This window comes from Amblyomma americanum, chromosome 1 (assembly GCF_052857255.1).
Source record: "Amblyomma americanum isolate KBUSLIRL-KWMA chromosome 1, ASM5285725v1, whole genome shotgun sequence".
NCBI lineage: Eukaryota > Metazoa > Arthropoda > Arachnida > Ixodida > Ixodidae > Amblyomma > Amblyomma americanum.
This window is the reverse complement of record NC_135497.1, coordinates 112,814,749-112,880,307: the sequence shown is the minus strand read 5'-3', so window position 1 is coordinate 112,880,307 and position 65,559 is coordinate 112,814,749. Positions and strand designations below refer to the sequence as shown.

The 65,559-nt window shown below is 43.1% G+C and overlaps 1 protein-coding gene across 2 annotated transcripts; it reads left to right on the top strand.

Moving 5' to 3' along the window:
• The first annotated feature begins 16,947 nt into the window (after positions 1 to 16,947).
• Positions 16,948 to 48,480, top strand: LOC144134997 (aurora kinase A-A-like). 2 transcript variants are annotated; one of them, XM_077667786.1, is made up of 8 exons: positions 16,948 to 17,305; positions 20,847 to 21,017; positions 22,138 to 22,255; positions 27,358 to 27,437; positions 33,622 to 33,760; positions 35,802 to 35,950; positions 45,680 to 45,911; positions 48,358 to 48,480. In XM_077667786.1, coding segments are annotated over exons 2-8 (825 nt in total). In that variant the 5' UTR covers positions 16,948 to 17,305; positions 20,847 to 21,015; the 3' UTR covers positions 48,463 to 48,480. The 2 variants fall into 2 exon arrangements, with proteins under 2 accessions (XP_077523912.1, XP_077523907.1); XM_077667781.1 differs by having other exon boundaries at positions 20,827 to 21,017.
• The last annotated feature ends 17,079 nt before the right edge of the window (positions 48,481 to 65,559 follow it).

Below are 65,559 nucleotides of genomic sequence, written 5' to 3'. Positions count from 1 at the left end.
GGACGCGAAATAATGGGCGAAAAGCCACAACTTCCAGTATGCATGGCACAGGAATGCAAAGATCTTTGTCAGGCGGAAAGATGGCGAGAATGCGTGGCGCGTCAAGACAGTAGGTGACCTGGCAACGATAGAACTGTAGTTTACATGGTGGTTGTTTGGTTAAGCGGATTCTTTTTTCTTGAATGTCAGGTGAATGTTACATAGATCCAGATAATATATACAACTTTCTTGGTGCAGGTTTCCAAACTTCGTTTAAGGTATTTCACGTGAACACGCAGTCGGCAAGAAATAAAAGTACTTTACTAGACACCTTTTTCAGTCAGTCAAGAATTCAATATCGGGTTATAATGTTCTCTGAAACTTGGTGCACATGTGATATGGACGCCTACAGACTTCCTGGTTACAATACATGCAACTTGAACAGAACATACAGTCGTGGAGGGGGTGTATCATTATTACATGACACCATAAAGTATGAGCTGCTGCCATCTTTTACACTTTGCACTAGAGATATAGAAGTACTATCAATACTATGCGACAAACCCATACTGGTAACAATATACAGGCCACCAGAAGGAAATTATTCACCTTTTTTTGCGTTTCTCGAACGTCTGTTTACATATGTTAATGAGAATAGACTTCATGTTGTCTGTGGCGGTGATTTTAATCTTAACATTCTTTCAAATTCATCAGCTGTGAGAGCTCAGTCTTCTACTTAAGACACATTACATAAAAAATACTATTAAACTACCCACAAGAACTACATGCAGTTCTGCAACGCTAATTGATTTATTTCTAACTAATTACGAATTAAACCAAACTGTGTCAGGAGTTATGGCTTACGGCTTCAGTGATCATCTTCCAATTTTTATATGTGTTAAGTTAGGTAGAAAACGAATAAACACCGCGCGATCTGTATTGTATCAAAAAATTTTGTCTTCAAGTTTGATAAGTATTGTAGTAAAACACCTTCTTGGGCAAGTTGGTTCATAGCTTGAGTGGATGAAGCGCACAAAAGACACGGCACATAGGCAAAGACGGACACGACACAGGCGCTACTTGCAACTGTTTATTGGATACACGCGCGGCTTATTTATAGCCAAGAGGTAGGGGTGATGGAAAAAGAACACAAGCAAAGGGTAAAAGATACTGGCGATGGTATGGATACTGCATTGTAGGGAAGTGACTCAAATCTTTCTAAACTTATCTAAAAATATACTCTCATTCTTATGTATGACTAGCGATGGGGTGCTGATGCAGGAACTCCCGCCTTTTTTAATCCGGTGGGCTTCTAGCAGTTCTCGGGCAGTCTTATCTTTACTTCTGCAAAGGATTTGAGTTTCCTGGTACTTTGTATTTTGCAGCAACACGCTTAAGATTATGAGCCACTTTGTGGGAGTATGGAATCACCACCGGTTTGATTTTCTTTTCAGATACTTCACCATCTTCGCTCTTTCTTTCTCTTTCTTTTTTACTTTTTTCAGTAATGCTTCCGTGACAGAACTAATCACCAGGGAAGGAAAGCCTGCCTATCTAAGCTTTTGTATCTGTATATCAAAGCTTTCCTGTACTTTATGACAGCACGATTTTTTAGAGATGTTTCAAGGCACATGATGGCAATGGCACGTTTCACAGTTTTAGAGTGCGTCGAATCGTAGGGCAACAATTCTTTGCGGGCACGAGGTCGATACATTCAGCAAACGCCTTCGTCAGTAATGGTTATGTCAATATCTAAAAACTGCAACTTTTTTTCTTCCGCGAGTTCATAAGTAAAATACAAACCCTTGCCATGTTGTTTAAAATCTAAGAGGATATCCTGCACAGTTTGCAAATAAGTCAAGGGTGATTGCTTAGTCAATATAATTAAAAAATCGTCAACGTACCTAAAGGTCTTGAGAACTTTGCTTGCGTCAAATGCCACCGATAAGGTTCTGTCAATGCCCGCAAGAAAGATGTTGCACAGTACGGGAGCGACGCACGAACCAATGCATATTTCTCTTTTTTGCACATACATTTCACTTTGAAAAGAAACGCTTGTCGAAGACAAAAAAAACTATAAGAGTGCTAAAAAGTTATCTGCAGATATTCCGGCAGTATTTTGGAAAGCAATCAGGCCGCTTGTTTCAATGCAGGCCAAGACAGATGCCATCCACTCTGCATGTGGTATAGAGTAAAAGAGATCAACCACATCTACAGAAAAAATACAACCTAGTGATTCGTTCTCCCGCAGCAATTGAATGATTTCCAGACTGTTCTTGACACCAAACGGATCTTCCAGTACCAGGTTATTGAGTTGTTTTTGAAGGTAGTGGCCAACAAGATTTTGCCAGGAACCTCTTTCGCTCACTATGCACCTGAAAGGTACACCTTCCTTGTGTGCCTTCGCAGTGAAAAACACATCCAAACTATTGCGCTTGCTGTCGTGAATACCTTTTGCGAGCTTCTGTAAACCGAGTTCTTCACATACGGAAATTGCCCGAATTTTTACCTTTCCAGGTTTCAGTTTTGTAGTCTTGAAATTCTTGTGGATGGCCTGGACTGCTTTCTCGCTGAACATGCCTGACGGCAAGACGACGAAGCCTCCTTCTTTGTCGGCCTGCATAAGTCGTAGGTCATTGTCGTTGAAAAAATCTACGACATGCTTCATTGGAGATCGTTGGCGAGGTCCGAAAGTAGGTACCGTCCTGATAAGGCTGTCAACACCGTCGAGCAGGCACCTTTCCTTGTCCTCCACATCGGCTTTGTTAGAAATCTGTCGATTGAGGGAAAGGAGCTCATGTTCCGGGATCCTCGGCTCGAGGCTGTACTTCGGTCCGTTCTTGATGACTTGAACGACGTCTTCCGGAACGTACTACCCAAAGCTTTTGCTACCCAAAGGAAGGAATGAAGCCCAAGACGGCGGTACGGCTCTTCAGATTCTCGGGGGAGCATACGTTCCGGAAGACGTCGTTCAAGTCATCAAGAAGGGACCGAAGTACAGCCTCGAGCCGAGGATCCCGGAACATGAGCTCCTTTCCCTCAATCGACAGATTTCTAACAAAGCCGATGTGGAGGACAAGGAAAGGTGCCTGCTCGACGGTGTTGACAGCCTTATCAGGACGGTACCAACATTCGGACCTCGCCAACGATCTCCAATGAAGCATGTCGTAGATTTTTTTCAACGACAATGACCTACGACTTATGCAGGCCGACAAAGAAGGAGGCTTCGTCGTCTTGCCGTCAGGCATGTTCAGCGAGAAAGCAGTCCAGGCCATCCACAAGAATTTCAAGACTACAAAACTGAAACCTGGAAGGGTAAAAATTCGGGCAATTTCCGTATGTGAAGAACTCGGTTTACAGAAGCTCGCAAAAGGTATTCACGACAGCAAGCGCAATAGTTTGGATGTGTTTTTCACTGCGAAGACACACAAGGAAGGTGTACCTTTCAGGTGCATAGTGAGCAAAAGAGGATACTGGCAAAATCTTGTTAGCCGCTACCTTCAAAAACAACTCAATAACCTGGTACTGGAAGATCCGTTTGGTGTCAAGAACAGTCTGGAAATCATTCAATTGCTACGCGAGAACGAATCACTAGGTTGTATTTTTTTTGTAGATGTGGTTGATCTCTTTTACTCTATACCACATGCAGAGTTGATGGCATCTGTCTTGGCCTGCATTGAAACAAGCGGCCTGATTGCTTTCCAAAATGCTGCCGGAATATCTGCAGATAACTTTTTAGCACTCTTAGAGTTTTATTTGTCTTCGACAAGCGTTTCTTTTCAAAGTGAAATGTATGTGCAAAAAAGAGAAATATGCATTGGTTCGTGCGTCGCTCCCGTACTGTGCAACATCTTTCTTGCGGGCATTGACAGAACCTTATCGGTGGCATTTGACGCAAGCAAAGTTCTCAAGACCTTTAGGTACGTTGACGATTTTTTAATTATATTGACTAAGCAATCACCCTTGACTTATTTGCAAACTGTGCAGGATATCCTTTTAGATTTTAAACAACATGGCAAGGGTTTGGATTTTACTTATGAACTCGCGGAAGAAAAAAGTTGCAGTTTTTAGATATTGACATAACCATTACTGACGAAGGCGTTTGCCGGATGTATCGACCTCGTGCCCGCAAAGAATTGTTGCCCTACGATTCGACGCACTCTAAAACTGTGAAACGTGCCATTGCCATCATGTGCCTTGAAACATCTCTCAAAAAATCGTGCTGTCATAAAGTAAAGGAAAGCTTTGATATACAGATACAAAAGCTTAGACAGGCAGGCTTTCCTTCCCTGGTAATTAGTTCTGTCACGGAAGCATTACTGAAAAAAGTAAAAAAAGAAAGAGAAAGAAAGAGCGAAGATGGTGAAGTATCTGAAAAGAAAATCAAACCGGTGGTGATTCCATACTCCCACAAAGTGGCTCATAATCTTAAGCGTGTTGCTGCAAAATACAAAGTACCAGTGGTCTTCTCTGCACCCAGAAAACTTGCATCGCTGTGTCGAAAGATTGGAAATGATGATGCCAAATCAACAGAATGTGAAATTAAGCATGTAAACCCGTTTCTGAAATGCGCTGTGGGGGTGGTTTATAGCATCCCGCTGACCTGTGGAAAGGTGTACATCGGCCAGACAGGCCGATGTATTAATGCACGTTTAACCGAGCACAAACGATCACTAAGAGTTGGTACCGGGTCACATTTGCCGCATCACTGCAAGGACTGCGGCAAAGAAGAGAAGAAGAATTGTCAACCAAAGCTCCAGGAAACTCAAATCCTTTGCAGAAGTAAAGATAAGACTGCCCGAGAACTGCTAGAAGCCCAAAGGATTAATAAAGGCGGGAGTTCCTGCATCAGTACCCCATCGCTAGTCATACATAAGAATGAGAGTATATTTTTAGATAAATTCAGAAAGATTTGAGTCACTTCCCTACAATGCAGTATCCATACCATCGCCAGTATCTTTTACCCTTTGCTTGTGTTTTTTTTTTCCATCACCCTACCTCTTGGCTATAAATAAGCAGTGCGTGTATCCAATAAACAGTTGCAAGTAGCGCCTGTGTCGTGTCCGTCTTTGCCTATATGCCGTGCCTTTTGTGCGCTTCATCCACTCAAGTTTGATAAGGTTTCGTCAGGATCTACAGAACTTCAATTGGTCGTATGTGATAAATGCTGTAAACGCAGGTGACGCATTTGATTTGTTCCGTGACAAATCAAGTACACTTTATAATCAATACTTTCCTGTTATAGAATATCGTACCTCTAAAAGAATTCGAAAACCTTGGATAACGACTCAATTGTGAACCAAAATTACCATGAAGAATCAACTGTTTCGCAAATTCTTAGCCACCCGTGAAGTCAGCGACTTGCGCGAGTTCAAAAAATACCGCAACAATCTTAATAAAGCACTGAAGGTTGCTAAAGTAAGTTACCTTGAAAATGCATTTCAAAGTACCGCCAGTGACGTTAAAGTTACGTGGAACAAACTAAACAGTCTCTTAAATCGGTCAGCATCTTCAAGTTGTGTAGACGATCTTGTCATAAATGGTCGAACAATATCCGGTTCTGACTTAGCGAATGTATTCAATGAATACTTTACTAATTTGCCGACACCGACGTTGACCGGTGCTGCAAGTTCTTTTATAAAACCTAACCACACAAACAGTATGTATCTCCATCCAGTAACTGAGAACGAAGTAATCACCGCGTTTATGTCCCTCAAAAACAGTTGCAGCTGTGATGCATATAACATGCAAATCAAGCCTATCAAATTTGTACTAGACATCATAGCCCCCATTCTTACTGATATATTTAATATGTGCTTCAGAGATGGTGTCTTTCCTGCATCAATGCAGTTAGCGAAAGTAACTGTCATCCATAAAAAAGGTGAAAAAAATAATCTCAATAACTACCGTCCTATTTCTATCTTGCCAGTCTTCTCGAAAGGACTTGAAAAATTAATTCACAAACGGCTTACGTCATACTGTGAAAAAGTGAATATACTAAGCGACGATCAGTACGGTTTTCGCAAGTACCGATCAACTCAGTTAGCTCTTCTTAAGCAGAAAGAATATATAATTAAAAATCTGGAGGCTAAGAAATTTGTACTAAGCATATTCATTGATTTCACTAAAGCATTTGACTACATGAATCGCAATCTTCTTACTGACAAATTACAATATTATGGTATATATGGCCCACCTTTAGACTTACCGAAGTCTTATTTGAGTAGTCGCTCCCAGTACGTAAGCATAAACGATCACCCATCATGTCCGTTGCCAGTTAACTCTGGAGTTCCTCAAGGCAGTATATTGGGTCCACTTTTATTTAACATATATCTTAATGACATTTCAGCAATTGATGCACGAGCAGAATTTGTAGTATATGCAGACGACACCACCATATTACTCTCATCAGACACGTGCACAGAACTTCTTGATACCGGTAACTCAATTCTACATACAGTTAGTAACTGGGCAAGGGCAAATGGTCTAGTAATTAATGAAACAAAAACTAAAGCCATCATTTATCGCGCAAAGTCTCGATCTGTTCCGCAAAACACAACACTTACCCTCAATAATTGCACAGTAGAGATAGTACCTAGTTTTAAAACGCTAGGCGTATTATTTACAGAAACCTTGTCTTGGGACGCCCATGTGGACCACATAGCTTCCAAGTTAGGAAACATGTTTGGTATTTTTCATCGCCATAGAGACTACCTTCCTCAGAAAATAGCATTAATCCTATACAATTCTCTGTTCATGTCGCACATAAATTATTGCATTCTTGTATGGGGTACTACCACACTAAGCAACAAGTTAAAACTGTCCCGGCTCCAAAATAAGGCAATCCGTGTTATGACCCGGTCTGCCTATGATCATCCGATTGCACCCTTGCTCCATAACCTGAATTTGCTAAGCGTTAATGATATACATAGATACCAGCTTTGTAAATGTTTGATTCGTGGCAAACTACAGCACAATAATTATCTTATTAACCTTGGTGAGTTGGTAATCAAAGAGCCATCGGGTTATAATACGCGAAATCCCTTATACTGGAAAGTAGAGCATTATCGAACTAATTATGCAACACACTCTCTAAAATATCAGATACCAACTCTTCTCAACAATTTTCTTCAAGAAAATATAGACATTCTTAACATTCACCTCAAACATTTAAAACAACTTTTTTTTCCTTCATGATAATTCACGACACTATTTTTGTAATGTCCTTATTAGTTTTATATCTTAAGCAATGTGCCGCTGTACCATAGTTTTTGTGTCCTTATCGCTATATTTAATGCTCAGCGAGTAAGAACCTAACCGTTTTTTCCTTTGTTTTCCTATGTCAAATGATGTGCTAGACATTTTTATGTGCCTTCATTGCTTCACGTCATAATATGCTGTGCTACTCATGCTCCTTCCGTACCCATAATTTCTTCATTGTGTACATTGTCGACTTGGCCTACCACTGCATTTTGTGTTTGCTCCTAACCGAAATTTGTTTTTCTTTGGCGCAGATACTTGAATCTATTGTACATTTGTAACTATTGTCTTCATTATTCTTTGTTACTAGTTTCTGATCGGTGTTCGGTCTGTGTTCACTACTGTTTTGCCTTTGAGGGGATAAGGCCTTAGTCAAGCTGCGTACGCAGCTTTTTGCCTTATCTCCTCCATTATATGTAATGAAAGACCAATAAATTATATTATTATTAAATTACATGGCATAAAAGAACCACATAACATACGACATGAAGGATGCAAAATTCACCTGAAACAAAGCAATCGCTGCTAGGTGCAGCACACTCTCTGAAAACGCTGCAAGTCCCTTCGCACACAACTGTGTGTATATATAACGTGTCAGTTAAAAGATTCCTTAAAAAAAGAGTTGTAGCTATCGCAGTTAAGCAATTTCATTACACCTTTATCACCAGTCCTCTCAAAGAAGGCTTCGTTCACAAGGCGGGCCAATAAGCATCTGCAAGCAATATTTCGATAGTGCAAGAGGCTAGGGGAAAGCTTGTACGCATTTATCACTGGTGGGTAGCTGGGAGCACTAGGAATTATGCCCCACACCTCCCATTTGAGGAAAATGCTCATACCACTGAGCCACTACAGGCGTCAGCACACTGCGGGTCTCAGCTGTGAGCGAACACACCAGCACTTGTCCCGTCCTCTCCTTTTTGGCCTCGTGCCATTGCACTGGTTCACCAAGAAATAACACTTGCGTAAAAATAGTGCACTACAATTTGTGCTGTGCTGAAACAGGTGTCGCAGTACTGTAGGGACTTGAAGGATACAGTAACTCGTCGGAAGTCGATTTGGAATGCATCATTTCCAGGCACTACACATATGGTAGCGTGGTATAAAACTGCAAGAAGCTAATGACACCATTCATCCCAAGTACGGTAATAATTTGTAATTTCCCCCTGATCTAATGAAAAGGGTTCACCTTAAGCTAAGGACAACACAGCAAGCCATGTAAAGAAAAATGATAGGTGTAACGTTAAGACACCGGGAGTGGGCAGAGTGGGTAAGGGAACAAACGCGTGTTAATGACATCCTAGTCGAAATCAAGAGGAATAAATGAGCTTGGGCAGGGCATGTAATGCGAACGCAAGATAACCTCTGCTCGTTAAGGGTGAAGCAGTGGATTCCAAGAGAAGGCAAGCGTAGCGGGGGTTGCAGAAGGTTAGATGGGTGGATGATATTAAGAAGTTTGCAGGAATACGGTGGGCGCAGCTCGCAAAGGACAGAAATAATTGTAGAGACATACGAGAGGTCTTAGCCCTGCAATGGGTGTAGTCAGGCTAATGATGATGCTCCCGGATCTAACGTGGAAATTTCTTATATTTCTGCGTCCATGTCCGCGTTCAATCTAAACTGCTGCTGTCAAACCCAAGAAACGCCGGACTTCATTTTATCTCCATTAACAACTACAACTCCACTTACTCTAAAATCACATCAGGGTTACCACAGGGGATCGTTCTTGGTCCACTCCTCTATTTAATATATGCTAATGATTCACCTATCTCCGTGTCTTCTCCAGTTATGATGTTTGCTCATGACTACATGATATGCCGTAATATTGTTTCTAACACTGACCAACAGTGTTTGTAAACTGACCTTGATGTAGTAACCGCATGGTGCACATCTTGGCTTACGCCACTTAATTCTTCTAAAACTAATCTTATGTCTTTCACTTGCAATTTTCGCATTCCCATAACCTATTACTTAAATAACGATTCGGTCGAACTTGCAACTATTTACAAGTATACCTCAGAGGTCGCCTGCATTCAGACTTAACATGGCTTAACCACATTAATATAACTTTACCAACCACCGTTCTCTTCCTCGGCCTGCTAAAGCAAAACCTCTGACTGGCTCCCCCGCACCTGAAGAAACTTAACTTCATAGCACTCATTTGTCAGAAGATTGAATACGCACTAGCCATTTGGGATCCTGAGCAAGCCTATCTCGTAGCTAACATTTAGTCCTTGCAGAACCAGGCGGCACGTTTTGTTTTCAGAATACTCATATGCTACCTGCGTCACTGCCTTAAAAAATCGCGCCGAATTAGAAGGCTTATCTCACTGCCGTAAACTATCACTACTAACGCTTTTCTATTAACTGCATCACCATCCATCTCTTCACCACGATTTATTCCAATCACCATCAGCCGCCTTTCCGCGACTCAACCAGCCCCACACAGAGTTAAACACACCGCGTGTCGTTCATCTGCATTTGCGAAGTCATTCATACCACACACTATCATAGATAGGAATGATATACCAGCGCATATAGCCATTGAATCTAACGCATTCGCATTTTTTGATCTCATCTGCAGAGACGTTGGCATTTGAAATGCTTCCAGTTTCCATGTTTTCCATTTACTGAACTTTTTCGATTACTTCCGTTCTTTTCGTGCCTACTACGTAAATTGTAGTATTTGTCATGTCCATTACGCCTTATTATTTTTTAAACCTATACTTTGTGTTATATTCTTTCTAATCGCCTGTTTATTTATTCTCTGGCGCTTAGTTATTTTTCCATGTTAAACCTTACCTGTTTATTGTCCTTCGCGTGTTAATGATGTTCCTTATACATGTTTTTACACTGACCCCCCACCCCCCTATGTATTGTCCTCGAAGGAGTACCTTTAGGTGTGCTACTCCCAAATGAGCACCTTTAGCATTACAACTCATATAAGGTCCTCACCCAAAGGCTCTTGAGGTATCTGTAATAAATAAATAAATAAATAAATAAATAAATAAATAAATAAATAAATAAATAAATAAATAAATAAATAAATAAACAGCAGTGTCATTTTTGCTTTTACGGCTAATTTCCTCATCCAGCCAATTTCTTTAAAAAACAGTTGTTGTTCTTGTTCTGGATACGCACACGTTGATGCTTTTTTAGTGTTACACCGTTTTCTTTATGTTTGCAAAAGCTGTCGCTATGCCTTCTGTGCTTATATAGTTTTTTTAATCTGTCCTATTTGCTGTTAATTCATTTTACTGCTTTTATGTAACCTTTCTTTGTTTTTTGTGACCCTCATTTATTTTGATTTATATATGTATATACTGCCGTAATTTTGTTTCACTGTCGTATGTAACCCACTACTGTCTGTAATGCCCTCGGGATAAGGGTAAAGAAATAAATAAAAGTAAAAATTACACAAGGCAAACAAACACACACACACACACACAAACACACACACACACACACACACTGTTTATGTACATGCCTCCAACAGAGCTGCACACAGTTGTGTGCAAAGCGTCACGGTAGTTGCAAGATGACAAAGTGCTTCATGTAACTGCCAACCTTTGACCTGGAAGCAGGTGAAGCTCCGAGAACCACCAGATTTGCTCTACTGAATTTCAAATTGGCGATCAGTAGATAACAGTCTCATTGCACATGTTAGCATCAGGCTGAGGTAGATGTGGCTTCTTTTCTTGAACAGGTACACAATAAGGGATTGCCCTAGTCATGCAGCATTATTGTTCAAGACAGTGCACCCATGCACTCATGGCTGACAAAGCCAGCTTAAAATGCTCATTTCTTTCTATGAGTGTTCACTGTTGTAGTTAGCACATGCTGTGTACTGAGCCCTACATTCTAGCACCTTGGATATTTTGGCTTTGCAGGCAAACGTAGCCAGGGAGTATGCCTAAAATAAAGCGAGAAAAAAATTTTTAATTTGGTTTTTCAGAGAAGTGTGCACTGTCTTCAGTAGGCATCAAAACCATGCCAAGACGGAAGGGGATGGAAGGAGGAGTAAAATATGAGAAAGTGGTGGCGTAGTGGAAAGCCCGAAAAACTTAGGCCACCTGGGGATCTAATGTGCATGGAGGTTCCAAAGCTAACGAATACCTTTTCTGTTTCATCTCTATCAAAACGGCACTGGCTGCTGATCCGACATTGAATCCAGGATCAAGTGAGGGGCAGCATGGGAATAGCAGAGATCATCCTAGCAGTTGAATATTGTTTACTGCAGTCCCCGTGGCACCGCTGAAGACATCACTGCTTTCTCTTTTGAAACCTCATCTTCAAAGCTGCCTAAAGTGTTATAGTCACTTTTTAATTGTTACCTTCAATTTCCCTGTGGCTCGGTTTCCAAACCAACCTCAGATGTCTGTCGAGCATACACTTCCATCATATCTTGAAACTTCTACCAATACAAAAACAAAGCACCAGAGAAAATGTTTAGCTATAAATTCCAGGGATTAATTCGCAAAAAGTGCGCATTGCCCAGCACTCTTCAATGTGCCACTTAGCAAACAGGCTACATATGTATTTCATAACATTAGTTTGTGCACAGCTGTGACAATGCATAAATTGCAGTGCTAAAAGTGTGGCTTGCTTTAAGTCACTACAATTTCTCAAACCTGCACCTAGCATCTAAAATAAATCTGCGCATCCACAGCACCGCCGCTATATAGAAAAAGCCGCAGTTTCGCTATGTATGAAACGGTATGTAGTGTGCCCAGTGCACAATCCAGATGCTGCGAACACTTGTAAATTGAATGTCAGAACCTGAGAGGATCTGATCATATAATCAGACTAGCCTTTAACTCTGAATGCTTCCATGTGACCAAAGATAGTTCCTTAGCACAGATAAGCAAAGCTGCTATCACCGACCAGTTAGCAGAGCAAAATGCATTTCAAGACAGCTACCCATAGAAATACTCGAAGAGGATATGATAAATTTCCTACGGAGCTGCAGGAAACCCTGCTACATGTGCAATACAATTTATACACTTTTGAAGTTTGCATGTTGAGGAATGCATAACCCTCTACCGGACATTTTTATTTTCGAAAATGGTACCAAAATGATCACTTAATACCCCTGCAGCAATCTGTTGACAAAGCAATGAATCATTTCTATGAGCTCTGCTCGCCTTAAACCATTTGTTGATTTGCAGACAGATTGCAGCACGGGTGCTTAATGATAATTTCGGAAACAGAAAAAACGTGTATGCGAGGGCGCTAAAGCTAAGATCTCAGAGTACAGATCTAACTAATACCTGTTTAATGAACAGCATCATTTAGTGTGCAATTTAATTTGTATGCACTGCTTGTTTTCTTTGCGGTTGCTCACTTGAATGAATGTACTAGTTGTTTAATAGTGAAACAAGCACTGGTCAACATATATAACGCAATTCTTCAAGGATAACAGCAACAAAGACACAAGGAGAGAAGCGGAAAGAGGCAATGAACAGGCTGATTAAAAACCGGACATTTCAATGCATTGCTTTAATAAACACCCCACAATGCTTGTCCATACGCTCACAGGCCAAGCAAATCAGGTGCAGCAAAAAGAAATGATCAAATGTTGCCTTCTTGGGCAATAAAAATAACACCTGGGTCAAATATGTATCACCTCTCGTTACGATATAATCACCACTACAACTATTGTCGCCATAACTACTTCCGCTGCAGGAATAAGGCCTCGACCATTAGTCCCGAGTTCACCCTGTCCTGCAGAATATACTACACAATATTACAAACTTCAGCAACTGGACTGGTCCCAAAATACAGGAGAAAAGCTGCAGGTTAACATACCGGGCCAGTCCGGTCAAGACTGTAGGCGTGCTCTGCTGTTAGAAAAGAAATAAGGTTCTCCATCAGGACGATGAGATTAGGCCAGACTGAAACCAAGATTAAAAGGAAGTGTCTAGCATGCTAGATAGGCATCAATTTCATCACTCAGAACGAAGTGGCTTATCAGTTTGTTTAATTGGTTCTTGATGCCTTCTTGTTGCACCTTTTTTTGCCAAGCATGAGACCATGCGTGAATGTGAGGACAGGCAGGCGCAGACTCAACATTCTGAATGAAGAAGAAATTCACCAAAGTGAGCACCTCTCCCACTTCTTTCCATTACTCTCTGTATGCCTTTCGCAATGCTTTTTCGTGGGTCATTATCAAACCTTGCAGCTTGCCACCTCAGCAACACTGAACATTAAATTTTCATTGAAAGTCTGAAGGTAGGTGGAACTTCGCAGATAGTGAATGCAGACCAGAGGGTGCAATGTTTGATGCCCAATGCCCTTATACAACATAAAAATAAAAAAGTGATAGTCGATTAGCGTAGTTAGGCCCAAGGCGAATGAGGTGTGCCAGTAGTTCAGTTTTCACTTTGGTTCCGGTGTTCAGATCCATTGTTCGTGGATAGCAGTTGGACTGTTGTAATGTTCATATTTGTGGAACTTGGTCATTGCGGCACCCGACACTTTTGTATACAACACCTTGCATACAACGTACGATAATGAGAAATACCTGTAACATGGCACATAATATTCAGAAAGTGTCCTGCAGTGAGGGGTGTGCCATCCACTGCAGTCAAACAAAATGAGTCCTTACTTCTTTAAAACTGCGCCAAGTGCCTTAAAGAAACCACCAAATGATATATACCACATTTACGAAAAGTTCACAAGCGATCAGTATTCTATCACTCATCACCCACACCAGAAAAAAATTTTAAGCTGGCTGGCTTTGTTAAGTATAAAAATGATTCCTCACATTGAACCCACACTTGCTGGCCAGCCGAAAAAAAGAAAACAGGTCTGCACTGCACCTTGCTACGTCCCCGATCCGGCCTATAGCACTTCAACACACCCAATAGCAAGGCTCGCCCAGATTTCCCACTATTTCAAAGGGGAAGTGGCAGTCAAGAATGTGTGCCAAAGTGTTGCCCAAATCAATTCCGAGCAGTAATTTTTAAGAAATATTCGTAAATTATAGGGTCCACCGAGAGCTTTTAAACTTGACTGGAATACTCACAAAAAACCACCTTTATAGGTTTGTTGCTTTAGAATATGCCCATGGTAATCAATGAAGGGACCTTTTTAATGATACTTGTAAATGATGAGATCAACGATAGAAGACACAGGAAGGTAATGAAAAAAGCCATCATCGGAACGGAGGGTTGACTGCGCCAGAAACGGGCAAGTTTTCATTTGTTCTTGTGCCACCATTGCTGTACCAAACTGACAGCTTCTATTTGCGCTTTTATTTTCTTTTTATATTGTGTTCTTATCTCCATATTCGTCATATGTCCTGAAGTGGTGCAAGAACTCTCTATGAACCCTGGGACCCACCTTAAGAGCCACGATGAATTTTGTCTCCTTTTCTCGGGCGAGGTACACTCTGCCAAACTTGATTTTCCCCAGTGGCCGGCCAATCTCAAAATCTTTAAGGCACCACTCCTTGACAGACAAGAACCGAACAAGGGCTATGATGTGTAGTTCACCTATACGTCACGTGATGCGCAATAAAAACGGCAATATAGTTACTGATTCGTTTGTTGTCATTCCATTTCTTGTGGTAGGCTGGCATAAGTGTTGTAGTGAATTAATCCTACTTATCAGAGTTCATACTGCAGCGTTTTCATGCATCATGCGACGAAAGTCAATTGTATATTACTTAGCAGTCGGCGGCAAATACCAAGTGGTGAACCATATGCTCTTGGTGAAGGTGATGACGATTATGGATTTTTATGGCGCAAGGGCATCTAGGGCCCAAGAGCGCCATGGCACAGGGCTTTTTCTATTTCTCAAGGTTTGGTCAAAGACCCATTTCCCAAGCATTTCACCCTAAAGAATTCGAGCACCAGACCAGGGGAAGCTTGTAATTATTGTATCACCGGTAAGTACCCGGGGGCAGTGGGTATCGAACCCCGCACCTGCCACATGCGATGCGGATGCTCAACCACTTGGCCATCGCTGCTGTTTACGTATTCTTGGATACTTGCGCTCCTGCAGCCGCCGAAAAACAAAGTAACGACTTTGGGAACCTACTGGTAAACACACACATGAACCTCTAGCGCATTTACAAGACAATTAATCAGACACAATCAAAAACAGTGCAGAGGATCCATCGATACATTAAGTGCCATATATGTTGCTTGTATGGAATTGCAGTGGAAAGTGGTTATAGTAGCAGCTGCTTTGTTGCTTGACGGCCACGTGAGGCCCATGCAGCGTCCGCTAGGTCTCCTCGTACTGTCTGTTTTTCATGGATGCATTATTTTTTTCTGAAAATCTTTAACACAGCTTTCTCGAATGCATTGGAGCGTACAGAACAAATGTTGAGAAACTGTCGTAGGGACAGGAATTCCAAAAGTTAAACCAAGGTGTTTAAAAAAGCTCAAGGAATTATACCAATGCAGATATTTCGGTTGTAAGGTAACAAATATTTCCACGGACCTCGAATATGATACCAGCTGAACGCTAATAAAGTCATCACTGTATGCAAGATGACTTCCTTGTGGCGCCCATCGCCTTAAAAATGTGTTACTTGGCAGTGACAGGCCTGAGCGAGTAAACACAATGAATGCATTACATACATGTCCTGTGCACAAACTTTACTGCAGTCACATGCTGTAGAGACGGTTGGTGCCACTACGAGGTACGCCAGTTTTATTTCACCATGAGCCAACCTATTTTTAAACTTTGGCTCCCCGCTGGCCAGCAACATCTTCTTTCGCCCTTCGGCAGCGCCACAAAGAAGCTGATTTCTTGCACTGTACCACCGCGTGAAAAACAAGAAACATACGAGTGGTCCGCACAGGTTAGTGCCACCGACCTGTCGCGAAGCCCGACGGTTTCATAGCGCAAGTCGCGTACCCCGTCTGCTGAAGCTGCGAGTAAGGAAAAAAACCCACAGTCAGCGAGTTTTGCCGGCACACACAGAAATAACGGCTACGGCCAAAATTCATACAGAGGCTGTGCTTGAAGAAGATGAATCTTAAAAGAGACAAAACTTTCGTAAGAAGCCACCCGCTATCGATCGGTGGCAGTAGAAATCATGCAAAGGTCACAAAGAAACGACCTCATCGACGCCACTCTGCGGTCTCTTCGCGCGCCTTCACCCGGAGGCTTTCGCTAAATTCTTATATTCGAAGGCGCCGCATTATCAATCGATACCATCGCACACTTGCGCTGTTGTGAAGCAGCTCTGTCAACAACTTGCAGGGCTATGATGGAGCGACGAAGAACATTATGTACGTTCGGCGGGCAAGTACGAAACAACATCGCGTGTCCACAACGAAGTACTCTCACAGCACTCAGCTCAATCTGGAGAATTCTGAATCTGGGACTGCCTAAACCGTGAACCGAAAGGAAGATTCGCCGAGCTCGAATCTAACAGGAGAGCTCGGTCAAACAGCAGTGGGCCGATGCACGAGAGAGAGACGAAAATGCAGATTGCGCATAGACACGTTCAATGAAAAGCGCGCCAGCCTCTTCCGGCTCGGAGTACTCACGACTCGTCTGGGTTCGGGAGGCTTGAGAGTTATTGGCCGGGAAGAAAACAAAATACGAAAAACTGTGACGTCACATCTATGATGATGTGAATACTGCCCTATGGGTTCCGGGCGGAGAAAGGAGAAGTGTGGCAGCGTGCAGGGCGAGCCGGTGCGCGTGCACAATCGAACGTTGGAGCCTGGCTTCGAGGCAGTTGCTGTGGTTGGTTGAGTGGCGGGTAGTATTTTGGAGCTCGGCCTTTCCCCAAGGCCAGAGAGCCCGCACCGGCTGGGCATCCAGGTCTGGGGTCTGGCTTCCCGTACACGCTACCCACCACGGTACCCTGCCTGCTGTCTCCAGCCTCCCGCTAGCCAGGCGGCATACCGGTGAGCACCCGCCTGCTGACTCCGGCCTCCCGGTAGCCAGGCGGCCAACCGATGCGCTCATCCCTGCTTGTACCGGCCTCCTGATACTTCCCCGGTGACCGGGCTGCACCTCCGCCACCCTGTGCTTCTGGGCCGACTAAGACTGTCGCACCGGAACCCATTGTCAGACGCTGATGTTCACCTCGACATAGGTTGTGAGTACCCTGCAGTGTGTGTGTGTGCGTGTGTAAAAGCAGGAGACTTATACCTTCGTCCTCGTCGCTCAAGAGGAAGTGCGCCGTTATGCGGGGTGTGGCCTGTACTAGTGGCTAGGCCTCCTGAACGGTCCTGAGCCCATTAATTACATCACATTTTGCGAGCCTGCCAGGATACGTCAGCGAGAGGGCCGATTAGCTGATCCGTATTCACGCTGAGAGCTAAGCTTGAGCGGCAATCGACCTCGAACGTCTAACTACGTTGGGTACGCAACTGGGCCTCTCGGATGCGGAACTGAGAGAGGGTAGAAAGTGAACGCTCAGCACAGAGGGAGGCACGGGCTGCGGAAAGAGAGGAAAGTCGGGAAGCCGCTGCGAGAGGGAAAGATTCTCGAATTCAAACTCAGACTCCAAGAAGGAATTAGGAGTAAGGAGACCGCTCTTGTGGAAACTCTCCCAGCGTAGAACCATGCCCTTTCTCTCAATCCGCAAAAGCTGTTATCGTTGTTTCATGAACGGTGCGACGACTTGCATGCACACTTACAGCGTTTGCATTGCAAGGCACAGGGACACTATATCTCTTTGATGGTACTGTCACCCAATTAGCCGAGGCAAGAGTGCAAGCATACGCCCTACTTCTCAGGTGAGGTGACAGCACATTGCATGAAACGCCCCTTGTACGACGTCATTATCGGCAACATCCTAGGTGTCTGGGAACCGCCTGACCCCGACCCAGACTGGATGAACGCACGCGTTAGCGAGCATGACACGGCGCCAGTTCACCAGGGACACCTCCAGCCTAGAAATTCGGAGCGTTGTGTTACCGTCGTTGCCAAGATACAAGAGGATAAGTTAACGCCGTTGCATATGCCACTAATTCAGTGCTGTGACGTCACAACAAACCAATTAGCTGAAGAGCGGTGGAAGGATGCAACACTCAAACGGCTCTTCTCTAACCTCAATAAAGAGTTTGTATACGGCAGCGGTCATAAATACTTCTTCCGTGAAGAAGGAAATATCCTCTGCCGAGATTACATCGTGTCGACCGGCAGGAACTTCAAACATATAGTAGTAGCCAAGCGTTCAGACCTCAAATTCTACAGATGGCCCATGAAAGCATCATGGCTGGGCACCAGGGAATACGACGCACGACCGATCGCACTAGAGGATTTTTATTGGCTTGACCTGCACGGAGATGTCACGCGATTCCTTAAGTCGTGCGATAAATGCCAAAGAACCACACCAAAGGGCAAGGTTGGCATTCTACCGCTTGGCAACAGGCTGCTGATCAATACTCCTTCCGAACGGATTTCCGTCGACCTCATACGGCATTTCTCACCCAAGTCTGATAAAGGCAACCGATACGTGTTCACGCTGATGGACTTCGCGACACGTTGTCCTGACGCCGTAACTGACCAGAGAGCAACCTTTACCGATGACCTCATGAAGGATGTAAGCCGTCTACTCTCCATCAAGGTCCTCAAGACGTCGCCTTACCACGCGCTGGTGAATGGCCAGGCGGAAATGTTTAATAGAACTCTTAAGACGATGCTTAAGAGCATGTGCCAAGAATAGCCTAGGTCTTGGAATAAGTATCTGGCCCCATTCCTCTTCGCTTACCGTGAAGTTCCACAGGGAAGTCTTGGGTTCTCTCCGTTCCAGTTGATCTATGGACGTCATGTACGAAGGCCACTGACAGTACGAAATGAGCTCTGAACAAATCAGAGCATTGATGGAGAAACTCGCTCAACGTACGCCTATCTTGTCGACCTCAGAAGCTGGTTGGAAGACACGTGGAAACTTTCTCACGAGCAACTCGAGAAGGCACGCCAGAAACAGAAAACATACTATGACCATAAGAGTCACCCCACAAGGTTAGTCCCGGGCGACAAGGTGCTGATTTTGCTGCCCACAGATTCTAACAAGCTGCTCATGCAATGGAAAGGGCCATCCGATGTCCTTGAACAAAAAACGACGTGTATTACCTTGTACAGCTAGCGCACAAGAGCGAAGTTTTTCACATATATATGCTTAAGATAAGATGAAGAGCGCAAGCCCCCGGTGACGCGGAAAGTATCGGCCGCCGCAGAGACCGACCAACTCCCATTGGACCTTGAAGCACTCAATGTGGAGTGCCCCGTAGAACTGCCTGCTCTGAATCTCCGTCAAACACAGTGCTCTGCGGACGTCCAATTCGTTTCAGGTCTTTCAGAGGCGCAGACTGAAGAAGTACAAAGTTTGTTCCGTGAATTCGAGTTTATTTTTGCAAGATTACACGTACACCATCGACTGCATAAAAGAGACCGATAACGTGGGTGCTGATTATCTTAGCCGTGTTTGATTGCCCCACAATAACTTAGCTTAGTCAACATGTCGGATCCGATAACATTATTGCTTCTTTGCCTCCTGCTTGTGCGTGTTGACAACTGTATTCCTCAGCACACGGACTTGCATCTGTATGTACATATGAACGTATGTCTGTGAACAGACAGGAACTGTGAACATTCCTCGCGGGGGACATTTCCGTTCTATCCCCCCCCCTCGTGGTTCCAGAACAATTGTAAACCACTGTCTTGAAACTGGGGGAGGTTGTGATGATGTGGATTGTGCTCTATGGGTTCCGGCAGGAGAAAGAAGTGTGGCCGCGTGCGGCGTGCCGGTGCGCGTGCGCAATCGATCCTTGGAGCCTGGCTTTGAGGCAATGGCTGTGGTTGGTTGAGCGGCGCGTCGTGTTTTGGAGCTCGGCGTTTCCCCAAGGCCAGCTAGCCTGCACCGGCCGGGCATCGAGGTCCGGGGTCTGGCTGCCTGCGCACGCTACCCCCCACGGTACCCTACATGCTGTATCCACCCTCCGGCTAGCCAGTCGGCCTACCAGTGAGCACCCGCCTGCTGACTCCGGCCTCCCGGTAGCCAGGCGCACTACCGACGCGCTCCTGCCTGCTGGTACCGGCCTGCTGATACTTCGCCGGTGACCGGGCTGCACCTGCGCCGCCGTGTGCGTCGGCGCCGACAAGGACTGTCGCACCGGAACCCAAAGTCTGATGCTGATGTTCACCTTGACATAGGTTGTGCGTGCCCCGCAGTGTTTGTGTGTGTGTGTGTTAGTGTGTATGCAGGTGATTGTATACCTTCCTCCTCGTCGCTCAAGAGAAACAGCGTCGTTATTGGGGTATTCACACGGGCGATGTAATTCTTCCCTAAGTGACGGCGGCTGCTCACACGTCATGCCTTCGAGAGAGCTCGCGGCGACGCACCATCATATTTTGCTCACGGGGCCGCCGCCGACCAAGGAGGGGACCGTTCATTCAGCCTGCGCATTCACTCCCCGTCTCCCCGGGAGATGTGGCATGCCTGGGGTGCAGCCCGCTAGCGTCTTTCTTCATTTGGCTGTTCCCCATCGGGTTTCTTTTCTCTCATCTCCCCTCCTATCGCGCATCTATTCTGTTTTCCCCTTCGTCTTCTCTTTTTTTCGCCAAACCCCGCAAGGGAATTGATTTGGCCCCTTCCTTCCTTTTTGACAGCTGCCCCTCTGCCTCCGCAGCACGGACGTTTCGCTCGTCCCTCTCGGCGTCTCGCTGCTAACCCAGGGTGAATCCGAGAGCAGGGACGGACTTCGGCGGATCGGCGACGTCGCTCACTCCTCTCCGCATCAATCCTCGCCGATGTCCCCAGTTTGATTACCGCTTTATACGGCGGTCTGTAACATCGTTATGTGAGTATTGTTCAGAGGACTTGACGCGTATTGCTTTTTCTTGCGCGTCTCACCATTCCCAAATGGAATGTTTTTTTTCGGGAGCACTGCCCTGAACTGCGTTAGAATGACATATAATCGGCAGAAAGAAAATTTTGTTTGCAGTTGCATGACACCATGTATATGCCAAGTTATCAACAAACTTCAGTGGTCCATGGGCTTGTTCGCCCGTCATGTTCATATTCAGGACTCTCCTGCCCCAGTTTTTGTGCGTAGTGTTTGTGTGCAGATAGTGTGTGCACTAGCGTTCAGTCAATGGTAGAGTGCCATATAAGCTGACTGCGCAGGCTTTGTCTTCTTGGACATTTTTGAGTCATTACTGAAATAACAGTGCATAAGATGAAAAACAAAGAAAACTGCAAGGCAGCGCTTGTCTTGGGGGGGGGGGGATTTATGCCCTCTTGGAGTAACGCACCAATCGCTCTTGAATTTTTTCATCAAAACAATGGGGTCCAACATGATTATCGTGTGTAAAGTTTCTGTATTTATGGGTAGGGCCGTCTGCCCCCTCCTCCCACCTCTCTATCAATAAACCCCTAGCTTGTCTTGCTGTTTTTTTCTACTGTTTGCCTCATACTTCACACTGTAAATTGAGAATGTATCACCAACTTGCCTGGAAGTCATTCCTGTTCATGCTTGAACTACATATATATAGTGCAAGCAATGCGCTATCTCTTCTTGGAGCAAAAATGTACACCTATCCAATAAGTACATACAAGTGTAAACAGAAGAAGTAAACAGATTCAGTAGCCTTGTACTCCTGTTTACGCGTGCCCTAATAGAAATTCGAGGCTTGGCATGTGCATGATAATAGTGATCGATCCTGTAGTTTCTCGTGAAGACACAATAGTTCATGATTTCTGCTAGGACAGGCACCATTCACAAACAAAATATTGTGCTTTGTTTACTTGTGCTTGCATCTATACATGTGATGGTTGATTTTTAATCGGAATAGTGCAGTGTAGTGCTGTCATTCAAATTGTGGGGTAGTGGCATGTGTTTCTTGATTGGTGTAATGCTCAGAATCTGGCATTGCTGGAGTATAACTTTCAGCCATGTGTGTTCTTTTTCTTTATTGCAGGTCTGTCAAGGAGTGGTGCCTTAAAGATTTTCAGATTGGCCGGCCACTGGGCAAAGGAAAGTTTGGCAGAGTGTACCTCGCCCGAGAAAAGGAGACAAAATTCATTGTGGCTCTTAAGGTGGGTCCCAGGGTTTCTAGCAAGTTCTTGCACCACTTCAAAACATATGACGAATATGGACATAAGAACACAATATGAAAAGAAAATTGAAGCGCAAATAGAAGCTGTCAGTTTGGTACAGCAATGTTGGCACAAGAACAAATGAAAACTTGCCCGCTTCTGGCGCAGTCAACCCTCCGTTCCGATGATGGCTTTTTTCATTACCTTCCTGTGGCTTCTTTTGTTGCGCTCATCATTTACTGGTATCATTCAAAAGGTCCCTTCAATGATTACCATGGGCATATTCTAAAGCAACAAACAAGGTGGTTTTTGTGACGATTCCAGTCAAGTTTAAAAGCTCTCGGTGGACGCTATAACTTACAAATATTTCTTAAAAATTACTGCTCGGATTTGATCTGGACAACACCTTGGCACACATTCTTGACTGCCTCTTCCCCTGTGATATAGTAGGAAATCTGGGCGAGCCTTGCTATTGGGTGTGCTGAAGGGCTGTAGGCAGGATCAGGGACGTAGCAAGGTGCAGTGCAGACCTTTTTCTTTTTTTGGCAGGCCAGGCAGTGTGGGTTCAATGTGAGGAATCATTTTTAATCTTAACAAAACTAGCTAGCTTAAATTTTTTTCTGGTGTGGGTGATCAGTGCTGGAATACTGATCGCTTGTGAACTTTTCGTAACCTTGGTATATGTCATTTCGTGGTTTCTTTAAGGCACTTGGCGCTGTTTTAAAGAAGTAAGGACTCATTTTCTCTGGCTGCAGTGGATGGCACACTCCTCACTGCAGGACGCTTGCTGATTAGTATGTGCCAAGTTACAGGTATTTTCCATTATCGTACGTTGTATGCAAGGTGTTGTATACAAGGTGTCGGGTACTGCAATGGCCAGTTCCACATATGTGGACATTACTACAGTCAAACTGAACCAAAGCGAAAACTAGACTGCTGGCACACCTCATTCGCCTCTGGCCTAACTACGTTAATCGACTATCAGTTTTTTATTCGGATGTTGTACAAGGACATTGGGCATCAAATATTGACCCTCTGGTGTGCATTCACTATCTGCGAAGTTCCACCTACCTTCAGACTTTCAATGAAAATTTTCTGTTCAGTGTTGCTGAGGTGGCAAGCTGCAAGGTTTGATAATGACCCATGGAAAAGCGTTGCGAAAGGCATACAGAGAGTAATGGAAAAAAGTGGGACAGGTGCTCACTTTGGTGAATTTCTTTATTCGCAATGTTGAGTCTGTGCCTGCCTGTCCTCACATTCACGCATGGTCTCATGCTTGGCAAAAAGGTGCACCAAGAAGGCATCAAGAACCAATTAAACAAACTGATAAGCCACTTCGTTCTCAGTGATGAAATTGATACCTATCTAGCATGCTAGACACTTCCTTTTAATCTTGGTTTCTGTCTGCCTAATCTCATCGTCCTGGTGGAGAACCTTATTTCTTTTCCAACAGCAGTGCACGCCTACAGTCTTGACCGGACTGGCCCGGTATGTTAACCTGCAGCTTTTCTCCTGTATTTTGGGACCTGTCCAGTTGCTGAAGTTTGTAATATTGTGTAGTATATTCTGCAGGACAGGGTGAACTCGGGACTAATGGTCGAGGCCTTATTCCTGCAGCGGAAGTAGTTATGGCGACAATAGTTGTAGTGGTGATTATATCGTAACGAGAGGTGATACATATTTGACCCAGGTGTTATTTTTATTGCCCAAGAAGGCAACATTTGATCATTTCTTTTTGCTGCACCTTATTTGCTTGGCCTGTGAGCGTATGGACAAGCATTGTGGGGTGTTTAATAAAGCAATGCATTGAAATGTCCGGTTTTAATCAGCCTGTTAATTGCCTCTTTCCTGCTGCTCTCCTTGTGTCTTTGTTGCTGTTATCCTTAAAGAATTGCGTTATATATGTTGACCAGTGCTTGTTTCACTATTAAACAAGTAGTACATTCATTCAAGAGAGCAACAGCAAAGAAAACCAGTAGCGCATACAAAAATAAATTGCACACTAAATGATGCTGTTCATTACACAGGTATTAGGTAGATCTGTACTCGGAGACCTGCGCTTTTAGCGCCCTAGCATACACGTTTTTTCAGTTTCCGAAATGATCATTAAGCACCCGTGCTGCAATCTGTCTGCAAACCAACAAATGGTTTAAGGCGAGCAGAGCTCATCCAAATGATTCATTGCTTTGTCAAGATTGCTGCAGGGGTAATAAATGATCATATTGGTACCATTTTCGAAAAAAAATGTCCGGTAGAGAGTTATGCATTGATCAACATGCAAGCTTCAAACGTGTATAAGTTGTATGGCACATATAGCAGGGTTTCCTGCAGCTCCGTAGGAAATTTATCATATCCTCTTCGAGTATTTCTATGGGCAGCTGTCTTGAAATGCATTTTGCTCAAACTGGTAGGTGCTAGCAGCCTTTCTTATCTGTGCTAAGGAACTATCTTTGGTCACATGGAAGCATTCAGAGTTAAAGGCTGTTCTGATTATATGATCAGAGCCTCTCAGGTTCTGACATTCAATTTACAAGTCTTCGCAGCATCTGAATTGTGTACTTGGCACGCTACATACCGTTTCATACATAGCGAAACTGTGGCTTTTTATATATAGAGACGGTGCCGCGGAGGCAGATTTTTTTTAGATGCTACGTGCAGGTTTGAAAAATAATTTATTTCTGAATGTTGTGTCCCTTTGAGAAATTGTAATGACCGAAAGCAAGCGGCACTTATAGGACTGCAATTTATGCATAGTCACAGCTGTGTACAAACTAATGTAATGAAACACATATGTAGCCTGTTTGTCAAGTGGCACATTGAAGAGTTCTGGGCAATGCGCACTTTTTTGCGAATTAATCCCTGGTATTTAGAGCTAGAAATTTTCTCTGGTGCTTTGTTTTTGTTATGGTAGAAGTTTCATGGTATGATGAAAGTGTATGATCGACAGACATCTGAAATTGGTTTCCAAACCAAATTCAGATGTCTGTCTGTCGAGCATACACTTCCAGAATTAATCCCTGGTATTTAGAGTTAAAGATTTTCTCCGGTGCTTTGATTTCGTTTTTTGGCACAAGTTTTATGGTATGATGGAAGTGCATGCCCGACCGACATCTGAAATTGGTTTGGAAACCAAGCCACATGAAAAATGAAGGTAACGATCAGTATGATAGAAGTGCATGCTGGACAGACATCAGAAATTGGTTCGGAAACCAGGCCACATGGAAATTGAAGGTAACGATTAAAAAGTGACTAACACTTTCGGCAGTGTTGAAGATGAGGTTTCAATAGAGAAAGCAGTCATGTCTTCAGTGGTGCCATGGGGACTACAGTAAACAATATTCAATGGCTAACATGATCTCTGCTATTCCCATGCTGATATTGCATGTTGAGAAAAGTCCTGCAGCGTAACACTCCATTGCCCCTCACTTGATCGTGGATTGCATCCAGACTCAGCAGCCAGTCCCGTTTTAATAGAGATGAAACAGAGAAGGTATTCGTTAGCTATGGAACCTCCATGCACATTAGATCCCCAGGTGGCCTAAGTTTTTTGGGCTTTCCACTACGCCACCACTTTCTCATATTTTACTCCTCCTTCCATCCCCTTCCGTCTTGGCATGGTTTTGATGCCTACTGAAGACAGTGCACACTTCTCTGAAAAACCAAATTAAAAAATTTTTTCTCGCTTTATTTTAGGCATACTCCCTGGCTACGTTTGCCTGCAAAGCCAAAATATCCAAGGTGCTAGAATGTAGGGCTCAGTACACAGCATGTGCTAACTACAACAGTGAACACTCAAAGAAAGAAATGAGCATTTTAAGCTGGCTGTGTCAGCCATGAGTGCATGGGTGCACTGTCTTGAACAATAATGCTGCATGACTAGGGCAATCCCTTATTGTGTACCTGTTCAAGAAAAAAAGCCACATCTACCTCAGCCTGATGCTAACATATGCAATGAGACTGTTATCTACTGATCGCCAATTTGAAATTCAGTAGAGCAAATCTGGTGGTTCTCGGAGCTTCACCTGCTTCCAGGTCAAAAGTTGGCAATTTCTATGTCCCTACCTTACATGAAGCACATTGTCATCTTGCGACTACCGTGACGCTTTGTACACAACTGTGTGCTGCTGTGTTGGAGGCATGTACGTAAACAGTTTGCTTTTTTTTTGGTCCACTTAGATAATGACTGGGAGGTTTCATTTGCATTAGAAGTGGCCAGTGACACCTAAAATGTTTGAGCAAGAGCTATCTTTATTAGGTTTAGTTTAAGCTTCACTTTCCTGTTCGCTATTCTTTTGCAAGAGCTTCTGCTTGAATCCTTCTGAGGTCCCAGTAGTCCCTGTTCTACCATTTACATGACCTCTCCGCATTTTTTATTGCTGCTTGTAGAGTCTGAGATGGAGTTGTAGGCCAGCTTTTGCTCGGCAACTGAACGTGTCCATTGTGGCATTCCCGTGGTTGATTTGTTGCAACTCAGTTGTGTTTCTGAACTGGCTACTATGGCGCTACTTCCTATCTAGACCGGACAAACTGCTGACACATGTGTATCTGTTTCATTCTTATGCAATTACAAGCTGTTGTAGTAGTTGCCACTTGTCCTGTGCCATCCAATACGCCAGACGGCCTTAGTGGGTCATGTCACGACGGGCCAAATTTTTAACCAGAAGTGAAGTGAGCAGGCTTGGTACTTAGGTCTAGCAATTCATGCCATTGTGCGCTCGAAGGCAATGGGCAAATCCCAGACTTCCGTTTTCAACAAAGAAGGGGCAGTGATAGCAGTGTGTTCTTGTGCTCCCACACCACTCTCAAAAGCATGCCTTTTCCAGTTTCCACCTACATCTCATGACAAGTAGCAGGTTCTCAAGAGCACCCTCTCTGGCATGCATGTTTGTTACGGCTCTGGTCTACCGGATGACTGCTTTATCGAGCATGAGAATGTGTGTGTTTTCGTGTCACTACAATGGAGCATTCGCTACCAATGCAATTGCAAGTAAGAGCTGCTGGTAGCTGGCTGAGATCTCAAACTCTTGGTTACGACTTGCTTTGAAAACACATAAAGCCCACAAAGAGGCCCCGTAAAAGAATTGCGAAAAACGTCCACGCAGGTGATGTTTAAGTCGCAGCTCCAGAAGAACAACGTGGAGCACCAGCTGCGGAGGGAGATCGAGATTCAATCTCACCTGAGGTGAGGCTGCTATTTCATATTGCACTGCATGGCACATGACGCATGAAAGTTGTTGCACCACTTGCTGCATTCAGAACAATAACTGATGCTGAACACAAGGAAGACAGCCGACACAGCCATCAACGGCTTGGAATGGCGGGAGTCGGTACTAATCATATTCGAAGGAATGGAGAAGATGAATTGATATTGAACCATTAGATGGGTATAACGAGCTGGTGTTAAGTGACTTTATTGCTACAGAGTCTTTTTTTCCTTCACTGCTGTTGAGAATAAATCATGATTTTTAGAACGGTAGCTCGAGTCTGCAGAACATTCCGCTTCTAGTAGTATGTGCAACGCATTCAATGTTTGTGAAAGCTTTCAATGTAAAGCAAGGTGAAAAATAGTGTGTCATTAGCTTATTCCTTAAGGGCATTCTTGAGTGAGATGTAGTTCTAGGTCTTCCTTCAGAAGCCGCCGCAGTGGCCCAGTGGTTATGGTGCTCTGCTGCTGGCGTGAAATGCGCGGGTTCAATCCCGGCCATGGAGGTCAGCTTTCAATAAAGGCGAAATGCTAGAGGCCATGTGTACTGTGCGATGTCCGTGTATGATAAAGAACCCCAGGTTGTCGAAACTACTGGAACCCTTCACCACAGCGTCCCTTTTTGCCTGAGTTTCCTTAGGACATTAAACCCCATGAATCCAGAGTCTTCCTTTCGAAGCCACACCACAATTGTTTCCTGAGCCATTTTGGCATTGACTCCTACGCACACGTGGGCATACATGCTTGCTGCTTTTGTGATCAAAGAAGCGTTTGAATTTGGGGTCATGAGTTCTTTTGCGAGTGCTTTGTTAAGTGGTATGGGCACCACGCTCTAAACAGAAAGGAGTAAAAATGGGGTGTGCTCGAGGACAGATTACTTCCTTTTTTACTCCCATGTAGGGGTATTCGTGTTCAGGGTGCACATACATACATACATACATACATACATACATACATACATACATACATACATACATACATACATACATACATACATACATACATACATACGTACGTACGTACGTACGTACGTACGTACGTACGTACATACATACATACATACATACATACATACATACATACATACATACATACATACATACATACATACATACATACATACATACATACATACATACATACATACATACATACATACATACATACATACATACATACATACATACATACATACATACATACATACATACATACATACATACATACATACATACATACATACATACATACATACATACATACATACATACATACATACATACATACATACATACATACATACATACATACATACATACATACATACATACATATACATACAAGTTTTATTCTCCACAAAGAAGTGGACGGAGGTGGAGGGAAAAGCTGTACATTTGCGGCTTGAAAAATCCTCCGCCCCCTTACAGTGTATACACCAGCAGAGTGGGGCAGTAGACAGTCCCATTTTGTTGTTGCAAAGAGAAAAGAAAAACAGCCCTGTATCGCATCAGACAATAAAATAAGCCTAAATAAGAGTTTCAATAGAGCACTGGATTTGGACGCCTGGAGAAAAAAAAAATTTTCGACGAAAATGAAACAATGTAATGTAATTGAACATAAGGATATACCTTTGCATTCATTCGCAAAAAAGAGTATGATTAGCAAAATATTTTTATATATTTGGAAGAGACATATTGAGTAGATCTGCGCCTTCTTTTTCTGCAGCATTCAATAATCGCGGAAGATTATACCGGAGTGTTTGTTGTCCATAGGCAGTGCGACATTATGGAACTTTCCATCGTTCTGGAGTTCTGGTGCTGCAGGTGTGATAATTGGATCTTAATTCTGCCATTTCCGTAAAAACTGTACTATCTCGTTGGACACTTAAACGATACTGCCTGCATAATTTGTATTCGTATACATTTCTTACTTTCAATAAATTAAACGAAGCAAAGATATGTGAAGATGCTGTGTTTTGAATGTTTTCAATTATTCGTACTATTTTTTTCTATAGCCTTTCAAGCTTCAACACATTAGTTTTTGTTGATGTTCCCTAAACTAAATGAGAGTAGTTTAGTTGGGAGACAAAGAGAGCGCTGTAGACCATTAGTTTAACTTTTTTGGAACAGTATAGCGGTTGCGATTTAAAATTCCAGTTATGCAGCTCAGTTTGCTGATTAGACTGGTTACATGATCATTCCGTTGTAAAGTTGAAGTAAAATATACCCCTAACCCCTTGACAGTATCTACCACATCAATGGCAGCGGATCTAAACATTACGGTTCCTTGTAACGAAATATGTTTAATTTTTGGTCGAAAAACTACCCCCTTTGTTTTGTTTGCGTTAACTTTTAATTGATTGCTGGAAGTCCACGAGTCCAATTTGCGCAAAAAAATATTTGCTTTAGTAATTCCTCCAGCTTCAGAACGTGATGGCACCAAAGCACTCGTGTCATAGGCATATATAACGAACTTGGTATCTGAGCAGATATGTACAATATCAATAATGTACAAATTAAATAGGACAGGGCCTAAAATTCTACCCTGTGGGACTCCTGAAATTATTTTTTTCTCTGAGAAATAAAACCATATATGTCGACATATTGAAATATATATGATAGGTAAATTTTGAGGAGAGCCAAAACATGTCCCCGTATACCATAATGATGCAGTTTTTCAAAAAGGATAGTATGACTAATATAATTGAAACCTTGGCTAAAATCAACAAAAATACCCATAACAATACATTTCTACAAAATGCTTTAGAATATATTCCTTATGGTCCAACAGTGCCAGCTCTGTAGACATGTCCCTCCTAAAGCCATATTGCGAAGTAGTTATTATATTATGCTTGCTGGAGAAGCGCGATATTCGATCTAAGATAATTTTCTCGAGACCGTTCGAAAAGGCAGGAAGAATTGACATCGGTCTGTAGTTCGATACATCATTTTTATTTCATTGCTTATATAAGGCTATCACACGGGCGACTTGCATTTTTGAGAAAAAAAAGCTGTAGAAATGCAGAAATTAAAAATATGCGCTAAAATGGTGCTGATTATACGTATCACATATTTGACGGGTCTTATTTGTATACCGTCAGCATCAACACTATGAGAAATATTTAAACTAAAAAAAGAGAACACACTTCATTTGCATCTGTTGGTTCAAAAAAATATTGTGCTAGAGTTTTTCTGCCCTAAACTTTTGTATGATGCCTGGTTTTTAGTAGAATCTCTGTTAACAAAGTAGTCATTAAAAATATTTGCCATTTCTTCTCCTTTTGACATCTGTCCTTCGTGAAAAATTTCTTCAACTCTCTGTTTTTTCTCGCTCCGAGCCATCAGTGCATTTAAGTTATTCCGCATTAAGTCAGTGCGCTTTACGTTGGAACCGAACATATTCTCATAGTACAGTTTTCTTGCTTTTCTTAGCTGCTTAGTCAAGTCATTACGAAATTTTTTGAACGTAGCGAGATCAGATGCTGTACGAGTTCGCATAAACGTTTTAAACAGACGTTCTTTCTTTTCTATCTTCTTCAATAGGTACTTTGTCACCCTTGGTTCTCGACATCTTTATTACCCGTATGGCGTTTGAAAACGACGTGACGTTGGTATACCGAAAGAAACAAACTCAAAAAGGCATCATAAGTTGTGTTCGCATTTGATGCCTGAAGAACGTTGTCCCAGCAAACTGTTTCTAACTCATGATAAAAAGCTTCTAAGAGGGTAGGTGTAACAGGCTCTAAAAGATTAAACACTTTATGGTGAGAGTTTCCCCGAGTACTAAATTTTATGCTACAAAACACACGCAAGTGATCACTAATAGGGTAAGTGAGAACACTGGAACTGACAAGGTTAGCATCATAATTTGTTATTACTAAGTCAAGAATTGTTTACATGGACGTCGTTAGTCGTGTGGGAGAAGTAATATGGTTTATACAGCCATTAGATAGCAATACATTTTCAAAATATGTTTTCTTCGTACTATTGCTACTCATATCAACGTTAAAATCACCGGCAAGTATCACATTGTATCTGTTTTGGTTAACCAATGACAATAAATTATCTAAAAACACAAAAAATTCAAGTAGAGAACCATCCGGATGCGAGAACAAGTTGAAAATACAGCATCTTTCACTTGCAGACAAATAATCTCAAAACTATCTGTGACACAAGAAAATTCTGAAAGCAAGACAGGCTGTACAAGAGAGCTTACTAGCACAGACACACCACCACCGCGACGAGAGGTTCTATTAACAGAAAAAGTTGGCATATCAGGAAGGTCAAAAGTGTCACAACTGCTTGATTGCCACATTTCTGTTTTCATCAGAACATCAAAACAATTCTTAAGCTTTTTTGACAAGGATTCTAGTTCCGCAACCTTGTTGAACACAGACTGTGCATTTAAGTGAAAACAACGAAGGTAACCATGTGTCTGACCACCAAGCTCTTTTAAGAGTTCTTCTAAGGTAACGTGCCCTAGGTGCGCCATTTCAAGATAAGGGTCACGGGTTCCCGACTACACGAAAAAGGCATTTAGCTACGAAGTGTGGAGAGGTCACTCATGCTCTTGATAACCTTAGCGCTATCGCCACTCTTTCTACGCACCAAAATTTTGCCATTGACATGCCACACATATGCAAAGCCAGCCTGTTTAGCCCACTCTTTTGTGGCTTGCAACAATACTCTGGAACAGTTGGTCATGTTTTCTGCGATGTACACTGAGTCGTATTTTTCCCTAAGAACCACCCGTTTCTGCAGTAAAGCGTCTCGAAGAATCTGCCTTACAAAACGGGCAATCACAGCTTTTGTCTTTCCTGGTTTCACCGACATCATATGAAGTGCGAGGGTGTCCACCTCAGTGAGATGGTTCATGCCAATCTTGTCCGCCACTTTGTTGACTTTTGACAAGAGGTCCTCTCCTTCCGCCCCAGCAATGCCATGAATCTCGATGTTCAAGCGCCTGCTGCGCCATTCTAAGTCATGGACACTGAGTTGTAACTGAGTTATATCTTTTGAGCCAGCATCTCTCTCGAGCTTATCAATTCTGCCTTTAATTCCTTTGATTTCCTTATCCTGCGTATCAAGGCGCTCTTTTATAGTGGCAAACTCTTCATGTAGCATCTGGATTGAGCTCTCTACTGCATCTAGCTTTTCGGTGAGAGGGAGAAGGGAAGTCAATTTCCTGTTCATTTCCACAATAAGGACTTTAAGGTCGGCATCCGTATTCGAGTCACCGTTTGAGGCGTCACCCTTGCCTCCAGTCGAACGTTTACACGCTTCACAATTCCAAACCTTCTTAGCCGACCAACGTTTTGAAACAAATGTCGTTTCACTCATGCCTGAACATATCGCGCCATGAAAACAAAATTCACACTCACTGCATGTGATGGCGTTATCGTCATTCTTTAGTTTTTCGCGACATTTGCAACCCCGAGTCATGGTGACCAATATCGACTAGCAGGTTTGACCAACCTGTAAAACACAGCGAAGAACGGATTATTCGACGTCCGCTCCGCTCTGCCGCTGCGGCCAAAGTGCATGGCGAACTACGCCCCTAGTTGCAAAAGTTTCCGCAGCTTTCGTCCCAGCCGTCGGCTCCCGTTGATTGGCTCCGTCTTGCTGATATGGAAACGATGCTTGAAACCAGTGCTTGAGTTCAGCCTTCCCAAGGAAAACAGGCCACGGTGAGATTCTTGTCCGAAGCACCGCGGAAACACTGCAGCATCTGCGACTGTAAAACACAGCGAAGAACGGATTATTCGACATCCGCCCCGCTCTGCCGCTACTGCCAAAGTGCTTCGAATGCGCTCAGATTCTTGTATTGTACGGTCTCGGGCTTTCGGTATTCTCGGAAGAAAAAAGTTTGGTCTTTTAATTCATTTGGAGAGTATGGTGCACTCTTTTTGAAAGGTATCTGAAATTTCCTCATTAGTACTACTCATAAGGCCAGCCATGGGATTGCCAGGCTTTTCGCACCAAACTGCACCGTTGTATTTAACCTGCTTAATGTTGCAGCAAATAAAAATTTTTCTTTAAAATTGGTTCATATCTGCTCCTAAACTGAATTTAACGCAAGGAAGGGCCACACCCAGGTTTCCTAGCTACAACTGTATGCAGCTGCAGAGGTAAGCAACTGGTGAAAAATGGTGTCCCTCATGCAGGCACCCAAACATCTTATGCCTCTACAACTGGTTCCACGACGAATCCCGGGTATACCTCATTCTCGAGTATGCGCCCCAGGGGGAGCTGTACCGTCATCTCACCAGAGAAGGGAGATTCACCGACCAGAGAGCTGCCACAGTAAGCACCCTGCCTGCTTCTGCACCACTGTGATGTCTTCTAGGTGATCCCAATGAGACACAGTGCTGTTATACTGAACAGCTTTCCTTAGAATTTATACTTCCATACATGCTCAGTATTGGTACTCGCTGTCTGTTGTGCCACTTGCCTCTTGTTTCAGTTTTTATGGCGACAGACTTGCCAGGGCTTAGCCTAGCTTGGCCGTTTATGTGATGCCCTCTCTGTTTAGAGCTGTACACTGCACCCACAACAAACGAGGCTCTGCTTTGTGTTAACCACTTGCACTGCTGTGCAACATCACTGGATGTGATAAATTCTAAAGATGTAAACATAAATTGCCTTTCCAACGGCGGTTGAGGCTTGATGTTGAACCAGCTGTATGCAAGATCTTGGTATACGTTGGAGGAGACTCTGGGTCAGATTGTTCTTGAGCCCTTTATGATCACCTTTTGCACAACTTGTGCATATTTTCTGAGCTTGTCAACTATGCGCCATAATTGGCTTCCGTAGCCTTATTGTTTTGGAACACAGTCATAACTGTGAAGGTCAAATGAGCCGCAGCTTCACTACTGACGGATGAGAAACATAAGGGCATGAGATCAGGGAGTGACTACAATACGTAGGATCAGGGCAAAGGCCAGCGAGAAATAAAAATAAGCAGGGTTCAGTGCGCATTTGCCTCCTCGGGTAACCCCATTCAATACCCTGCCTCATGTGCGGGAGATAGTTGTTTCAAACTACACTGCCATCGGGTGCCTACCTTATGAGCACTGGCATACATTGGCTTTGTGCTCCCTTTCCCTGGAGATAAGATTCAATTTAAATATGTGCACCTGCCTATTTTTCTTCGCGAGTTTCGGCAGCGACCTCACAAGCAATGCTTTTGCTGAATGTTAACGGGGAGAATGGTTTACGACAGCTTTTTATGTATTGTTTTGCTCATACTGTGTGTAGGAATTTTTTTAGGTACTCATCGTGATCCTGGTAGACTTGGTTGTGCTACGCAGCATGAGATGGTAGTTTTAAGCTGCGGTTGGCAGCTTCTAGCTAAGTGTGATAGTAGATGCCAATTGGTAATTAGAAATTCTGAGAAAACTCAGCCTTCAAAAACAATTCTGAAAAATATCACACCACTAATCCTTTTTAAGTTCCCAAATATATATGCGAATGCATATAATTCCATTATTTCATCATGATAAAGCTTTGTCAGTCAGGCTAGCATTCCATTGGTGTGTATATGAGGCGGAAAATTGCAGTGCCAGCACTTGAAACAAAATTTGATTTAAAGGATTTACTCGTCTTGCTTTCACTAGGGGCTTAACGGTCCAGAGACGTGTTCAACAAGCCGCCGCAGAGGCTTAGTGGTTATGGTGCTCGGCTGCTGAAACGAAAGACGCATGTTCGATCCCGGTCACAGCGGTCACATATCGATTTAGGCAAAAAGCGAGAGGCCAGTTTGTTCTTAAGTACAATGTATGTCACCTACATTATGACTTGGGGTACTTTGACAAGAACTGAACTGTTATTTCATCTGTAGTGTTCCAGGCCTTTTTTAGACTTTTGGTGTCTGTGTCTGTAGTGCACAGAGTACGGTAGTATATTGAGGCCACTTGCTGCCGTTTTATGCAGCTAATCGCCATCATCCACCCTCTCCGGAAAAAGCCAAGTGAGTGGTGTTTTCACAAATGTTATTGGCAGAAAATGTATGCTAGATTTTAACATGAATCACAAGACCGTTTACAGTTCCAAAGTCAGCCATCGAAGAAGCACATCAGTTCTGGTGGCTTGTTCCCTCGTGCAGTCCACTAGTGCTGCTAGCCATGCTGCTTGGTCACATACTTCATACCTCTTGTAGTATATTTAGACGGCAACAGCATTTGAGCAACGTTAAGTGTTGAAGGTTGAAGATATACCATTGACAAAGAGACCATTCTGGAGCCACTAATAAAACCACCACGACATATATAGCGGTGCTGTGCAAAACAACAGGGCACGGTTGCCATGCTCTTGAGGTTCTGATGGGCCTTTTCCTCTTGTGCAGTACATCTACCAACTGTGTAATGCACTCAAGGTCTGCCACAGTCTAAATGTCATCCACCGCGACATCAAACCCGAGAACCTGCTCCTGGGCATCAATGGAGAAATAAAGATTGCGGACTTTGGCTGGTCCGTACACGCGCCCTTTTCAAGGTAAGTGTATCAACCATTTTTTTTTTCAACTTGCAATCCCTTTTCTTTGTACCTGGGGATTGGGTGAATGTAAAGGAGACTGTATTACAGCCTTGTTTTGTGTGCATCTTTGCTTCTGTTGTGCACCTTGTGCACCTTACACAGCAGCGCAGTGGCCATAGCATTTGGCTTCTCAGCACACAAGATCATGGTTCATCTTCGGCCATTGCTGCTCCATTTCAACAGGGGCGAAATGCAAATCCACCTTTTTGCTGAGATTTTGGTGCTCACTAAAGAAAAGCCAATATTTGAAATATTGGCCTTCTGCTGTATTATGTCACAGCGAACGGCAGTTTTTGGCACGTAAAAGTTAAAACACACTAATCTACTGTCACGCCATTCTTCATCAGTGAGATACGCAAGTGATGTGTTTAAATTTCAGTGTATTACGATAACCCAGTTGAACATCTTAATAACAAGCTGGAAAATGAATGAGGCTGATTATGAAACTCTTTTTAAAGCGGGGTTCGGGATGTATGGTGATACTGTAATTTGGTGAATAAAAGCTGATTTGTCCTTCACAGTAGTGCTTTCCTGTAATAATCTGCAGTGCCTGTGCATACACATGCATGCGCATATAATGGCACTACAACTTTCAAGAGGTAGTTGTCCGTGGTGAGAAAGGAAATGTATAGAGGTAACGGGATGTGTATGAGGGATTAGAGGGCAATCTTCCTCAATTCGGATCAGCAAAAAAGAGCTGGTTCTCAGAGCCTGGTCCACGACAGCCACGCATAAATATATTGTACTCAATGTTTCTTCTTCAAATCTGCCGGCAGGCGGCTTTATCCCTTTGTGATGCAAAACGTGACCCGATTCATCATGATCGATCGCATCCAGCCAGAGCCAAATCTGCGTTGTTCAAGACTGTTGTGGTAACTTTGCACGGCATATCTCCAATGTTCCCTATCAGGTTTAAATTCAGCACGACCAAGAGCTGCGGGCGCACCGACGACCACTGAGCATACTAGCTGCTTTCTCCACCGACGAACCATTCAGTTAATTGTGGGCGCAGGTCAGCCGAATAACAGTTTCTTTTAGAGGCTTTCTTTCACGGTCGTCCTCAATGCCTGGATTGCCTTCACCACTACATGACAATAAGCCATGAATTGCACTTGCATCAAGGGCATCATTGTCTCTGAAGGTTCCTTCGCATTCTTTGCTCGCAAAAATGTGAAATATTGGCATGCCACGGTGGTTATGGCGCTAGGCTACTGACCCAAAAGACGCGGACTCGATTCTGACAGCAGCAATCACATTTCAATCGAGATGAAATGCTAGATGCGCGTGTACTGCCCTCCATACGGCAGCTCATAGCCATAGTCTCTTTGGGACGTTTAACGTCTAGAAACTATATAGCTTGTTTAAAGCAGATGGATGATTGAGTTGAAAAATTTTTTCTCATAAAAATGGTTTATTCGAAGAATTTTATTCAGCTGAAAAAAGTAGGGTAGGAGATCAGCATCAAAACTAGAAATGGCAGGGTTTTAACACAGCTAAAATGCGAAACAATTTGCTTAGCCTGGCAGGCTCATGTTGTTTCTTTGTTGGACCGTCGGCACGTCTGGCAACAAAATTAGAATCGGGTAAAGGTCTGTTCGAGGTTAAGCTGATGGAAGTTGATCAAGATGTCATTGTGTTATGCACAGCGCGCGTGTGTGGTGCAGATTAACACAAGGCGTGTTCGGCTGCGTTGGTAGCATAATGCTATCGTGCACTGGTCAGCGAAGCTGATCTGTTCATGGTGCCACGGGTTCGAATCCCAGTCATGGCAATGTTTACTTCATAATTTATTTATTAATCTATGCTCTTGTCACAAACCTAGAAACATAGCAAGATCTTGCTCGGGCTTTACGCATCGGAAAATTGCTGGGATTTAAATCGGTTGTACCTAATGGAACAAGCAAAAGACCGGAGCAAAAGCTCGGACTGAAGCGAGCGTGGCGAGCTTCTCTCTGTATACGGCTAATCACGTGTTCATGTCACGTGGTACGGTGGATGCTCGACGCTGGTGGTGCAGTCACATGGTATGACGTCAGGCGTGTGAAGCCTGGGTGGAAAGTGCAGCTTTTGTTTCAATCATTGATGACTAGCCTGTTTCTGTAATACTTAAATTTTGTTTAAATTGATGGTCAGCCACACAAGATTGTAATAATTTACTAAGCAAACAACGTCGGATATATCCGTTTTATTTTTTGGAAGAAGCGTGTGGGTTAGCGATACAGCTCAAGTTACAAACGAGTTTCGGATATATTTTCTCGGCATGTAAATCTCAGGTTAAATAAGAGAACGTAGCTTCAAGAATGGTGTGCTGCTCAACAACTTTTATGTCCTATCCGCTGCCTAAAATTGAGCGCTCTCTTGGGAATCCTTTATTTTTAAGCTCGGAAAAGCATGACCATTGTTTTTCGGGGATTTATTCTTAGCTGATTTGATTGTGACGGATGTCAGTCATTTAGCGATGAAATGTCCTCCTGTGTTGGGCTGTATTAGGAGAGCTGTAAGAGTTCAAGAATTACCCATGAATGTAATAGCTTTCCTTCTTGGTGGATGCACAGATGCCAGCCGAGGCTGTGCTCCACCAAGATAACACTGTGTAATCCTCTGACGTGAGCATTCAAACCATCTCTGCCTGAAAAATGACACAACAAAATTAGACATCAAAGAAGGGCGACGCTACCTGGCTTTCAGTATTTTTCAGTCTGTAAGTTTCACCCCCTGCAAATGGCAGTTTTACACAAAAAGTCTCACACAAATATCACTATTTTATAATACACACCTGCTCATTCGGCAAGTGCTATAAAAACACTGAGGGCTCTTCGTCGGAGAGTGTGATACACTTGCGGCAGCTGCCATGTGCAGACAATACTCGAGCACTGGCCAGGGTGCTTTATTTCTCTGGTGTGCTTTTTCTTTTTGGTTGGCTTTATCAGCTGGGGAGCTCTTGCAGGTCTGCATCTGCAAGGTTTGAATTACGCCAGTCCTGATAATATTGCTCTCGTCATACAGTCTTCCTGCTTCCCGGATCCTATTCTCCAGCACACATTCTCCAGCACACATCCTCAGGCGGCGTCAAAAAATGTGGTTTTTGAGAATAGGAAATGGTGCAGTAACTGTCCTGCTTCATGTTTGACACCTCAAATGCGCATCAGGGAAGGAAGGTGGGAGTGAAAGAAGAGATATGGGTGCTGCAGTGGAGTACTCCAGAATAATTTCGACCACCTGGGAATCTTTAATGTGCACTTACATCGCACATCACATGTGCGCCTTTTGCGTTTCGCCTCCATCGAAACGCGGCCACCGCAGTTGGGTTCAAACCCAAGTACTCCGGCTAGGTAGCGTAACGCGCTAACACCAGAGCCACCCCACCGCGAGCCGCCATCACATTCAGTAAGAAAGAACAGTGAATGGTTGAGTGGGCAATTTGATTCGAAAAAGGTTAGGACGCCACACTCTGAAAAAGTTCAGCAGGGCACTGAGATGCACTTGGCTTCGTCACTGGGTTCCATGGAGTCTTCTGGTGTCTGGATGTGGAGGGCAGAGGTGTACTGGGGTTGGAGGCATTGGTTTTCTCTTCAGATTAGTTACTGGTCATGCCAAAAGATGCCGTGTGGCAGTGCATGATTTTTCATTGTACTATATGACTCACAGATGGAAAATTAAAAAGAACATGACTTACAGGAAAATATAAAAATGTGGTATGTGAATACGCATTCTTGGTGCTGCACATGTGCAGGGCTTGGTATGCAACAACATACATTTAGCACTGTCTTTTCGGGAGATGTATGCCACAGTGGCCTTGAAAAGATTAAGATTTGATGCTAAACTGAAGGTGGAGGTGAGTTAATTGCTGCTCAGGGGCCTTTCACATTTCTTGCTGTGGCGTGGCAGTTGCACTGTTCAGTTTGTGACACGGAGGCCTCTCTGCTGCATGAACTGTTGGTAATTTACGGACTGGACAGCTCTGTGGAATGAGCTACAGATGTTTTTCATGTTTTGTTACAACACAGGCTGTAGGTTAACAGTGTGCAGTTTAACAGAGAAAGTTAATGGGTTGTAACTATGTGCTACGTGGCCTAATACAGTCCATGTTCAACATGCAATGACATAAACTTGGTGAAGCTGGCACGCCGGATAATACTGGTCCAGTGAATTAGCTGCTATACAAAGAACATAAAAGCGTATGTGGTTGCCCAAAGGTCAACTCGGCTTTACCTAAATATTCTTTATAGCCTTAAGGGGCTCTGAAACACCTTACGAGTAGAGGACACCAACTTGCTCAATCACTGCATTGTTTTGTCATGAACGCCTGAGCCAAATTATACGCTCCTTCATGCAGCAGAGATCTCACAATCACGCGCGAAAGATGGCGAACCCTTCCTCGCGACTTTTTCATGTTCTGACCCTCCTCCGTCGCTCGCATATTTGTATACAAGTTGAGTGATGGCTATTGGTTAGATTCCTTTCGACGTCAGGCATCTACCAAGGCCGCGGATAATAAGCCGTGTAGTTCCGGTGGGTCAGAGAGCTCTCCCCCGGAGGTGGAGCCGGCGGAGGAGCACCGACCTTCCAATGTGCAAAAAGTGACGAGACGAGAAAGAAAGGCGCGAAGAGGCCAAATTCAATTTTTGACTACAGATAACTCTGTTTCTACAAAGCGCATTAAAAAATTCTTCTTGGACAGTACTCGTGAAGCAGCGTTCTTTAACATTTCAGGCATAATGCAACTTTATCAGAGCCCCTTTCAGAGCCCCTTTAATGGTATGCCTGTTGGTGTCAGGGTCTATGGACATTGTAAATCGTCAATCAGACTGAGGATGAACAGTCAACTACTAGCCAGTCGGCGATGCAGCTCCTGCTAAGCACCTCTGTGACCAAGCCTGCCACTTGATTCTGTTGAGACAGCACTCACCGGCACCTTGCCATGAACCCAGAACCTGAACTGCAGCTGTGCCATATTATTGCCAAGACGGGCTTCCAGCCATTTAGTGGTACGCATGGTATTGCAACCCTTCCCTCCAAGAGAGCAGCAGTTAACCAAGCTTAACCAGGTTAGTCGGCAAGTGGGAAGGCATTAGAGCCTACTATACAGCAAGGTTTACCGATTGAGGGTCGGAAATCTTGCAAAGATACGACCAGCTCTTAGAGCGGACTGCAGTTTGTGAGCCTAAAAATTTCACTCTGTTCGCAAGGCTGCACAAGTGCGACAACACACTTGCTTGCGATGTCAGTGTGTTTTTTAGAAAAATTACATACCATAATTCTAAACAATCGGAATTATTGGCAGCATCGCTGGGGTAAGCTGGATAGCGGGGCTCATAACAGTTGACGTCGCACTCTCCTGAAATACCCCTTGGGTAGAGGCAGGCGAAAATGTGCAGAGAGGTGTTGATCATTTCTCTTTAAATACAAAGGCCGAACGAGTCCGATGGAACGTTGCCCTTTAGGGTGACCGACCGCGGTAGTAACACGCGCTGGAGTTGATTAGAGACCACCCGCTGAGAAGACGTCAGGGCCTGCACCGCGGCGCCATTCAGTCATCGTGTCGTTCTGCAGGCGACTAAATAATGTTGTTTATCTTCTTCCTCCTCCTCTAGATTATTCGTTCATGCAGAGTTGAAACTTGACTCTTAATGTTCTGCTGTGAAGTCAAAATGTTTCATGGTGCTGTGATGTGGCACCACATCCAGATAGCGGCCACTGTTATCGTGAGTAATGAAGATTTTAAATCTGGAAAGGTTGTGCAAGAGCGTGGCTTAAACTTCATGAACTTCACTGATATACATGTTAATGCTGAAGAACTATGTCTGTTTATTCTCTAATCACAGGTAGGAAAAAATATGTTTCAGCAAACATTATATTTTAGAATGCTTGCATCACTGAATGTTCGCGAACGTGCCTTCATCTCTGGCACTCATTCGGGGTAGTAGAATAAGCAGATGATCGAATTTTCATTGGCAGCAAAATTTCCTCTAAGGGGTCTAAGGTAAAGTTTTTGTCAGTGATTTTTACATGAAAACCATAAATGGGCAATAACTCATTGTTTCTGGCTATTTTCGCAGGTCATTATGAATTCAGCCATTGTTGCAGGCTAACGTTGCTGCAGGCTTTTGTAGGCTATTTATAAGGTGACTCTTTCGTTTTCCGATATAAGCAGCAGCCCGGAAAAAGAAAAAGTGGATATCTGCCCAGTGCAGGCATCAAACCTGAATTCCTTGGCACGGCAGCCCAAGGAGCCTCAACCACTCGGTCAAAACTATGCATGCAGTGCATGTAAATGTTTTAGACATGGGAGGCTTGTTTCTACATTGTTAATGTTTTTGCTTCTTTTGGCATTTTCACGAGCCAACGGCTGCAAAATTGATGTTTGTTCTGCATAAAGCTTGCTTGTTGGCCTTCTTACAGAAACTCTCATTAGGTAAATTACGAAGCCATAATTTTTATGCTAGTCCCCTCTGAATTGACTGTCAATTCTTGTTAACTGAACGCATTTATTCACTCTGAAATGAGTATTTATGGAAACAACTTAAACACACGAAAGTGGTAAGAAGGCGAACCACCATTCAAGTTGCTGGCCGCCGCAGTGGCTCAGTGGTTATGACGCTTGGCTGCTGACTCAAAAGGACGAGGGTTCGATCCCGGCCCCGGCGGTCGAATTTCGATGGAGGCGAAATTCAAGAGGCCCATCTACTGTGCGATGTCAGTGAACGTTAAAGAAACCCAGGTGGTCGAAATTTCGAGAGCCATTCACTACGGCGTGCCTCGTAGTCTTAGATGTTTTGTGATGTTCAAACCCCTTAAGCCTTAAGTTCAAGTTGCTTGTTATTGCACAAACGGGCCTAAGTCTTTTTTTGTCCAGCCGCTTAACAACCTGACGTGCTAAGCTGGGAATAGTCGCCTTGTTCACGCAACACATGTGGCCATACGTAGACATGTAGCATCTTCGAACCGTGGTTCAGACGCTATGTGTTGAAACAGTTATGTTCGTAGATTTTTAAAGGTTACCCTATTCTAATTGAACTTGTACGGTAGGTTTCTATCGTTCCCGATTGCTTTCGCACAGTTTGGCAGCCATGCGACATTTAATTTGGGCGCAAGTAGAGTTTGAAACTTGTCATTTTCACAGCTTCGGTTCTGTTGTTATCTGTGGGCAACACTGCATTTTAGACTCTCATACAATTCCAGCACATCCATACGCACTTCTCTCTTCAGTAACAAAATTCTGAGGCTTGTATTTGGTTGTCTTAAGCATTTTATCAAAATACTCTTCATTTTCAGTCACTACTTCAGCCATTCAGCACGCATATGAGTTTTTCTAGCTTCTGGCCGCGGGCTCAGTTTCAGTGTCGATGTGCTGTTTCCGCTGTTTTAAAACTTTTCCACTGTGTTTTTGAAAACTGGTTCGTGGTGGCCTTCGAGAGGACTCGAAGCAGTGTGATGTGGCTACCAACCCAAAAGGTTTGTGAAGACCCACCTGAGTTGCTTTTGAAAAGTATGTTCGAGTAATAGTAAGGTGCTGCCTGCTAGGATGTCGCCGTAAAACATTTCTCACTGCAGTCGTCGCCTCCAGTAAATCTCTCATTCTCAGAAGGGTATATGCTTGGGCTTGTTGGTTCATAACTTCAAGGTGAAAAACGTAGCGCAAAGAAACGAGGACACAGAAAGACGGACAACACACGGCGCCGTGTGTTGTCCGTCTTTCTGTGTCTTCGTTTCTTTGCGCTACGTTTTTCATCTCATTCTCAGTTGTAGCACAGTAAACTGTATGCTAAATTGAATTTTAGCATGGCATATACTACGGCCACTCGCCAGCAGCGACTGGGAAGGTGCTCGCGAACTGTGCGTGTGAAGAGCCAGGGCTGGACCTGTGAAGTTAGCTGTGATACAGTGAAATGGGCCACATGCCGATAAATTCTGGACCTGTGCATTTTCAATTGGGAGTTCGTGAACTCAATTTTTTCATATAGTAGAATTCAACTGTAATAATCAATATATCAGTAGATCTCCCCTCTACAGGCCTGTATTTTTTGGTGTTGACATTTTACTATCATCAAAAAAGTTCCCTATTTGTTTTCTGTGGCACTCTATACTACTCTATGCAAGCGTTCGACAATCTTAAAAGGAAGGTTTACTATGCATGAAAAGAATGGACCATTTTGTCAATAGTTCCCTAACAGTACCTTACAATATTTCACCGTTAGTTCACAATTGAAATTGATGTCCTCGAATCCTGGACTTGTTCGACGTCTGCAGGATCGTGTGATTGGTGCTCCGGAAAAGCATTAAGAGCAGAGCGGAGAAAAGTCTCGCAACTCTGTCCGTAACCACAGCAAGCTCTCTCGCCAAACTTCAGAGGTGCGAGGAAAATTAAACTTGCCGACAGGTGCCATTGAGGTAAAGCGCCCAGCACACATTGTGAAGAGAGTTGCTGAAAATGTGGAAAGAACGCGTCGCAGGCTTCCCGTAGCATGTTGCCGATTCCTTATTTTTCATTCTTGGAATTGTAATCTTTCTGTTGCTGAAAATTGGAGGCTTTAGCCATATATTTCTTCAGCACATTTTTTTATTGCTGGCTATCATTGATAGCTACAGGTGGCAGCTATTCCTGTGGTCAGTTTATAACTCGTTAGGTTTAAAGATCCCGTTCAACAGAAAACCCGGCGACTGTGCCGGTGTGACTGGATCATCCTGACTGGTAAAGAGGGTAGTGGCCGAGAAAAGTAGTTTTACGGTGAACAGGTGGTCAAGCGGAATCGAACCACTTTCCTTTGGGCCAGGAGCTGGGCACTCTACCTCTACACCACCGAAAAATGTCTCTTCAGTGTATAAATGGAGGCCTTGTACGAGCACCTAACACCACACAGTAGCGGAATTAAATTACAAGAACACTGAGTTACTTAAGGTCACGAATTAGCATCACCAGTTAATATGGACATTGATGTGTAATAAAGCAGATTGTTATGGTAGCAAGCGTGTCGATGTCTGTGAAAGGGTGTACCAAGGAACTCACAAACAATCAAAGGGAATTTTTAATGGTTTCAAATCATAGTCGTAAGGTGAGCGCCAGTGTCACCCAAAGTTTTTTTGTGTTGGCCATTGTGTAAGACAGTATAGTATCTTGATCATTACCGGCTGTTATATTCAACCATAGTTTCGGACCATGTTGGTAGCAATTTTCAACGGTGCAAGATTGATTCATTGGGTCTTTTAGGGTTCAAATAGTTCTGAATGTACACTGCTTGGCACAGAATTGAAGAGGGTATTCAGTTGACTTATTAATGTTTTAAAATGTTCGAAACAGCATTGTATATACAGAAGTTTCCCGCAGGAAAATATTTATGGTGTGCTCATGTAAAAGTTCTGGATTTCAGTGCGTGTCGTCAATACAGATTGCCGACATGTTTTTCCAGCCTTTTCGTTAATATCCTGCATAGGAACTAATAGTGCAGTACCCCCTAGCTTTTTCTGTCTTCATTTCACAACTAGCCTTCTGTCATTGCCCACAGAATTGCGATGCCATCCTCTATTCTTGTTCTGTTCTGAATGCCCATCTGTTTGTGTGGTCTGGCCAACTGGCCTGTAAGACTTATCGTCTGGCAGCAGGAGCAAAGATACTGCTTTAGCATCCTTTCTTGTATTTAATTGCGCTTCATTGTCCTCTAATTGTGGTTCTTGCAACCCGGTCTGCAGGCGGGCGACCAGGTGCGGCACACTAGATTACCTGGCACCAGAGATCGTCGAGGGCACTGCGTACGATGAGAAGGTTGACCATTGGGCCCTGGGCATAATCATCTACGAGTTCCTGGTCGGCACGCCGCCTTTCGAATCTGAGACCCGGCAGGAGACATACCGGCGCATTCGTGACGGAAGAGTCCAGTTTCCACCATATGTCTGCGCTGATGCCCGGAACATCATTGTAAATGTGAGCAAGTTTGCCTCTGAGCAAACTGATGATTTGCACAAGACACATCTAGTACACTCCCGTGAAACGGAGCTGGCACGTAAGATACCTAGCAGGGAAGTACGTCCTGGTGACATGCTGGCAGGAACACTTGGACACTTGTTTATAGGCTAATGCAATGCCCAAATTGACTCTGCTTTCTCGGTCATCAATTGGAAGGTTGATGCGTGTAAGGATTGTAGACGTAAAAATTTTGGTTGCCTATTTTCTTCTCTTTTAGAACGCATAGGACATATGTATACATGGATCATCCCAGTGTGTTCGGCAACAACCGCAAAATAATTTACAATTGAGTTTCTTATCTTATTTGGTTCTGATTTAAGTTTTTATAGACGAACTGTGGCTGTGATGTAGGAGTTCAATATAGGTCACTTGAGGCGTGAAAAACTGAGATATAATTTCTGCTCCCTCATTTTAATTCACTGCAACATTAAGGTCAGCCTCTCTCCTGAGCGGGAATCGCAAGGAAGGATGAAGCAGAAATCATATCAATGCTTTTACGCCTCATGTGACCTGTACTGACCTTTTACATCACAGCCATCATTCCACTTTTGAAACCGAAGCATCATCAGACGAAATTCTTTTGTTGTGTAGCCTTCGTAAGACAATACCACATAGTGACCCATGTAGGCTGTTGTATATCCTTACTAAGAAAAGTCGCAACCAGAATTTGGTGTCTTTTGCAGATTTCTACAACCTAGAAGGGGTGCCTCAGTTTAATATCTGGGCGTTGGGGACGTTTGCTTATTGTGTTTGCCTAGCTGAAATCACGCTGGTTTTAAAATTTGTCTAATTTCGTGCTTCTTTGCCCATGCTGGCAGCATCATGGGAGCCACACAATTCAACTTTTAAGATAATATACGAGAGACAAGGAAAAATCGCCATCTTGCGTTTGTAAATGGGCAGCTTGAATATGGCTCGGCAGACGGCTTATATTCGCATTGTAAAGAATGTGAGACCAGTGATATCCACGATGAAGGCTCTTGTACAACGTGCAAACAACAAAAATAGAATTGTATTTATTTGCATACAGCACTACAGGTAATCAAGGCTTAGTAATTGTCATGGTGCTTGCTCAGAAAAGCTAGAAAAGTATCCCAGTCACGGTCGCTCGAGCCTTAACTGATGGAAGTGTGCCCTTTTGCATTTCATCTATCTGGTAATTTAATATAAATGTATTCTAATTTGTGTGTGTGTGTGTGTGTGTGTGTGTGTGTGTGTGTGTGTGTGTGTGTGTGTGTGTGTGTGTGTGTGTGTGTGTGTGTGTGTGTGTGTGTGTGTGTGTGTGTGTGTGTGTGTGGGTGTGGGTGTGGGTGTGTGTGTGTGTGTGTGTGTGTGTGTGTGTCATAGGAAACCGAAAATAACAAGATCGCCTTTTTGCGCGCGCCTTATGGTCCAAGTTTAGTCTCCTTAAAAAATTTAAAATTGGCTCAGTAAAAACTAAAACCCAGAAGGAAATTTCTTTGTTTTTTCTTGCACTACACTTTCCTGCTTCATTCATCTTGGGGATGGCAATTTTATTGGTTTCTATGACAAGTTGCAAGTGGCGACACCGCAAACCTCCTCCCAGCATGGGACATTTCCACAAAGTCTGGCAGCAATATGTCATTTTGTGCAAATTTGATCTTAGAATTTTCTTTTTGTTTACGTGGAATCAGTTCGGGTGATTTCCACGGGCAACACTATATTTGGGGTGTTGCAGACATAGCCAGCACGTTGACTAATGCTCGCTGCGCAAAATGTTCTCTCCTTGTGTCAGGTCATCCTAGGGATTTTATGTATGGGGTACCGTTCAATCACTGTTTCAGCCATTTAACCTGCGCGCACTTTTTTTCAGTAATGTTTGGGACGTCGTTACTCAGTCGAGGATTGTGCAGTCTTAGGCCACAAACAGCGTATTAATTTCGGTTTGCGTTTTTAAAATAGTTCCGCTCTATATGCTGAAAAATGGTGTGCTATGCTGGTGAAAGGGAACTTCAAAGAAAATGATGCGATTATGAACTCGGAAAGTCCAAGCACCTTAGAGATGCCTGCAACCCACTGTCTAAAAACAAGTTGCCACCTTACGCCACGCATGTGCAATTCGTGTTAGCGACAAGAGCAATCAACAGCTAAAAGTGCACACCTGTGGCTTCACACTAGCAGTTGGTGCCTTGCTGAAGCGGATTGTGCCAGTAGTGGGCACAGGAGTGTCAACATGCATTTGTTTGACACCAGTTGAGTAACGGACAAATTTTGGTATGTTTCCTAGAGGGCACCATATTTGAAAGAAAATGTGGATTATAAATTATTCGGGGGATTCCATGATCCGCAAATGCTTCCTGTCATTGAACCAGGTCTTATTCATTTGTTCGTGTGGGAGTGCCTGCGCTGAGCATCGTCTTCCTTTTTCTTTTTTTTTCAACAGTTGTTGAAGATACGGCCTGCCGACCGAATTTCTCTAGATGAGGTCCTGAGTCACCCCTGGGTGACCACAAATGCCGACACCAGTATAGAGTGCAAGACACTCTGAACAAAGATTCCGCCGGGAGCCCACTTGTACATAAAGAGTGTACATGATCTGTGTGCAGCATATTTTATCTGACAGCCCCAACAGAGCTGTGCTTTTTTAAAAGTGCTTTTATCAGCACCTCTACAGCTTTTATTTCTCACCTGCCGGCTAAAGTTTGATGCTAAAAATGGTGGTTTAGGCGTGTGTTCACAGATGGAGCTGTTTCAAGCCATGCAGCAAGAAGGGCACTAGTTTCTTCCTGCATCTGTCGCGTGGTTGCCCTTGTTGCACCTTGAAATCTCCTTTAAGGACCGTAATCAACCTGTGGTCGAAGGTTTTTTTACTGCAGTAAATGTTCGACATCATCCAAGGAACAAAAATTTCTCATCAAAGCATTTTCGTTATCTGTTCAGCTTCCACTTTTTGTTTCCCTCAATTGTCTTAAGTAAGACAATTTGTTAGCTTCTGAGCGAAAAATACCGGTAGTTTATTTTGCAGGGATGTGTAAAATTTCGTAAAATGCGTCATAATTGATGGAAATAGCAGCATCGAATTCCCGGTATTCATCCAGTAAACATTCGAGTGATCATAGAAGTATCAATTAATTTCTATTTTGAAAGTGCACATAACGCTTCAAAATGCGAAAGAAAATTCCTGTTCTTATCGGTGGCAAAAAGTCAGTTTACATTCAAGAAAACTTGACTAAGCATTGCAGGGCTCTTCTCTGGGACGCGAAATAATGGGCGAAAAGCCACAACTTCCAGTATGCATGGCACAGGAATGCAAAGATCTTTGTCAGGCGGAAAGATGGCGAGAATGCGTGGCGCGTCAAGACAGTAGGTGACCTGGCAACGATAGAACTGTAGTTTACATGGTGGTTGTTTGGTTAAGCGGATTCTTTTTTCTTGAATGTCAGGTGAATGTTACATAGATCCAGATAATATATACAACTTTCTTGGTGCAGGTTTCCAAACTTCGTTTAAGGTATTTCACGTGAACACGCAGTCGGCAAGAAATAAAAGTACTTTACTAGACACCTTTTTCAGTCAGTCAAGAATTCAATATCGGGTTATAATGTTCTCTGAAACTTGGTGCACATGTGATATGGACGCCTACAGACTTCCTGGTTACAATACATGCAACTTGAACAGAACATAGTCGTGGAGGGGGTGTATCATTATTACATGACACCATAAAGTATGAGCTGCTGCCATCTTTTACACTTTGCACTAGAGATATAGAAGTACTATCAGTACTATGCGACAAACCCATACTGGTAACAATATACAGGCCACCAGAAGGAAATTATTCACCTTTTTTTGCGTTTCTCGAACGTCTGTTTACATATGTTAATGAGAATAGACTTCATGTTGTCTGTGGCGGTGATTTTAATCTTAACATTCTTTCAAATTCATCAGCTGTGAGAGCTCAGTCTTCTACTTAAGACACAATACATAAAAAATACTATTAAACTACCCACAAGAGTTACATGCAGTTCTGCAACGCTAATTGATTTATTTCTAACTAATTACGAATTAAACCAAACTGTGTCAGGAGTTATGGCTTACGGCTTCAGTGATCATCTTCCAATTTTTATATGTGTTAAGTTAGGTAGAAAACGAATAAACACCGCGCGATCTGTTTTGTATCAAAAAATTTTGTCTTCAAGTTTGATAAGTATTGTAGTAAAACACCTTCTTGGGCAAGTTGGTTCATAGCTTGAGTGGATGAAGCGCACAAAAGACACGGCACTTAGGCAAAGACGGACATGACACAGGCGCTACTTGCAACTGTTTATTGGATACACGCACGGCTTATTTATAGCCAAGAGGTAGGGGTGATGGAAAAAGAACACAAGCAAAGGGTAAAAGATACTGGCGATGGTATGGATACTGCATTGTAGGGAAGTGACTCAAATCTTTCTAAACTTATCTAAAAATATACTCTCATTCTTATGTATGACTAGCGATGGGGTGCTGATGCAGGAACTCCCGCCTTTTTTAATCCGGTGGGCTTCTAGCAGTTCTCGGGCAGTCTTATCTTTACTTCTGCAAAGGATTTGAGTTTCCTGGAGCTTTGGTTGACAATTCTTCTTCTCTTCTTTGCCGCAGTCCTTGCAGTGATGCGGCAAATGTGACACGGTACCAACTCTTAGTGATCGTTTGTGCTCGGTTAAACGTGCATTAATACATCGGCCTGTCTGGCCGATGTACACCTTTCCACAGGTCAGCGGGATGCTATAAACCACCCCCACAGCGCATTTCAGAAACGGGTTTACATGCTTAAATTCACATTCTGTTGATTTGGCATCATCATTTCCAATCTTTCGACACAGCGATGCAAGTTTTCTGGGTGCAGCGAAGACCACTGGTACTTTGTATTTTGCAGCAACACGCTTAAGATTATGAGCCACTTTGTGGGAGTATGCGTCGAATCGTAGGGCAACAATTCTTTGCGGGCACGAGGTCGATACATTCAGCAAACGCCTTCGTCAGTAATGGTTATGTCAATATCTAAAAACTGCAACTTTTTTTCTTCCGCGAGTTCATAAGTAAAATACAAACCCTTGCCATGTTGTTTAAAATCTAAAAGGATATCCTGCACAGTTTGCAAATAAGTCAAGGGTGATTGCTTAGTCAATATAATTAAAAAATCGTCAACGTACCTAAAGGTCTTGAGAACTTTGCTTGCGTCAAATGCCACCGATAAGGTTCTGTCAATGCCCGCAAGAAAGATGTTGCACAGTACGGGAGCGACGCACGAACCAATGCATATTTCTCTTTTTTGCACATACATTTCACTTTGAAAAGAAACGCTTGTCGAAGACAAATAAAATTCTAAGAGTGCTAAAAAGTTATCTGCAGATATTCCGGCAGTATTTTGGAAAGCAATCAGGCCGCTTGTTTCAATGCAGGCCAAGACAGATGCCATCAACTCTGCATGTGGTATAGAGTAAAAGAGATCAACCACATCTACAGAAAAAATACAACCTAGTGATTCGTTCTCCCGCAGCAATTGAATGATTTCCAGACTGTTCTTGACACCAAACGGATCTTCCAGTACCAGGTTATTGAGTTGTTTTTGAAGGTAGCGGCCAACAAGATTTTGCCAGGAACCTCTTTCGCTCACTATGCACCTGAAAGGTACACCTTCCTTGTGTGCCTTCGCAGTGAAAAACACATCCAAACTATTGCGCTTGCTGTCGTGAATACCTTTTGCGAGCTTCTGTAAACCGAGTTCTTCACATACGGAAATTGCCCGAATTTTTACCTTTCCAGGTTTCAGTTTTGTAGTCTTGAAATTCTTGTGGATGGCCTGGACTGCTTTCTCGCTGAACATGCCTGACGGCAAGACGACGAAGCCTCCTTCTTTGTCGGCCTGCATAAGTCGTAGGTCATTGTCGTTGAAAAAATCTACGACATGCTTCATTGGAGATCGTTGGCGAGGTCCGAAAGTAGGTACCGTCCTGATAAGGCTGTCAACACCGTCGAGCAGGCACCTTTCCTTGTCCTTCACATCGGCTTTGTTAGAAATCTGTCGATTGAGGGAAAGGAGCTCATGTTCCGGGATCCTCGGCTCGAGGCTGTACTTCGGTCCCTTCTTGATGACTCGAACGACGTCTTCCGGAACGTACTACCCAAAGCTTTTGCTACCCAAAGGAAGGAAAGAAGCCCAAGACGGCGGTACGGCTCTTCAGATTCTCGGGGGAGCATACGTTCCGGAAGACGTCGTTCAAGTCATCAAGAAGGGACCGAAGTACAGCCTCGAGCCGAGGATCCCGGAACATGAGCTCCTTTCCCTCAATCGACAGATTTCTAACAAAGCCCATGTGGAGGACAAGGAAAGGTGCCTGCTCGACGGTGTTGACAGCCTTATCAGGACGGTACCAACATTCGGACCTCGCCAACGATCTCCAATGAAGCATGTCGTAGATTTTTTTCAACGACAATGACCTACGACTTATGCAGGCCGACAAAGAAGGAGGCTTCGTCGTCTTGCCGTCAGGCATGTTCAGCGAGAAAGCAGTCCAGGCCATCCACAAGAATTTCAAGACTACAAAACTGAAACCTGGAAGGGTAAAAATTCGGGCAATTTCCGTATGTGAAGAACTCGGTTTACAGAAGCTCGCAAAAGGTATTCACGACAGCAAGCGCAATAGTTTGGATGTGTTTTTCACTGCGAAGGCACACAAGGAAGGTGTACCTTTCAGGTGCATAGTGAGCGAAAGAGGTTCCTGGCAAAATCTTGTTGGCCGCTACCTTCAAAAACAACTCAATAACCTGGTACTGGAAGATCCGTTTGGTGTCAAGAACAGTCTGGAAATCATTCAATTGCTGCGGGAGAAAGAATCACTAGGTTGTATTTTTTCTGTAGATGTGGTTGATCTCTTTTACTCTATACCACATGCAGAGTTGATGGCATCTGTCTTGGCCTGCATTGAAACAAGCGGCCTGATTGCTTTCCAAAATGCTGCCGGAATATCTGCAGATAACTTTTTAGCACTCTTAGAGTTTTATTTGTCTTCGACAAGCGTTTCTTTTCAAAGTGAAATGTATGTGCAAAAAAGAGAAATATGCATTGGTTCGTGCGTCGCTCCCGTACTGTGCAACATCTTTCTTGCGGGCATTGACAGAACCTTATTGGTGGCATTTGATGCAAGCAAAGTTCTCAAGACCTTTAGGTACGTTGACGATTTTTTAATTATATTGACTAAGCAATCACCCTTGACTTATTTGCAAACTGTGCCGGATATCCTCTTAGATTTTAAACAACATGGCAAGGGTTTGTATTTTACTTATGAACTCGCGGAAGAAAAAAAGTTGCAGTTTTTAGATATTGACATAACCATTACTGACGAAGGCGTTTGCGTGATGTATCGACCTCGTGCCCGCAAAGAATTGTTGCCCTACGATTCGACGCACTCTAAAACTGTGAAACGTGCCATTGCCATCATGTGCCTTGAAACATCTCTCAAAAAATCGTGCTGTCATAAAGTAAAGGAAAGCTTTGATATACAGATACAAAAGCTTAGACAGGCAGGCTTTCCTTCCCTGGTAATTAGTTCTGTCACGGAAGCATTACTGAAAAAAGTAAAAAAAGAAAGAGAAAAAAAGAGCGAAGATGGTGAAGTATCTGAAAAGAAAATCAAACCGGTGGTGATTCCATACTCCCACAAAGTGGCTCATAATCTTAAGCGTGTTGCTGCAAAATACAAAGTACCAGTGGTCTTCTCTGCACCCAGAAAACTTGCATCGCTGTGTCGAAAGATTGGAAATGATGATGCCAAATCAACAGAATGTGAAATTAAGCATGTAAACCCGTTTCTGAAATGCGCTGTGGGTGTGGTTTATAGCATCCCGCTGACCTGTGGAAAGGTGTACATCGGCCAGACAGGCCGATGTATTAATGCACGTTTAACCGAGCACAAACGATCACTAAGAGTTGGTACCGGGTCACATTTGCCGCATCACTGCAAGGAGTGCGGCAAAGAAGAGAAGAAGAATTGTCAACCAAAGCTCCAGGAAACTCAAATCTTTTGCAGAAGTAAAGATAAGACTGCCCGAGAACTACTAGAAGCCCACCGGATTAAAAAAGGCGGGAGTTCCTGCATCAGCACCCCATCGCTAGTCATACATAGGAATGAGAGTATATTTTTAGATAACTTTAGAAAGATTTGAGTCACTTCCCTACAATGCAGTATCCATACCATCGCCAGTATCTTTTACCCTTTGCTTGTGTTTTTTTTTTCCATCACCCCTACCTCTTGGCTATAAATAAGCAGTGCGTGTATCCAATAAACAGTTGCAAGTAGCGCCTGTGCCGTGTCCGTCTTTGCCTATATGCCGTGCCTTTTGTGCGCTTCATCCACTCAAGTTTGATAAGGTTTCGTCAGGATCTACAGAACGTCAATTGGTCGTATGTGATAAATGCTGTAAACGCAGGTGACGCATTTGATTTGTTCCGTGACAAATCAAGTACACTTTATAATCAATACTTTCCTGTTATAGAATATCGTACCTCTAAAAGAATTCGAAAACCTTGGATAACGACTCAATTCTTAACCAAAATTACCATGAAGAATCAACTGTTTCGCAAATTCTTAGCCACCCGTGAAGTCAGCGACTTGCGCGAGTTGAAAAAATACCGCAACAATCTTAATAAAGCTCTGAAGGTTGCTAAAGTAAGTTACCTTGAAAATGCATTTCAAAGTACCGCCAGTGACGTTAAAGTTACGTGGAACAAACTAAACAGTCTCTTAAATCGGTCAGCATCTTCAAGTTGTGTAGACGATCTTGTCATAAATGGTCGAACAATATCCGGTTCTGACTTAGCGAATGTATTCAATGAATACTTTACTAATTTGCCGACACCGACGTTGACCGGTGCTGCAAGTTCTTTTATAAAACCTAACCACACAAACAGTATGTATCTCCATCCAGTAACTGAGAACGAAGTAATCACCGCGTTTATGTCCCTCAAAAACAGTTGCAGCTGTGATGCATATAACATGCAAATCAAGCCTATCAAATTTGTACTAGACATCATAGCCCCCATTCTTACTGATATATTTAATATGTGCTTCAGAGATGGTGTCTTTCCTGCATCAATGTAGTTAGCGAAAGTAACTGTCATCCATAAAAAAGGTCAAAAAAATAATCTCAATAACTACCGTCCTATTTCTATCTTGCCAGTCTTCTCGAAAGGACTTGAAAAATTAATTCACAAACGGCTTACATCATACTGTGAAAAGATGAATATACTAAGCGACGATCAGTACGGTTTTCGCAAGTACCGATCAACTCAGTTAGCTCTTCTTAAGCAGAAAGAATATATAATTAAAAATCTGGAGGCTAAGAAATTTGTACTAAGCATATTCATTGATTTCACTAAAGCATTTGACTACATGAATCGCAATCTTCTTACTGACAAATTCCAATATTATGGTATATATGGCCCACCTTTAGACTTACTGAAGTCTTATTTGAGTAGTCGCTCCCAGTACGTAAGCATAAACGATCACCCATCATGTCCGTTGCCAGTTAACTCTGGAGTTCCTCAAGGCAGTATATTGGGTCCACTTTTATTTAACATATATCCTAATGACATTTCAGCAATTGATGCACGAGCAGAATTTGTAATATATGCAGACGACACCACCATATTACTCTCATCAGACACGTGCACAGAACTTCTTGATACCGGTAACTGAATTCTACATAAAGTTAGTATCTGGGCAAGGGCAAATGGTCTAGTAATTAATGAAACAAAAACTAAAGCCATCATTTATCGCGCAAAGTCTCGATCTGTTCCGCAAAACACAACACTTACCCTCAATAATTGCACAGTAGAGATAGTACCTAGTTTTAAAATGCTAGGCGTATTATTTACAGAAACCTTGTCTTGGGACGCCCATGTGGACCACATAGCTTCCAAGTTAGGAAACATGGTAGGTATTTTTCATCGCCATAGAGACTACCTTCCTCAGAAAATAGCATTAATCCTATACAATTCTCTGTTCATGTCGCACATAAATTATTGCATTCTTGTATGGGGTACTACCACACTAAGCAACAAGTTAAAACTGTCCCGGCTCCGAAATAAGGCAATCCGTGTTATGACCCGGTCTGCCTATGATCATCCGATTGCACCCTTGCTCCATAACCTGAATTTGCTAAGCGTTAATGATATACATAGATACCAGCTTTGTAAATGTTTGATTCGTGGCAAACTACAGCACAATAATTATCTTATTAACCTTGGTGAGTTGGTAATCAAAGAGCCATCGGGTTATAATACGCGAAATCCCTTATACTGGAAAGTAGAGCATTATCGAACTAATTATGCAACACACTCTCTAAAATATCAGATACCAACTCTTCTCAACAATTTTCTTCCAGAAAATATAGACATTCTTAACATTCACCTCAAACATTTAAAACAGCTTTTTTTTCCTTCATGATAATTCACGACACTATTTTTGTAATGTCCTTATTAGTTTTATATCTTAAGCAATGTGCCGCTGTACCATACTTTTTGTGTCCTTATCGCTATATTTAATGCTCAGCGAGTAAGAACCTAACCGTTTTTTCCTTTGCTTTCCTATGTCAAATGATGTGCTAGACATTTTTATGTGCCTTCATTGCTTCACGTCATAATATGCTGTGCTACTCATGCTCCTTCCGTACCCATAATTTCTTCATTGTGTACATTGTCGACTTGGCCTACCACTGCATTTTGTGTTTGCTCCTAACCGAAATTTGTTTTTCTTTGGCGCAGATACTTGAATCTATTGTACATTTGTAACTATTGTCTTCATTATTCTTTGTTACTAGTTTCTGATCGGTGTTCGGTCTGTGTTCACTACTGTTTTGCCTTTGAGGGGATAAGGCCTTAGTCAAGCTGCGTACGCAGCTTTTTGCCTTATCTCCTCCATTATATGTAATGAAAGACCAATAAATTATATTATTATTAAATTACATGGCATAAAAGAACCACATAACATACGACATGAAGGATGCAAAATTCACCTGAAACAAAGCAATCGCTGCTAGGTGCAGCACACTCTCTGAAAACGCTGCAAGTCCCTTCGCACACAACTGTGTGTATATATAACGTGTCAGTTAAAAGATTCCTTAAAAAAAGAGTTGTAGCTATCGCAGTTAAGCAATTTCATTACACCTTTATCACCAGCCCTCTCAAAGAAGGCTTCGTTCACAAGGCGGGCCAATAAGCATCTGCAAGCAATATTTCGATAGTGCAAGAGGCTAGGGGAAAGCTTGTACGCATTTATCACTGGTGGGTAGCTGGGAGCACTAGGAATTATGCCCCACACCTCCCATTTGAGGAAAATGCTCATACCACTGAGCCACTACAGGCGTCAGCACACTGCGGGTCTCAGCTGTGAGCGAACACACCAGCACTTGTCCCGTCCTCTCCTTTTTGGCCTCGTGCCATTGCACTGGTTCACCAAGAAATAACACTTGCGTAAAAATAGTGCACTACAATTTGTGCTGTGCTGAAACAGGTGTCGCAGTACTGTAGGGACTTGAAGGATACAGTAACTCGTCGGAAGTCGATTTGGAATGCATCATTTCCAGGCACTACACATATGGTAGCGTGGTATAAAACTGCAAGAAGCTAATGACACCATTCATCCCAAGTACGGTAATAATTTGTAATTTCCTCCTGATCTAATGAAAAGGGTTCACCTTAAGCTAAGGACAACACAGCAAGCCATGTAAAGAAAAATGATAGGTGTAACGTTAAGACACCGGGAGTGGGCAGAGTGGGTAAGGGAACAAACGCGTGTTAATGACATCCTAGTCGAAATCAAGAGGAATAAATGAGCTTGGGCAGGGCATGTAATGCGAACGCAAGATAACCTCTGCTCGTTAAGGGTGAAGCAGTGGATTCCAAGAGAAGGCAAGCGTAGCGGGGGTTGCAGAAGGTTAGATGGGTGGATGATATTAAGAAGTTTGCAGGAATACGGTGGGCGCAGCTCGCAAAGGACAGAAATAATTGTAGAGACATACGAGAGGTCTTTGCCCTGCAATGGGTGTAGTCAGGCTAATGATGATGTTCCCGGATCTAACGTGGAAATTTCTTATATTTCTGCGTCCATGTCCGCGTTCAATCTAAACTGCTGCTGTCAAACCCAAGAAACGCCGGACTTCATTTTATCTCCATTAACAACTACAACTCCGCTTACTCTAAAATCACATCAGGGTTACCACAGGGGATCGTTCTTGGTCCACTCCTCTATTTAATATATGCTAATGATTCACCTATCTCCGTGTCTTCTCCAGTTATGCTGTTTGCTCATGACTACATGATATGCCGTAATATTGTTTCTAACACTGACCAACAGTGTAAACTGACCTTGATGTAGTAACAGCATGGTGCACATCTTGGCTTACGCCACTCAATTCTTCTAAAACTAAACTTATGTCTTTCACTTGCAATTTTCGCATTCCCATAACCTATTACTTAAATAACGATTCGGTCGAACTTGCAACTATTTACAAGTATACCTCAGAGGTCGCCTGCATTCAGACTTAACATGGCTTAACCACATTAATATAACTTTACCAACCACCGTTCTCTTCCTCGGCCTGATAAAGCAAAACCTCTGACTGGCTCCCCCGCACCTGAAGAAACTTAACTTCATAGCACTCATTTGTCAGAAGATTGAATACGCACTAGCCATTTGGGATCCTGACCAAGCCTATCTCGTAGCTAACATTTAGTCCTTGCAGAACCAGGCGGCACGTTTTGTTTTCAGAATACTCATATGCTACCAGCGTCACTGCCTTAAAAAATCGCGCCGAATTAGAAGGCTTATCTCACTGCCGTAAACTATCACTACTAACGCTTTTCTATTAACTGCATCACCATCCATCTCTTCACCACGATTTATTCCAATCACCATCAGCCGCCTTTCCGCGACTCAACCAGCCCCACACAGAGTTAAACACACCGCGTGTCGTTCATCTGCATTTGCGAAGTCATTCATACCACACACTATCATAGATAGGAATGATATACCAGCGCATATAGCCATTGAATCTAACGCATTCGCATTTTTTGATCTCATCTGCAGAGACGTTGGCATTTGAAATGCTTCCAGTTTCCATGTTTTCCATTTACTGAACTTTTTCGATTACTTCCGTTCTTTTCGTGCCTACTACGTAAATTGTAGTATTTGTCATGTCCATTACGCCTTATTATTTTTTAAACCTATACTTTGTATTATATTCTTTCTAATCGCCTGTTTATTTACTCTCTGGCGCTTAGTTATTTTTCCATGTTAAACCTTACCTGTTTATTGTCCTTTGCGTGTTAATGATGTTCCTTATACATGTTTTTACACTGAACCCCCACCCCCCTATGTATTGTCCTCGAAGGAGTACCTTTAGGTGTGCTACTCTCAAATGAGCACCTTTAGCTTTACCCCTCATATAAGGTCCTCACCCAAAGGCTCTTGAGGTATCTGTAATATGTAAATAAATAAATAAATAAATAAATAAATAAATAAATAAATAAACAGCAGTGTCATTTTTGCTTTTACGGCTAATTTCCTCATCCAGCCAATTTCTTTAAAAAACAGTTGTTGTTCTTGTTCTGGATACGCACACGTTGATGCTTTTTTAGTGTTACACCGTTTTCTTTATGTTTGCAAAAGCTGCCGCTATGCCTTCTGTGCTTATATCGTTTTTTTATTCTGTCCTATTTGCTGTTAATTCATTTTACTGCTTTTATGTAACCTTTCTTTGTTTTTTGTGACCCTCATTTATTTTGATTTATATATGTATATACTGCCGTAATTTACTTTTACTGTCGTATGTAACCCACTACTGTCTGTAATGCCCTCGGGATAAGGGTAAAGAAATAAATAAAAGTAAAAATTACACAAGGCAAACAAACACACACACACACACAAACACACAAACACACACACACACACACACACACACACACACACACACACACACACACACACACACACACACACACACACACTGTTTATGTACATGCCTCCAACAGAGCTGCACACAGTTGTGTGCAAAGCGTCACGGTAGTTGCAAGATGACAAAGTGCTTCATGTAACTGCCAACCTTTGACCTGGAAGCAGGTGAAGCTCCGAGAACCACCAGATTTGCTCTACTGAATTTCAAATTGGCGATCAGTAGATAACAGTCTCATTGCACATGTTAGCATCAGGCTGAGGTAGATGTAGCTTCTTTTCTTGAACAGGTACACAATAAGGGATTGCCCTAGTCATGCAGCATTATTGTTCAAGACAGTGCACCCATGCACTCATGGCTGACAAAGCCAGCTTAAAATGCTCATTTCTTTCTATGAGTGTTCACTGTTGTAGTTAGCACATGCTGTGTACTGTGCCCTACATTCTAGCACCTTGGATATTTTGGCTTTGCAGGCAAACGTAGCCAGGGAGTATGCCTAAAATAAAGCGAGAAAAAAATTTTTAATTTGGTTTTTCAGAGAAGTGTGCACTGTCTTCAGTAGGCATCAAAACCATGCCGAGACGGAAGGGGATGGAAGGAGGAGTAAAATATGAGAAAGTGGTGGCGTAGTGGAAAGCCCAAAAAACTTAGGCCACCTGGGGTCTATGTGCATGGAGGTTCCAAAGCAAACGAATACCTTTTCTGTTTCATCTCTATCAAAACGGCACTGGCTGCTGATCCGACATTGAATCCAGGATCAAGTGAGGGGCAGCATGGGAATAGCAGAGATCATCCTAGCAGCTGAATATTGTTTACTGCAGTCCCCGTGGCACCGCTGAAGACATCACTGCTTTCTCGTTTGAAACCTAATCTTCAAAGCTGCCTAAAGTGTTATAGTCACTTTTTAATTGTTACCTTCAATTTCCCTGTGGCTCGGTTTCCAAACCAACTTCAGATGTCTGTCGAGCATACACTTCCATCATATCTTGAAACTTGTACCAAAACAAAAACAAAGCACCAGAGAAAATTTTTAGCTATAAATACCAGGGATTAATTCGCAAAAAGTGCGCATTGCCCAGCACTCTTCAATGTGCCACTTAGCAAACAGGCTACATATGTGTTTCATAACATTAGTTTGTGCACAGCTGTGACAATGCATAAATTGCAGTGCTAAAAGAGCCGCTCGCTTTCAGTCACTACAATTTCTCAAACGGACACAACATTGAGAAATAACTTATTTTTTCAAACCTGCACCTAGCATCTAAAATAAATCTGCGCATCCGCAGCACCGCCGCTATATAGAAAAAGCCGCAGTTTCGCTATGTATGAAACGGTATGTAGTGTGCCCAGTGCACAATCCAGATGCTGCGAACACTTGTAAATTGAATGTCAGAACCTGAGAGGATCTGATCATATAATCAGACTAGCCTTTAACTCTGAATGCTTCCATGTGACCAAAGATAGTTCCTTAGCACAGATAAGCAAAGCTGCTATCACCGACCAGTTAGCAGAGCAAAATGCATTTCAAGACAGCTACCCATAAAAATACTCGAAGAGGATATGATAAATTTCCTACGGAGCTGCAGGAAACCCTGCTATATGTGCAATACAATTTATACACTTTTGAAGTTTGCATGTTGAGGAATGCATAACCCTCTACCGGACATTTTTATTTTCGAAAATGGTACCAAAATGATCACTTAGTACCCCTGCAGCAATCTGTTGACAAAGCAATGAATCATTTCTATGAGCTCTGCTCGCCTTAAACCATTTGTTGATTTGCAGACAGATTGCAGCACGGGTGCTTAATGATAATTTCGGAAACAGAAAAAACGTGTATGCGAGGGCGCTAAAGCTAAGATCTCAGAGTACAGATCTAACTAATACCTGTTTAATGAACAGCATCATTTAGTGTGCAATTTAATTTGTATGCACTGCTTGTTTTCTTTGCGGTTGCTCACTTGAATGAATGTACTACTTGTTTAATAGTGAAACAAGCACTGGTCAACATATATAACGCAATTCTTTAAGGATAACAGCAACAAAGACACAAGGAGAGCAGCAGGAAAGAGGCAATTAACAGGCTGATTTCAATGCATTGCTTTAATAAACACCCCACAATGCTTGTCCATACGCTCACAGGCCAAGCAAATAAGGTGCAGCAAAAAGAAATGATCAAATGTTGCCTTCTTGGGCAATAAAAATAACACCTGGGCCAAATATGTATCACCTCTCGTTACGATATAATCACCACTACAACTATTGTCGCCATAACTACTTCCGCTGCAGGAATAAGGCCTCGACCATTAGTCCCGAGTTCACCCTGTCCTGCAGAATATACTACACAATATTACAAACTTCAGCAACTGGACTGGTCCAAAAATACAGGAGAAAAGCTGCAGGCTAACATACCGGGCCAGTCCGGTCAAGACTGTAGGCGTGCTCTGCTGTTAGAAAAGAAATAAGGTTCTCCACCAGGACGATGAGATTAGGCCAGACAGAAACCAAGATTAAAAGGAAGTGTCTAGCATGCTAGATAGGCATCAATTTCATCACTCAGAACGAAGTGGCTTATCAGTTTGTTTAATTGGTTCTTGATGCCTTCTTGTTGCACCTTTTTTTGCCAAGCATGAGACCATGCGTGAATGTGAGGACAGGCAGGCGCAGACTCAACATTCTGAATGAAGAAGAAATTCACCAAAGTGAGCACCTCTCCCACTTCTTTCCATTACTCTCTGTATGCCTTTCGCAATGCTTTTTCGTGGGTCATTATCAAACCTCGCAGCTTGCCACCTCAGCAACACTGAACAGAAAATTTTCATTGAAAGTCTGAAGGTAGGTGGCACTTCGCAGCTATTGAATGCAGACCAGAGGGTGCAATGTTTGATGCCCAATGCCCTTATACAACATAAAAATAAAAAAGTGATAGTCGATTAGCGTAGTTAGGCCCAAGGCGAATGAGGTGTGCCAGTAGTTCAGTTTTCACTTTGGTTCCGGTGTTCAGATCCATTGTTCGTGGATAGCAGTTGGACTGTTGTAATGTTCATATTTGTGGAACTGGCCATTGCAGTACCCGACACCTTGTATACAACACCTTGCATACAACGTACGATAATGGAAAATACCTGTAACTTGGCACATACTAATCAGCAAGCGTCCTGCAGTGAGGAGTGTGCCATCCACTGCAGCCAGACAAAATAAGTCCTTACTTCTTTAAAACAGCGCCAAGTGCCTTAAAGAAACCACGAAATGACATATACCAAGGTTACGAAAAGTTCACAAGCGATCAGTATTCCAGCACTGATCACCCACACCAGAAAAAAATTTAAGCTAGCTGGCTTTGTTAAGATTAAAAATGATTCCTCACATTGAACCCACACTTGCTGGCCAGCCGAAAAAAAGAAAACAGGTCTGCACTGCACCTTGCTACGTCCCCGATCCGGCCTACAGCACTTCAACACACCCAATAGCAAGGCTCGCCCAGATTTCCCACTATTTCACAGGGGAAGAGGCAGTTAAGAATGTGTGCCAAAGTGTTGCCCAAATCAATTCCGAGCAGTAATTTTTAAGAAATATTCGTAAATTATTGGGTCCACCGAGAGCTTTTAAACTTGACTGGAATACTCACAAAAAACCACCTATATAGGTTTGTTGCTTTAGAATATGCCCATGGTAATCAATGAAGGGACCTTTTTAATGATACTTGTAAATGATGAGATCAACGATAGAAGACACAGAAAGGTAATGAAAAAATCCATCATCGGAACGGAGGGTTGACTGCGCCAGAAACGGGCAAGTTTTCATTTGTTCTTGTGCCACCATTGCTGTACCAAACTGACAGCTTCTATTTGCGCTTTTATTTTCTTTTTATATTGTGTTCTTATCTCCATATTCGTCATATGTCCTGAAGTGGTGCAAGAACTTGCTATGAACCCTGGGACCCACCTTAAGAGCCACGATGAATTCTGTCTCCTTTTCTCGGGCGAGGTACACTCTGCCAAACTTGATTTTCCCCAGTGGCCGGCCAATCTCAAAATCTTTAAGGCACCACTCCTTGACAGACAAGAACCGAACAAGGGCTATGATGTGTAGTTCACCTTTCCGTCACGTGATGCGCAATAAAAACGGCAATATAGTTACTGATACGTTTGTTGTCATTCCATTTCTTGTGGTAGGCTGGCATAAGTGTTGTAGTGAATTAATCCTACTTATCAGAATTTATACTGCAGTGTTTTCATGCATCATGCGACGAAAGTGAATTGTATATTACTTAGCAGTCGGCGGCAAATACCAAGTGGTGAACCATATGCTCTTGGTGAAGGTGATGACGATTATGGATTTTTATGGCGCAAGGGCATCTGGGGCCCGAGAGCGCCATGGCACAGGGCTTTTTCTATTTCTCAAGGTTTGGTCAAAGACCCATTTCCCAAGCATTTCACCCTAAAGAATTCGAGCACCAGACCAGGGGAAGCTTGTAATTATTGTATCACCGGTAAGTACCCGGGGGCAGTGGGTATCGAACCCCGCACCTGCCACATGCGATGCGGATGCTCAACCACTTGGCCACCGCTGCTGTTTACGTATTCTTGGATACTTGCGCTCCTGCAGCCGCCGAAAAACCAAGTAACGACTTTGGCACCTACTGGTAAACACACACATGAACCTCTAGCGCATTTACAAGACAATTAAAAAGACACAAACAAAAACAGTGCAGAGGATCCATCGATACATTAAGTGCCATATATGTTGCTTGTATGGAATTGCAGTGGAAAGTGGTTATAGTAGCAGCTGCTTTGTTGCTTGACGGCCACGTGAGGCCCATGCAGCGTCCGCTAGGTCTCCTCGTACTGTCTGTTTTTCATGGATGCATTATTTTTTTCTGAAAATCTTTAACACAGCTTTCTCGAATGCATTGGAGCGTACAGAACAAATTTTGAGAAACTGTCGTAGGGACAGGAATTCCAAAAGTTAAACCAAGGTGTTTAAAAAAGCTCAAGGAATTGTACCAATGCAGATATTTCGGTTGTAAGGTAACAAATATTTCCACGGACCTCGAATATCATACCAGCTGAACGCTAATAAAGTCATCGCTGTATGCAAGATGACTTCCTTGTGGCGCCCATCGCCTTAAAATGTTGGCAGTGACAGGCCTGAGCGAGTATACACAATGAATGCATTACATACATGTCCTGTGCACAAACTTTACTGCAGTCACATGCTGTAGAGACGGTTGGTGCCACGACGAGGTACGCCAGTTTTATTTCACCATGAGCCAACTTATTTTTGAACTTTGGCTCCCCGCTGGCCAGCAACACCTTCTTTCGCCCTTCGGCAGCGCCACAAAGAAGCTGATTTCCTGCACTGTACCATCGCGTGAAAAACAAGAAACATACGAGTGGTCCGCACAGGTAAGTGCCACTGACCTGTCGCGAAGCCCGACGGTTTCATAGCGCAAGTCGCGTACCCCGTCTGCTGAAGCTGCGAGTAAGGAAAAAAACCCACAGTCAGCGAGTTTTGCCGGCACACACAGAAATAACGGCTACGGCCAAAATTTATACAGAGGCTGTGCTTGAAGAAGACGAATCTTAAAAGAGACAAAACTTTCGTAAGAAGCCACCCGCTATCGATCGGTGGCAGTAGAAATCATGCAAAG

Bases quoted from the DNA above. Each gene is read 5' to 3' on its own strand.
- LOC144134997 (XM_077667786.1), top strand. The intron at 27,438-33,621 runs GTGAGGCTGCTA...TCCCTCATGCAG, and splicing joins GAGATTCAATCTCACCTGAG to GCACCCAAACATCTTATGCC. The intron at 33,761-35,801 runs GTAAGCACCCTG...CCTCTTGTGCAG, and splicing joins CCGACCAGAGAGCTGCCACA to TACATCTACCAACTGTGTAA.